Source organism: Gordionus sp. m RMFG-2023, chromosome 2 (genome assembly GCF_954871325.1).
Source record: "Gordionus sp. m RMFG-2023 chromosome 2, tfGorSpeb1-WG-v2, whole genome shotgun sequence".
NCBI classification, from domain to species: Eukaryota; Metazoa; Nematomorpha; class Gordioida; order Chordodea; family Parachordodidae; genus Gordionus; species Gordionus sp. m RMFG-2023.
Genome location: NC_088776.1, coordinates 37990004 through 38050951, shown reverse-complemented (window position 1 = coordinate 38050951; position 60948 = coordinate 37990004). Strand labels below are relative to the sequence as shown.

The window sequence follows — 60948 nt, the reverse complement described above, 5'->3', positions numbered from 1 at the left end:
CTATGCCTGTAAAATAAATTTCAGATCAATTTATAACCCTTATTTAAAATTCAAAAATCTTAAAGCACCTCTATTTTAAATTTTATCCAATATGATTTCCATCACATTTTTAAATTTTGATATTTCTAATACATGCTCACAGTATACATTGCAACATTTTTACCACTTTTACTCTTAAATTTTAATATTTATATAAAATTTATTAATAAAGTATATTTAATACCATACACACAAACTAAATAATTACCCTTCAACCTTCAACCCATGGTTTTTTGATCAGGCCTGGCTATGTCTGCAAAAAAAATTTCAGACCAATCTATAACTCATATTTAAAATTCAAAAATCTTAAAGCACCTCTATTTTAAATTTTATTAATATGATTTCCATCACATTTTTAAATTTTGATATTTCTAATACATGCTCACAGTATACATAACAATTTTGCCTCTTAATTTTAATATTTATATAAAATTTATTAATAAAGTATATTTAATACCATACACACAAACTAAATAATTACCCTTCAACATCTATATAATTAATATTTTAAATTTAATTATGTTCAAATTGGTGCATGGGTGAAACTTTAATATATATATAATTAATAATTTAAATATATTATATTCAAGTTGGTTTGAAACGGGAGGCTCGAGTTCGATTCTCTTAGAGAGAAAAAATTAACATTACCTATATTTTTAAATTTAAAATACATTAGGGAGATACGAAAACGATCGTCTTATGTTTATGGAGATTATATATATTAGATTAAGCTTGGTAATGGAATAAGTAAAGAAATAGCAAATAAAATAGGAAAAAGAGTAAAAGTAAAACCCCAAACGAAAAATAAGAAAAGAAATAAAGTAAGAAGGGTTTTACAATACTTATTAGAGATAAATTCTAATTATCATGTTATTTGATAAAATATAATTTTCGGTTATATTTTCAGATTTTAAAAAAATGTATATTTAAATCCGGGTCCAGTCAGATTTTTTTAAAAAAATCTAGGCCCGAGCGCGGGCCAAAATATTTAAAAATTTTGGTCTGATGTTGGATTTTAGACCAAATTGTATGGCACTAGGTGAGAATATCTGGAAGTTAAATTATAAAGATGCTAGCCCAGGATAATACTATCGAATCGCCGAGTATGATAGGAAGCAATAAATGGACCTATAAGTCATAAGGAAACTTCCAGTGGAATCCGTGAAAGAAAAGAAAATGTGTTTTGAGAAATGACAGAAGACAAAATTAGAAGGCAGTAGTTTAAGAAAAAGCGTAACAAAATCTAAAGAGAATGATTGCAAAGATACAAGTAGCTAAAAAGCATGAATTTGCAAATGGTTTTTAGAGTGAGGGAGGAAAGAAGTATGAAAACACGACTGTACAAATCATATGACGAATAAAAGACGGGATGTAATGGTCATTGTTTGTAACTGTCCAAATGATATGTTAATTGATGGTAAATAAATTAGGATGAATCGGAAAATATAAAGAATTGATAAGCAGGGAAAATGAGTAAAATACGGATGTTCACTGGGATAAGATGGCAAATCCTGGCCATAGGCGTAGCGAAGGAAGGAACTTGACGTTTCTCCATTTGACAATTAATCTCCTTTAGTAAATTTCACATTTGACAATTAACCTCCTCAAGTAAATTTCATTTTAAGTTAATAGATAATATTCCCCTTCACACTTCTCTCTCCTAAAAATGTATATAATATATAACTATAAACAATAATTTGAAAATAATAAGAAGTTAAAAATTTTTTTTATAATTATGTCTATAATTCAAAATTTTCAGAAAAAAGCATATCTATAAAAGTTAAAAACCAAAATTATTTAAAAAAGATGTAACATAGCCAAAGCCTGCAATCAGAGAACTTGGCTTCCAGCAAAATTTATGGGAAAAATTCATCAAATATTGCTTACCCTCTCTTAACAAAATCATGGTTATACCTATTGTCCTGGCTGTATGTTTGGGAGAGTAGTTTAGAAAACATTAAAGAAGATGAAGAGAAGTAGAGAAATGCCAACAGAAATGATAAAAGCACAGAAAAAATTGGAGTGGATTACAGACAGCAATTATATTATGTGAAAGAACTATTCCCGGGGGCTGGGAAAGAAGCATTTGATTTAGTGTGCAGGTTCGTACGAGGTGATTAAACTCTTGGGCAGGGAATAAAAGGGAGAAGAAAATCAGGAATCAGTGAGAATCAACGATATGCATTTTTTTACAGTAGGGAGTTAACTATGGATACAAATTTTGAGACAAATGCAAGAAATATCAAGCGAAGAGTAAGGCACTTTATTAGGCCTGATGAAAGATTGAATTAAAATAGCCGCTACAGCAAAGATCAGTCGCAACTCTCAAATTCTTATTAAAGTAAAATAGACACTAACTAGTTTAAGGGGGTTCGAGTAAGGGTCGTGACATGGAATGTTGGGAGTATGACGGGAAGAGCAGGAGAAGTGGTTGATGTATTGCATAGAAGGCATATAGATGTGTGTTGCATACAGGAGACCAGATGGAAAGTAAATGGCGCAATGGCAAGAATAATGAAAAGTATAAATTCTTTTGGCAAAGTAATAATAATAGGAGTTGGGGTATTGGTTGCAGAGAAATTGGTAGACTAAGTAGTCGAAGTGAGAAGGCTAGATAACCAGATAATGGGTATCAAGATGATTTTTGGTAGAAAGCTATATAATATTATCTCGGCATATGTTCCTCATGTTGGAAGAAGTGAAGAAGAGACAGTTATATTTTGGGACAGTCTATTGGGGGTGACATCGAGACTGGCAAATGAAGAGGGGATTATCCTGGCTGGTGATCTGAATGGACATGTAGAAGCGAGTAGTGAGGGTTATGAAGGAGTACATGGAGGGTAGAGTTACGGCATGAGGAAACTGGAAGGGGAGAGGATTTTAGATTTTAGTGATGCTATGGATATGATTGTCTGTATACAATGCTTAAGAAAGAATCAGATGACTTATAAGTCCGGTAGTGCCAAAAGTGCGGTAGATTAATTGTTATTAAGGAGACGTGATAGATTTATAGTAAAAAATGTGAAAGTGATACCGGGAGAGAAATGTATTAATCAGCATCGACTAGTTATAGTAGATCTTACTTTTATAGGCGCCAGGATCAATAAAAGAAAGTTTGTGCCAAGACTGAAGGCCTGGAAATTGAAGGAGGAGAGTGCAAGACGACAATTCAATATGACATTGGCGATATAGGAGGCGGAGGTGGCACAAACATCTGGGGTAAATGACAAGCCATGAAGAAAGCCTGGGTGATGACAACTGAGGAGGTATGTAGATGGACAAAAAGGCCGCTTAGACATAAGGAGACTTGGTGGTGGAACCCGGAGGTAGCGAAAGCTGTGGATGAGAAACGCAGGTGCTTCAAAGAATGATATAATAGTAAAGATAATAGTGATAACGATATTTACAAGATGGTGAAAAGAAATGCTAAGAAATTAATAGCGAAGGCGCAAGAAGAAAAAAGGCAGGAGTTGGTAAAGAAATGAAATGCGCTGAAGGAATGGGAAATGTGGTGCGAATGGCAAAGCAGATGGCAAAAAAGAGGCAAGATATGGTAGGTGTTAAATGTTTGAAAAATATGGAAGGAAAAATGGTGATTGATAGTAATGGTATAAGGAACACCTGGAAGATCTACATGGAAAGACTTTTGAACGAAGAAAATGAATGGGATAAAAATATTATTTGTGCAAAGGTAGAAGGTCCAGAGTGTAAATTTAGCAAGGATGAAATAAAGAGAGCAGTGAAAAAATGGAAAAAGGGAAGGCATCGGGTTTAACGATGGTTGTATCAGAGATGTTTAAAGGTTCTGATGAGTTAGGGATTGAATGGTTATTGAATTTGGAAAATCAAATTGTCACAGAAGGAACTATTCCCGAGGACTGGAGAAGAAGTAATATTATCCCAGTATACAAGGGAAAAGGTGATCCTTTAGATTACGGGTCTTACAGAGCTATTAAACTCTTGGAACATGCAATGAAGGTATTTCAGAGGGTGTTAGAGAAGCGGATAAGGGAACAAACTAAAATTGATGAAATGCAGTTTGGTTTTACATCGTGGAAAGGCACAACAGATGCCATTTTTGTGGTGAGACAAATACAGGAGAAGTATCTTGCGAAGAAAAGAAACAGTATTATGCGTTTGTTGATTTGAAGAAAGCATTTGGCAGGGTGCCGCGTGAGGTTACTAGATGGCCCTGAGAAAATCAGGTGTGGAGGAATGGTTGGTTATTGCAGTAATGGCAATGTATGTTAGAGCACAAACAGCAGTACGGGCGGATTATGGTGATAGTGAAAGCTTTGAAGTGAAGGTAGGACTTCATCAAGGATCCGTGCTGAGTCTATTATTATTTATCTTAGTAATGGATGTGGTGGCTAGAGAAATACGCCAAGGACTTCCCTGGGAGCTATTATATGCAGATGACCTTGTATTAATGGCAAACAGTGAGGAAGAATTGAGGGACTATGGAAGCAAAGGGCCTGAAAATGAATATAGCAAAGACAAAGGTGATGATTGGTGGGGAAAATCTAAAAATGGAGGAATCCGGTAAATGGCCTTGTGGTGTATGTGGGAAAAGAGTTGCTAGAAATTCAATCCAATGCACCAGATGCCATAAATAGGTACATAATAGATGTAGCGGGAAAAATGGAAGTTTGATGTTATCAAGAATGACTTTTATTTGTAGATCGTGCATGAAAGGGGTACATAATAATGACAACGTAGAAAAAAGTGGTTTGGATACAATAGGTTAACCTATAAAAAGGTGATAAGTTTTGTTATTTGGGTGATATGCTAGATGCAGATAGTGTAGATTCTGCCGTTGTTGCAAGGGTCAGACAAGCATGGAAGAAGTTCTGAGAGATGTCGTCTATTCTAACAAATAAAAAAGTCTCTCTGATGTTAAGGGGAAAGTTTACGTAAGCTGTTGAGGAGTTGTTTAGTTTATGACGGAGAAACATGGGCAATGAAAACGACTCACGAAGCCAAATTAGAAAGAACAGATGTGAGAAGGATTAGATGGATGTGTGAGGTTTCTCTGAGAGAGAAAAACTAGCAAGGAATTGTGAGCAAGATTGGGTATAGAAATGATTGGAGTGGTAATGCGACGAAATAGACTAAGATGGTTTGGGCATGTGGAACGTATGACAAAAGATGACCGGGTAAAGAGATGCACCTTGATGGAAGTAGCAAGATCAAGATCTAGAGGAATGCCCAAGATGACGTGGACAAATGTGATAGTGGCGGATATGAGAAACATGAATCTTACAAATATTGATGCTCAGGACCGTCAGAAAAGGAAAAGAAAAATCAGAGGGAAAACTGACCTACCTGGGTAAACCTGGAAATCGCCATAAAACGGAGAAGAAGACACTAGTGAGAAAGGAAGTGAAAATGCTTGAAAGAAAGAGGTGAGTAAGAGTTAAAATCTTTAATTAAAAAGTAAATTATTTTCAAAAATCATGAGTTTTTTAAAAAATAAAAGTCGAAATAAAAAACATGCATTCTTTAACAAAAATGAATATGTTTATGTTCAAAATTCGTCTAAAGTAAAAGGAATGTCGTTTGCCATGTTTTATAAAAAAGTAACAAATTTTATTAACGAACATCCCACTTAGAACACGTTCGTTTATACTTACTATCAACAAAGTCAATACTACAATAAAAATTTAGAATATTTGATTGTTGACAGTGGCCAATCTAATACTATAAATAATCTAACATACTTAATAAAACAAATATTACATGCGAGTAGTGCATATTTATTATCTGTCAGAATTGAATACGAATAATATTCGATAGGCAAATGGTATCTTCTTTAACCTAAATGTTCACTCTATATGTATTATAAAGATCTATGATCTTGATATAATATTAATATTTATTCATATTTTTAATAAAATTCGGATTGTCTATTAATTTATCTTGTATAACAAACTCTACACTTATCTTTATTATAAATGACGGAGCCATTGTGTTTTAAATAGGTTCCTCAATTATCTTTCAATTTTGGCGAATTATAAGTTACGATTTGATGATAACAATAATAAATGTTCAGGATTCTCTACCGATATAAAATATTTTTCAAAGGATTCGTGCGTGTTTCAGTTTTAATATTAAATTTGGTAAAATCAAAACTAGGAAATTTCAAATATTCTAATAAAAATCTAAATATTTTAAAATTTGGTCAAATTAATTTATTCATAAAATATATTTATATAAAATGATGAAATCGACGATTTATTTATTTTAAAATATAATTAAATACATTTGCTCTGTAATGATATACAAAATCCTTAATTTTTAAAAAAATATTATAGTTTTCCTTTAGACTTCTTTTGATGTTTGGACGCGTTAATATTTTTCCTGTAATTTGCAAATGCTTGTTTCTTCTCTTTCTTATATCGTTCTTTGAATACCTGCTCGGGTTTTCTAAGGCCCAAGGCCCTTTCGGGGCCTCCTTTGTTTTTACTAGAAAGCTTACTTTTCCTATTACCAAAATTTTTAGAGAAATTCGGTTTATTGCATTTAAGGACATTATTAAAAGATCCTCTAAATTTAGGCCGGTTTCTCCAATCATTATTAAGAACCCTTTTGCGATTGCCTAGTGTTTCGATTTCATTTGTTTCATCATTGTCTGCTTCGTAATTTTGATCAGATTGTTTATTGGGGGCATTATCATTGAGTTGACAATAAAGAGCGCTACCCCCATTTGTTTTTTTGAGCCAATTTAGATATATCTCGGGTTTGCTGCGCGATCCCAAGACTCTAACCCCACTCTCGTTAACTATTTTTTGCTTTTTGCGGTTAGATTTGAGGTCGTCTGTCAAAACATTTTATTTTGAAAATATATTTAATCTTTTTATCGATTTATAAAATTATTGGTCTTTTATCAAAGTTTCAACAAATTACAAAACTATTTTTTAAATGGAAAAATAATTGATAATTTTATATGAAAATGCTTTAATTTAATACAGACCAGGATTTAAAAGTAAATGTGTTAATATTTTAAATCAAAACTGCCTAGACTTAAAAACTTTTTTTTAAAAAAGAAACTCAAAATTATTTTTATATAAGTAAAAAAAATTTCTCATTTGATACTCTTTCTTCTTTTTTGATAAATAAAATTTAAAATAAATGCAACAAAGTATTTATGTCAAATAAAATTATTTTTACTAGCATTCACGAATCTTTTCCGCTTAGAATCCCATACCATTTTTTCTTTTATTCCTTTCCTTTCGTTTTTTGTATTCCTGGGGGTAGTACCGTCATCATAACCTGTGATTTCAACCAAAGATTATAAGTGATTAGGGATTAAAATTAAAAAACTATTTTTTGATAGCTTTAACCATTATGCGCCAAAATAATTTTAGGTTACATGCATTTTATTTTATTAAAAGATACACCAAGTAAAAAAATAGAATTACAATATTACAATTACCTGAGCCTGCCTGAACCAAATTTTATAGAACAGGCTTATAGATGAAATCAAAGCTCGGTCTGTAGTTCATTTTAATTTTATTTTTGGACAACCATCCCATACATGCCTTTCATAACTTGTAAAGAACGGGAACGTTCCTGAGAACTAATTTAAATTAAAAATTCTTACTTTCCAACAATTGTAATATCATTAGAAAATGTTTTAAAATACATGAAATCTTATAAAAATATATATTTAAATCATCGATGAATTCTTTTATCAGCTGATTTTATTAAGTCTCCTTAAAGATTATAATAGTCATGACTTTTTACGGGTTTTCCTATTATACATCTAACTTATTAAAGCCAAATATGTCTCATTTTAAGTTATATTCAATTTGGAAGATTTTAAAAAAAGTTTCACAAATTCTTGAAAATTCTCAAAACTCCCGTTTTTGTTAAAATAATTATATCTCTAAAATAACGAAACCTATATCGAGCACATGATCTTCCGCCTTTTGGATAACGTTATTTTGAGGGGCGTAAGGAACAAAACAAGCTGGGTTCGCGAATTTTCCTCGCGTTGCGGTGTAATTCAATATAGGAGCTACGGTATTTCGAGGAAAATGTAAAGAGATCGAACGCTTGACGGATTTTCGGGGCTTTTGGGATTGTGTGGTCAAATTTGGAAATGCTATGTTTTTGTTGTTTTGACAATTTTTTTTAAAGTTCTTAAGCTGGGCTAAAAACCGCAATTTATCGTCTGCTCGTTCAGCATTTTCTAAAAATTGAGCAAAAATATATATCTACAAGGTCACAATTAGAAGGCGATCACGATAAATAACAGCGTTTATATTTCTTTCTTCATAATGATACAAACAAAAGTTGAGATTTATCGATAATTACAGCAGATTACTTATATAATCAAAATCTAAAAAGCGATTTTTAAAAATAATAACAGTTTATACCATCCTGATCGACGAAAATAGGGTGGGCTCTAAGCATCAAGGCTCCGCCCTTGTTCAAATACTCTTCTTTAAGTCTCTTGATTGCTTCATTAGTGGGTCGAGTTTGGGATTTAAGGAATTTTAGAAGAGCTCTGTCACATACGGCGGCCAAGTTAGAGAGGTTGTAATCGTTTTTATCAATGCTATTCGCATTATCCGTCACCTTGTAATCGGAAAAGGAGTTTAAATGATCGGGAATACTTCCGAATAAGTGGAACGATCTAGTTAAGCTAAAAAAAAATTTATAATATAAGGTTTATCTCCAAAAACACATGATTTTATAATAGCGTAATTTAAAAAAATTTTTTTTTGACATAAAGACATTTTATTACACCTTTATAAAAAGCACTGTACTCTAATAAACTCTATAACAATAGGTTATTTTAAATTCAAATATTATAGTATATTTTTTAAAAAATTAATGAATTACAATAGCATACCCTTGATCATGCCTTTCCTGAGTTATTTCGTCCAGCGATCCCATTCCAGCCCTGTAATAGAGCAAATCGTGCCCGATGAAATTCAAGAAATCATATACGTGAGGGAGTTCTTGGTGAGAGATAAGGGAATAAGCGGTTCCTTTGTTACCAGCTCTGGCGACTCGGCCTTTTATAAGATTAATGTTATTATTGTCTAATTTTGACAAAATTTTTCGTGAAAAACATATCTTTAATTTACCTAATCTAGAGCAATAAATTTATTTCGGTGTTTAAATTATACATTTATTTTTTTCTCTGTAATATAAATATAAAAAATTCATTTAAATTGTTGTGATAGAGGAGTTATAAATCAAAAATTAAAGAAGAGTAAATGACCATATTAATTAAATATTGAAGGATATGTATACAATTTATTTTAAAGAATTCCTATAGAGTATATAAACTTAATCCATATCTTTGAACGAAAAAAAATAAGCAAAAATTCCCTCATCAACCTCCCTACGCAAAATTAGTCTGTATACGATGAAAATATAATAAAGTAGATAGAGAGTGATAGAATAAGGATTTCCAAGATTTATATGAGATCAGAGAAATGTTTGTCAGTCTAAATCCATCTCATGATCGTCTCACTTTAAAATTTGCAGTAAGTTCAAATTTTATGGCAAAAGCTATGAGATTTGTACTGAAATTTTTGATGAATCTCCAGTTACAATGATACACCAGTATATATTTAAGAGAAAAATAAAATTTCTTAAGACAATTTACAAATTTAATCATTAACAACTATATTGTATATCGTAATCATAAAATTTTTACTAACCGACTCTATGCAAAAATAGCTTTGGGGAGGATGGAAAAGTAAAGTTTATAACGCAATCGAGTAAGGGTATATCCAAGCCTCTGGCAGCTATATCCGTGACCAACATAATTTCTGAAATGCCTTCCCTGAATTTCGATATGTTCGTTTTTCTGGCTGAAGCATCTAACGAGCTGTATACGTAGGTACATTCGATTCCTAAACGAGCCAATATTAGCTAGAAAAATAATGGTGTAATTGATAAATATCTAAATTATTAAACTAAAAAATAATGGAAATAAACATTTGACACTTATAATTTGCCTAAAAACTGTCGAATCATGTGGAGATAAATGGGTTAAACCCAAATTTGATATAATCATGCAGGGCCGAATCAAGGATTTTTTTTAATAAGACAGGCAAATATTATTTTGCCAAATAAAAAATATATTCTAAATACAAAGTTAATATAACTAATAATAATAAAATATACAATTTTTATTATATTTAAAAACAAAATTTTATATGAATTTTTCTCTTACTTTTTTTCACTGAATCATCTATCAATAATATTAAAATTTCTTACTTCAATTGAAACAATCAAAAATTATTAAGCCTTTACTGTGTCAGTCGATCTTAGATAGGTTTCAGTATGTTAAGTAATGAAAAAAAAATTATTGCCTCAAATAGGTATTTTCCAATATTTTCTATATGTTTTAGAATTAAAGTATTAATATACTTTTTAAAAAAATATGAACACGAATTCAGGAATTTTTAACTCTATATTTAGAAGAAATTTTGATAACATAAATTTAATCGGAAACGATTCTCTCAAAAGTGTCAGAACCCGCCCTTAGAAAAACTCAGGAATCAATGGGTTGTCCATAAATCGGTCCTATCTGTTCTCACAATGCCCAACCAAACGATCCCATTTGGCTACATAGCCTTGCTTTTATTAAATATTATTTATTATTTTTATAAATTAATATAAAAAAGTTTACCAATTTTTTTTCCAGGGGCGGGAAAAAAGTGTCGATAATTTTTTGTTTTTGCTATAATTAAATTTTTTATTTTATCTATTTAAATAAAATATAATTTAAATTTTTCAAAAATATATTTAAAAAATAAGAGGTATCATAAGGATACCCCCTCCCCCGAACATATCAGGAGCCGTAGCAATTTTTAAAAATGATCAAATAAATGGGAACGTTGTATTGACTGCACCTTCATCTTATTAAATATTTTTATCAGAATTAATAATTTTATATCTTTAAAAATAATAAATGTCATATATGATTAACTCCTATTTCAAATGTGTAGTAAATTGATTAAAAATATATTTAATTTTAATATTTTGGCGGTTACAAATATCTCCTAGTGGCAGATGATTTTAAAATGGTGGTTTCAAGAATGTGTACCACTCAAAAAGTTAACTCTTTTAAGTATCAAAAAATAACAAGAGATTTCAAAAAAAAATCTTTCATAAGAAAAGAAAATTAAAATTATAAGCCATATCATTAAAAAAAATTATTGACCATTATTAGACCTTGGCATTACTCATTTTATTAAAATATGCGAATTTTTCTCAGGTAAAAAAGAATCTTTTATTTAGACCGCATAAAAATTTTCATGGTCAAATTTAAATACAATTTGTTAATGATTTTAAGTATCTTTTACTTTTGAGTAGAAAAAGGATAAATTTTAAGTATTCCACATTCAAAAACGTATTTAGAGATTATATATGTATTATATCAACTTTATGTATATAGAATATTTAGCTCAAGAAGAAAATAAAAATTGTATATTTATTGTATTAAATAAAATTGGTTAAAAAATTAATCGACTCAACCCAAATAAAGTTATTTGATATTAAACTAGGTCCCTGCAAAATGATATCGAAATGCCTAAGGGTTAAAAAGGCTTCACAAATAATCAACTTTTAATCTGCACGCTCGCCCACTGTTAAATTATTTTTGAGCCCACCCCATGTTAAAACCAGAAATAAATAAATATTAATAAGGTTCAAAATTTTGGTAAAATTGTATTTTGTATAAGAAAAAAGGCAAGGGTTAAAATAATAAAATGAAATAAAAAAAATGTAATGCATGAATATTGCATTATGCTATTTTTTTCACCTCTCAAAATATATCATTAACCCATAATACCTTCAATGGTACCGTTTTAGGTGAATCAAGGAAGGGGATTGATCGTTTAACTGATGCATAGGGTATAGTTGCAAAATCGCTCAATTTGAGCCGATTTTTATAAAGGGCTAACTCGGTATTTTATTCAGAAAAATATTAAGCATGCCTGAAGATTTGGTCTTAGATGACATAAAGGTTTGGACATCTAATAGTCAATCTCGAGGCTTATGCAATATTTTTCCGGCTAAAATATTGTTTTTAAAAATCGACTCAAACGAGCCGTTTATAACACTAGTCAGATTATTGCTTATTTTTATTTATGGGCAGGGAAAAGTCCCATTGTAATCCTTTAGTTTCTATTAACTACGTCAATCCTTTTTTCAAATCCAAAAAGATATAAAAAAAATTATAAAATGAAAAAAAAATTACTAATAAAATAATTTATAAAAAATGTTTTAAAAATAATTAATTAAAAACCTAAAATCACAAATTGATGTATCATGGAACAAATACCTATAAATTCCTTATTTTGGACTGGCCCTGCTATCACGTGATTTATTTCAATTTCTATATACCATTATTAAAATATCCATATATTATAAGATCAATTCATTTTTCCCCTAAAAAGCATATGCCAAAAATTGGTACCTCTCTGATATAATCGACATGATATTTCGTGGGCAAAAATACTAAAATCTTCCATTTTTTATCGCCTTTTTGGGCATCCAAGCCAAAGTGTTTATTATCGTCATCTATGCTATATTTTTTTGTATTTTTATCATTTATGTCACTATTTTCATTGAATATCGAGTTAGCTGCTGGCCTTCTATCTGGAAATGAATTTTTAAATATATTCCCTACCACTTCCTTTTCTTTTGGCGATTGTTTATTAGAGTTTTCACTTATAAAACTTTCAATCAACCGGAACAAACAATGAATTTTATCCGTGCCATCCCCACTGTGCAACTGATTTGTGCCTTTGCAAGCTAAAAATTGTAGGCTTAATTCAGGACTCATTCTGTATTCAGCATCACATTTGACAAAAACGAAGGGGGAAGGAAGATCAGGGAAAATAGAGGAGGTTTCAACGGAGGAAGTAAAATTTGAGGCCATTTGAGAAGAAAAAGTTGCAGAAAATAATAGTGTTTGCCTGAGGGAAAAAGAAGAGCAAGATGCTTGAGAAGGTAGATGTTCTTGAACAAGGGAAGATATCTGAGGGGCAAAGCCTAATTCTAATAGCCTTTATTTTTTTTTTTTAAATAAAGTAGGTGTATATATTTATATAGTAATCATGATTAGTGTAACAAAATTCCATATGTGTCTAAAAACTTTCTTATATAGTTATTTCATTTACAGCAATTATTGTAAAAACATTTTGACATAATTTAAAAAAAAGTATTATTAATAAATTTTTTAACACTCTATAAATTAGGAAATTAATTTGTGTCTAAAACTTGTTTCAAAAGTTTTAAATGTTAAAGTTTTTTTTTAAAACAATAAATAAATTTTATTAAATTTTAAAAAATATATTTAAAAATAGCATAATATATTAAATCGATATTATAATAGCATGTAAAAAAAAATCATGTAAATAACTTAAAACAAGACAAATATAAGAACTATATTACTTATTTAAAAAATATTTATTTTGATCAGCAATGCTTTTATTATTGAACAGCAAAACAAATACCACCAAAATCTTAAAAGCAATTTAGAGCAAGATCATCATTTGGTAATGTAATATGTGATTTTTCTAAAAATTACTCTTTAATATTTCAAGATGAAATACAGAGCTATCCCTGGGCCACTTCCCAGATCATCCTACATCCCTTTGTAATATATTACAAAGTTAATAATTCATTTAATCATATAAGTTATGTTGTCATATCCGAGTCGCTGGAAAATAATACCTGCTTATTTCATTATTTCCAAAAAAATTAATAAACTTTCTAAAAAATTATTATTTATCAGATCCTAAATACATTTATTATTATTCCGATAGGTCCGCGGCCCAATATAAAAACAGGGAAAATTTCATAAATTTATGTTATCATCAGGTAGACTTTGTTATCTTAGCAGAACGGTATTTCTTTGCTACCGCGCATGGAAAAGTTCTTGCGATGGAATAGGGGAAACTGTGAAACGCTTGGCTGCACTGGCTAGTTTAAAACGACATTATGAATATCAAATAAAATCTCCTTGCGATTTCTTTAAATTCGCTGAGGAAAATATAAAATCTTTTATGATAATGAATGGTGAGTGGCCTATATTCTAGCGATTATTAGTGCTGATAAGGTAAAGGTAATATTTTTACACCCTAATGGACCTTCAAATTCCTTTAATCATCCTTCAAAATCTGATATTCTTATTTTTTCGAAGAATGATATTCCAACTGTCGTCGACTTTTTGACCACTACAGGAAGAACTTATAATTTCGTGAAGAATCTGAAATGGCCATATACAAATTAAATTTAAGGAAATCAATATAACTAAGCTTCTATACGATAAGTAATTTTACTATGAATACATTCAATAAATATCGTCGAATTAAAAACATCTACTGACATATTTTACAAAAATGAGATTTTTTATTTTAAATTACTTGCGCTATCTAGCGGAAATTTTATTTTTGTGCCAAAATGCCATTTTTTCACCCATATATTATGGAATATAAAAAAAGGTAGATTGACTTATATTTTCAAAATTAAGTTTTAAGCTATTTAAAATTATTCGCCATCTAGCGGTATTTTTATTTTGAGCATTTTTTCTACTTAACTTTTTTTTACCACTAACTTTTATATGAACAGTTCTTGGTACTCTTTACAAATCTGAAATATGGAGAAAAAATTTATACTAACATTAAAAAAAATTAATTACAAATTTTTGACGGCGATTTTACAAAAAATTATAAATTAAGAATTAATTTTATTTAAAATATGTGGAAGAGTTTACTTATGGCTATAAAATGAGCCATGATAGATATATATAGTACATCTAATATTAAAGTTATCCCAATTTTAAAAAATTATTTTTTTTCGAAAAAAGGTCAAGCAGAGCCACTTTAAGATCCTATATCTCTGGTTCAAATAGAGTTAAGGGGTTAATATTTTGGATTCGTCAATTACAACACTTCATTAATTTATATACCAAATTTTAACAAAATCAAAGATGGCCGGGTTGTAAAGTGATTGATTTGATATGGAATGACTCTCTTATAAATGGGAGGGAGAACAAAAATAAGCTCCCATGGAGATCCTAGGAAACTAAAATGGTTGCCTTGGAACATGGCAACTTGTGTTGATTGCATAACATTTTAAAAGAGGCTCCATGATCATCATTAATTTGAAATTTTTTTTTACCTAAAATTTAAGATACCTAGGGTGCCAATGGTAGAAATATCTATTAATATAAAATGAAAATCTGTAAAATTGTGGTACTTTCTAAATTTTGACCTTTCAGTTGTAATAATTGGATCGATGTTTAGGTTAGAGGAAAATTGGGAGACACAAGTGAAATCCCAAATAAGGTGTTATCCTCTAAACCAAGGGGATTGAGCTCATATGATCTTTTTCCATCAGACAGGGATAAGTGAACGGGTTCCAGGAGGTTTGGATAGTTGGTCAACACTAATTTGTTCAATATTAAAGAGTTAATAGCTCTATAGTGACTGAACCATCCTTTAGAATATAAACAGGTTAGACCATGTTAGCCTTTACTGACGGATTTTTTGCCATATCCTTTACATTTATGGGGTATACATAGGTCACAACCTAGATATGGTCACTATAAGATCCATATTAGATAGCAAAAAACCAAGATTAGCACTAGGGGTATCTTCAAGCTATTTATGGCTAGAGTTGTATCCCAAGTAGTTGAGGTGGAGTGTCTTCATAAAAGCGATTAGTCTTCACCAATTTCTTAAGGTTAGCCAAAAGAGAGAAAGTTTCTTTGTGTTGAGGACTGTGGAAGAAATAGAAGGCATAGCTTACTTATGACCTCCTCGCATTGAAGACGAGAAGAAAAGAAGGCTAACAAAGAAAATAAATTAAGAAAATGTTAAAGCTTTTGAACATAGTTTTTTTTTTATGTTTTAGATGCAAGTTTGAGGGAAAATGAGAATATAAAAAAAAAATTCTATAAAAATATATCTTTTATTTTTTAGAAATCAATATACCTGAAAAATTTTTAATAACTTTTTTTGATAATTAACAAATTTTTTAAACTTCATAAATTACACCAATCTTTTAATTTTAGTTTTCTAAAGAATGAAAATCACAGGATATGAAATTGGATTAATTTCTTAATAAACATGAAGGAAAATATGAATTTAGGGTTTTCACTGCATTCTTATTTGTTTAGATTTTTTTTTCATGATAAATGACTCCAAAATGGAAAATCTATTTATTATTTATTCTATGAATGTATAAAAATATGAAATAACAGAGTTGTTTATGTATCTAGATATAAAAATGTTATATCGATATCTAGATACATGTTTGTTATCTGCATCTAGATAATATTTTAAAGATATGTTATTTTAGATACATTTTGCTATAATTTTATTTTGTTTTTTTATATTATAAATAATAATATTCAAATTTAATTCATTCAATAAATAATATGTCTGGGTTTATTTCATTAAAAAAAACGAGATAAATTTTATTTTACACAATTGAAGATGACAATATGGTAAATTTTATATTATATATTTTTTTATTTATATTAATTTAAAAAATATATCATAATTTTTAGATAAATATTTCTAGACAATCTCTGAAAAGAAATTAAATAATATAATACTCAATTTTTGTGGCACCCCATTGATAATAAAGAATCTTTTAACAACTCTGTTAAAAAATAAACAAATCAATTATAAATTTAATATTTAAAAAATGCATCTAATTGCAACTTCAATGAATTTTGTTGGGTAATAAAAATTGACAAATATAAAATAACTGTTCAAAATATGTGTAGTTGATAGATTCCAAATACTTTCAATAGTGAAATTTGATATTTAAAAAAAATATAAATAAATTTTAAAAAAATTATTAGAAGTCTTAATGTAAATTGTAAAAATATTACCCAAAGTTTTTAAAAATAATATTTCTTTCTCAGCAAGTTTTTATAATACAGCAAGTAAAATAATAAATAACTATATAAGAATGATTTTTAACATAGATGCAAATATGCTTCAACAAATAATATTATTACTATATTTGAGGAAAATATGTAATGTATTTTTATTTAAATGATAAGTTATAACTACACAAACACACAATTATTTAATGATAATAAATTAAATCAGTTTATTGATAAATTTATGAAATATTAGTTGATATTTTAATGATGATGTACCATAGGTCTAGCTAAAATTTTAAGAGAATGTGCTTTTTCCTTTCCCTATATATTTTATTTGGCCTTAGACCCACCCATTTCAGGCCCTAAACCAGGTTACATTTAAAAAATCTATTTATAATTAAAATATTTTTTTCTGAATTTTTGAATTATAGTGAATATTAATTTAAATTTTTTAACAATTGTTTAGTAGCATATAGTATACTTTTTTTGAGGGAAGAGGGGTGTAAGAGATAATTAAAAACAGACATATTTGGAGGGGAATACCTGACTACATTTATGTCATGCATTATTAGTTATATTTATTTTATTATAGTAATATTTTATTATAGTAATATTTTATTAGAGTAAATTCTATAAAATTTAATAAAATGATAGTTCAAACCTATCAGCTTCATCCAAAACCAAAAATTTAACATTATACAATCTGCCAACTTTCATTTCCACCAATAAATGTAACAATCTTCCTGGAGTGGCAATAATGATGTCTGGTAAGTCTTCAGGTGCACTACCATGTAATAGCGAAAATTGACCTTCCATGCTATCACCGCCAAGTATTAAGGCTGACTTTACTACAGTAAATTTTGCAAACTAAAAATTATATTATATCTAATCAGATAAATTCATATTAATAGCATGAAAAGAACAAATAAAGTATAAATAAAAGATAGTAAGATTATTTTATTTATGTATACACTAAAAAAATGCATTTAAGGGTAATAAAATAATATATATTGCAAGAGAATTATGTATCTATTAACTTCTTTAGCAAATTTAAAAGTCTGAACAGCCAATTCTCTGGTAGGTGAAATTATTATTGCCTTTATTGAAGAGCCTATTGTCCCATTAACTTTGTTCCTTGTAAATTCATTTTGATCAATATTTTTATCTCTTTTATTATTTTTTAAAGACTTATTATCATTTATCTTCTGCAAAATTGGCAACAAAAATGCAGCAGTTTTTCCACTTCCAGTTCTGGATGTGGCTATAATATCTTTGCCACTTAATATTAATGGAATTACCTAAATATAACTTTATAATAATATAAAATTTAGAAAAACTTTTCGTTGAATAGGTGTTGGAATTTTATATCCTTTAAATTGAATTCCTTTGTATAATGGCCAGCTAAACCCTGTTACAAATTACATCTTGGTTAAAAAAAGAAAATATTTTTTACCCATGCTTTCAAATCCTATAGATCTATTTTTATTTTTCTGAGAAGCTATTTTGAAAATTATATAATATAAAAAGTATAATAATAATATACATTTATAATTTTTTTTCTTGATCATTTCAAAATTTTACTTAACCTAACTACAAAAGGGTAAATAAATTAAATGGCTCAAATCTCTGAATACATATAATAATGATTTCAAGTAGTAGTGTCACTAGCTCAAGCCCCTTAAAAATTTTAAGAGTTCCCTGAAAATTTTTTATACCCGAAAAAAAATTATTTTGAAAATGTTAGCAAAAAAGAGGTCTTTTGAAAATATTTGAACCCCCTGAAATTGTAAAGGCTAGTGACGCCCCCAATTTCAAGCTATTAAAAATTATCTCATAGTAACCAAGATTTATCCGAATATGGGGGAGGGTTATGAAATTGATTTCCCCAAATCCCTAAATGACCGACCTTGGCCGTTCCCTCCAATGAAAAATTATATTTTGATTTTTTATTTTCATATAATTATTTCAATTTTCCTTTTAATTATATCCACTCAAATAAAGTTATTAAACAGTTGGAAACATTAATTCTAAAATGGATGCCAATGTTTCGATATTATTAATGCCTATTAGTGCTTTAACCAGTGCAGTATTAGCCAGAGTCTACGTGATAGAAAATTTACTGGAGGCAAACCTCCTTCTAAAATTTGCCGTTAAATTATAATGGCCTAAGTATCAAGCTCTTAGTTACATTAAATTATTGTCAAATGCTATTTATATTAATACCAACATTTATAGGAATTAATATCAGAAATTAATTTCGATTTATAGAAATTAATATAATTCTAATATAATAATCAGAGGATTATTATAAATATGGTCCTGAATTTTTTGGAAGTATTAAATTAATAATATAAAGCCCGATTTCTTAAATAGAGCATTGTTGAATTTTTTAATACCAACAAACTTTTTCTTAATTTGTTAGAAATTAAGATCAAACTTCTTCTATATTTCTTCTCATTTGACTTTGCTAGCTGTTGTATCTCTATATTTTAGGTGGCTGTTGCACCATAGACATCTATGTGACCTAATATTTTCCATAAGTTGGTATTCATTTGCCATCTTTGTTGCAATAATTATGCAAATTACAAAACTTTAATGATGGAAAGATTAAAGTTTTACAAATCGTAAAATTTATAAGAATCACGTAATTTGCGGGAATCAGAAATATTCATTTAAGCCAATATTTTAATTTTCCATTAAAAATGGCTTATATTTTTTTTCTCGCTAGATTCGCGCAAATTGCTTGATTCATATATTGGCATTTAGGATATAGCCTAAATAATAATAATTTCTTTATTTGGCGGTTAATTTTTTTTTATTTTAAATGACTGATTGTATGCAATATATAGAAAATTTGATCAATGTTTAGTAATCAGGTCTATAATACAAGATTTATATAAATTTTTAAAGCTTAATCTTCCCTATTTCATCCAAAAATATAAATGGTACCTCCCTAATAATGTAACCCGATTTAGAAATGATTCAAGATAGTTATTGAAGCTGGAGGAGGTAGAAGGGTTTAATTTAGATTTCCCCGTTTGCTAATTTTGATTTGATAGTGGACAGGAGGTAGTGACAGTGAGAAGACAATGTCATAGCCAGGATTTATTCAGGTGAGAATGGGAGGGGGGGGGCAGTTAAATATTTTTCGGGGGTTGGCTCCCAAACTAATATAAATTATTTTATATTCCTATGCTTATCTATTAAAATATATTTTATTAAGACACAAACATACTAGGCAGCACCTCACCATATATAGCTAGCACAAAAGTAGGAAGAATGAATAAATATTATCTAAAACGATAGTTATAATTCATTGAAGGATAGGGCCGTGTTCTGGTTTGTCATATGTATTGACAAGTGTTGATGTTGAGAACCTTGCAATGATAAAATAATAAGTCGATTGTCTTTGGTAATAGTATTTTAGAATGTGAATAAAGTCTTTTATTGTTAACTATTGATATAAAAATTTAATAATGAATATATGTGTTTTTCTCTCAAATAATATGTGTACATATATCATATAAATAACGTTTAATATGTCCAATTTACATGATATCAAAGTTTAATTTAATATATCATAACATTATCTCCTTAAACCGTCATTATCTAAATGGGCATTTATATTAACGCTTAACACAATAAAAAATAAATAACTTTAAATTACTAATATGTAACTTTGAAACTTATTTTTCTTTAGCCCAGGCTAAACATATTTTGAACTAAGACATACTATTTTAGTTGTTTTACGTTTGTACATTGAATAAATATTACTTATATATATTTTTTTTGTATAAATAAATTCTCTTTTACGATCTAAACGAAAACTTTTCCAATAATAGAGTTGTTAAAAAGTCAGACTTGGGTCAACTTTTATAAATGACCTGATTAACAAATTAATATTCTGTAAGCCTTGAGATTTCGCTCAATAATGCCATAAAAAATTGGACCTCTATTTACCGAATCTCATGGCTATATAATCTTATTTTGGCTAAAATCTTAATTGAATCGCTTTTAAAAATCAACTCGAATTTGGCTTTATAACATGCTATCATCAGCACCTATTAAACAGGTGTTTAGTATAATAAAAGCAGTGCTGAGATTGTATATAAGATAAATACGTTAAAACATTGTGTCTAATTATATATTAGTTAATCTGTTATAGTCAGTATAAAGAAAAAAAAGTTATTAGCTAAATAAGTAAAAATTAGCATCAAGCATACACAAAATATCTGGTTTGTGCTAATATTTAAAGATTATCTAGTACTTATTAACTACTCGATGTTTAGCGAATTACAAAAAATCAACTGGGTTATAAACAAAATGAAAACTATTTGATATATTAGCGTGAAGTGAGTCAAGATTGTGAAAACATAAATTCTGAAAACTTATATAAACCATTAAGTAGTACTTAATTATTAAATTTTATTGCTTTAATCTTTTTGGTAGATGATGGGGAAGAAATCACTGGTAAAATGAGAAAATAAAAAAATGGCATGCTAGAATAGAGAATATGGAAGTTCTAAAATAATTGGTTTGCGAAGATGTTATAGCCTAACTTATTAATTCTTTAATCGATTTTACCAACCACAAAAAGATAACTAAGTTATAATCTAAATAAAAACTCAAATCTCAATTTAAGCTTGAAGTTAAACAAATTTCTCAAAGCGTGTTAATTCAGGGCTGCAACAATTCGGCGCGGCGACAATTAGGCGTGGCTTAAAAATTATTCTAATAATATAAAAACAATATTAGTCTATTTAATTAACCCTATCGTCCTTTCCCCCATTTGCTGGATAATGAGTAAATACCAGTTAGTAATCATAACAGGATTGTGAGAGGTTATATTCAAAGCGCATAAAAATGAAAATTACTTTTCATTCAAAATTTCTACGGTATAGTTAAACCTCAAAGAAATCCCGGACATAAATGTCCTGGACTTTTATCCTTTATGAAGCTTAAAATATTTTCATTCCAAACTATTGTTCTTTGAAAATAATTAAGATAGAAAGCTTTTGATTCTGTTCGAAACTAACACAACAACCGTCAAACTTTAATTAATAGCTAAATATGGTTATATCCCATTGCTGTTGATAAATTAAATGTTCAATTTTAAACTAATCCGCTTCGCTTATATTAAATTATACATTAACAGATTTATTATATCTTTAATATATAAATTCACAAAGTTGTTAATCACATGGAATTGAATGCGGAAATTATATATATAATTGATGCTATGGGTGTTAGGTAGTAAACCTCACCCAATATTATATCAATCATAAATATATATAATCATTATAACCATATCTAATTGCCTAATATAATACTTCATAATGTATAAATTATATATTACAATATATTCCTACATTACTATCCAAGTTCACTTTTATTGAATTATCAATTATAACTGACAAAAATGTGTGAATAATAAAGGTATAAAATATTGATATTTTTATTTATAGAAGGAATATTCGATAGAATGTATTCTAAAAGAGAACAGATCTTTGTTGAAACAATTGGTCATCCTGTCGTTATATTGAATGATCTGATATAAGATAATCATGAGTAAAATACTCATTCCTCAAATGTAGTGATTTTTGAACGTCACAATTTTTAATAGCCATTATATTGCTATCAAAGCGATCTATAGCATCTCACAGTTGAGGGATTGATATATAAATCTTTAATAATTTTCACTCTTACTTTATAAAAGTGTCAAATTTTCTCAGATATTACTCTCCCTAATACCATTAGAGCAATAATGTAAATATATATTAGTTTAAAATATTTACTATCCGATAATATAATTATTTTTAAAAAAAGATAAAAATATTGCCAGATAAAGCATTTGTGTCGCGAGCAGTGTTCCGACCTAGATTTTTGGCAAATATACAAATAAAATCAAGATAACATCTATAAATTAATTATGGCTAACAATATCTTATAGTTTTAATCAGGGATGTGAACCCGAACTCGGACCCTGAACTCTCGTATTTTGGCTGTACCCGAACCCGGACCCTTTTTAAAAGTAGAAGATCCAAGGGTTCTAAATGTCATAAAAAATTTTTAAAATAAAAATATTTTTTTAAAAAAAATATATAAATTTTTTTAAATTTTATTAACTTTTTTTTGTGGAATCATTTATTTTATCTTGCGTTTTTCTTTCAATTTTCTTCCTGGACTTCCATTTTATTTAGAGATTGATATCATAAATTATTTTCTAGTGTTGGTAATAATATTTTATTATGTAAATTAATATGCTATGTTATAGAAATAAGTTGATTATTTTGAAAGTGGTTATTTTGTAGTGCAAGGAATAATATTTTAATTTAAATGATAGTGCACAACACGTTGGTCCTCAATTTGTATGATGCTAGAACGATTATTAAGCTTGAAAGATCTCTGTAATGATTTTATTGAGCATGTATAGCATTTTGGCGGAAGATGATTGGTGACAAATAAAGGACCTCACTGGTGTATTAGTTCCTTTAAAAATAACAATATTAAGATTACAATCAGAATTATGTTTATTTTATTTTTATGACATATGGATTAGATGCCGATTAGATTTAGAAAAATTTACAGTCCTTTTTATATGAAATATTAGAAAACATGAAAATTCGAGCAACAATATTTTCAAAATAGTGTTGTATACGCTTCTATATATTTAGATCCTCGATATCAAGTTTTATTGAGTATTGAGCAAAAACAAATGGCTAAAGACCATCTTAAGGATTTATGGCATACGCAAAACTCTATTATTTACAATATATTAGAGGTAAGACAATATCTACTGGTTGTAGTGTAATAATAATTATGTTAGCAACATCTGATCTTAAAATTTTACTTTTAGATAGAGAAAAAAAAATCAAATTATCAGATAGAAAGGAGGATCAAAAAATGCCTATTGCATCTTTAATAGAAAAGTTCTAAGAAGTTAAGAGAATAAATAAGGATACAAAATATTTTAAAATTCTGGAAGAAAATTCTTCAATATATCCAAAATTATATAACTTATCTAGAATCTTCATGGTTGTACCGGCGACACAAATACAATAATTATAAAGATAACTATCTATTTTAGGTAAGGGATGAACATGAATTTTCATCGTTGCAATATATATTGTCTAATTTACATGGAAATCTCCAGGATAATATTTTAGAAGATATTATGATTATGCGATTGAATAAAACATTTAAAATATAAATTACATTTATGAATTATAATAAGTATATATTGAAGTATAATAATAAATGAATGAAAAAAATCTTATTTTAAGTCATTATTTTTATGTTCCCTGAACTCGGTCTCTTTTTTAAATTTTATTCCTGTACCCGAACCCGGACCTGGACCTTTTTTTGTCGAAGGGTTCATATCCCTGGTTTTACTGGATAATAAATGGGCGTAATATTATATATAATAATATTAATATATAAAATTAACATAACTATTCATAATGCAAGAAGCTATTCTATAACTAAGAATCATTATTTATTATGATTGTTGTGCATAACATATTAATAGGTTATAAAAATATAAAGATGAAATAACCAAATTAAGAAAAATTCATAATATTCCCTTTTAAAACGATAAAAGATCATTCCATCATGGTAAAAACAGAGTCTTTTGTTCAAGAACCAAATAGAGTTGATGTTCTGGAAGAAACCTCGGGCAACATTACGAAAATCGGGCCCGAAATTCCTCGGATCACATTAGAAGCTCTACTTAGCGACGAAATTCCATCTTCTCACCTAAGAAGATTATGGGTTGACCCACCGCAATGCAGGATTTTCAGAAACGCAATGATAGATTTGTTGAACATTTATCAAGCCCGGGGCTTGAAAGACGAGATAATAGATCATTTCAGAACTCTGACTATCAAATGTTGTGTTTATTAAATGAATAATATCAAGAAAATAATTTTTTTTTTTAAAAAATGTTTTTATATAATATTACATAATAAAGGAAATATTTGTCAAATATATTTTACAGATAATTTTTAATTAGGAGTTTTTGTAGCACGAAATAAAAATTATAATTTATAATTTCTCAAAGAAAAATAAATCTTTATCTAAGATTATGATGATGACACATTAACAAACATTTTTTTATTTCATTTATTTTTTTTCATTAACAATATCCTTTTAGTTTGAAGCAGATTTTTTTCTTCTTTTTTTTAAAAAATATAATTAATTCTTTTTTTCCCCATTGTTTTTTATTAAAATATAAATAAGTATACACCCGATTTCAAGGTAATTAAGAAATTTAAATTCAATTTTTAAAAAAAATTTTTTTTTTCTTAATATTTTTTTAAAAGGTGAAAAACTATAAACATGTTTGATCTTGAACTTGAATTTATAAATAAGTCTGATATTAGTAGATGAAAAGATTACTAATTTTTGTAATAATTTATCATAAAACAGTGACCGAAAATGGGCTAAATAAGACCAGGTTGAAACGAATAGTTCACATAGAGCACTCTTAACTTATAGGCTTTCTCTATTTTTGTCTTGCGGTTCTGAATATTTTTGGAATTATAATAATAAAAAAATTTGGAACTGAGCCCTAATAATTTAATTTTAATTATTCTAAAAATATTTTTCATAATATCTCATTTTTATCACTTGTCAATTAACATCTTTTTTTTATCAAAATTTTGTATTTTGTCAAAATAATAATATATTTCTTTTATGTTAGTATTAGAAAATTATCTTTTTTCGGATAAATAAAAGAATTAAAAAATAATATTAAAAAACAAAACAAATCAAATATTATATTATATTAATTTCTCATATAAATCGAGATGAATTATTATTTACATCAAAAATGATTATTTTTGTTATTACTTATATTTTATTTATAATTATACATACTATCATTTCTTTTATAAAAATTTAAGTTTAGTTATTTAGAGTTTTATTTAAATATGAAGAAAATGTTAGCTCTTGGATAATAAACAAATATAAGATTCAAGACTTTGTTGGAATATTTTTTAAAAAAATTCGTGAAATTTTTGAAAATTTAAATAATTCAAAAAATATATTTATTAATTAATAAATTCCTATTTTTTGTGATCTAACAATTAATATACTCGTACACCAATAATTTTAAATATAGTCATATTTCATTTTCCTTAAAAAATGGGTGACATTAATATTCATTACTTTACCATAGCATCAATTATATGCATATTCACATATTACCACCGTGCAGGTTAAATGTTTGTAAAAATCCTTTTATCTTTATTTTAAGAAATATTGAAGGAAATCTATAAATATATCTTTAATTATGTTATATAAATATAAAACAGTAAAACTTCCTCAAAATTAGAAAAGAAGGGCTGTTCCTAACAATGCGGTCAATGTGTAAAAGTTTTGTTAATTTTTAATGTCATCGTATAAAATCAAAGGAACTCTCCAGAGTTTACTTTCTAATATGTATTTTATAAATGGTTGAGATAAATAATGGTAATTTTAAGTTAAAAGGAATATTTTAAAGATGAGAGTAACCAACATTTTTCCAAGGGGAATATTCAAGTGGGCTTCGCCTTCCATACTCCTCTTTGACCCCTTTTGGTTGGGTTAAACTTATATTTTAACATTAATAATTAATTTTCGCATATATGGTTAGTTTATTAAAATTCCTGAACAATGTGAATTAGAAGTAATAATTATTTTAAAAAGCAATTGTTGTAATTACGAATTTTATTTATTTTTTGGGGTAGGATAATAATATGATTCAGTGCTATTAGTTAATGGTACACTTCAACTATCGATACCTTAATAGCAACTTCTAAAAAGTCTATACATATAAATATGAATATATTGGAATTAGGGGAAATGTGTGTTAAATGGGCATAGGCGTAGACTGGCCACCTATCTTTGGCTTTTTATCTATTGAATTAATTTCTCTCAAAATTGGTTCATTTAATAACTTCTTAACTCTCAAGCATAAAAGATCTTTTGGTGTAAAGATGTATTTTTATATCTAATTGTCGGAATTTTATAGGGTGGATATTCTACATATTCTGAAGTCAAGTGAGACTTTTTCCAATTTAAAAAATTGTCCTAGGTAAATGATTTAATTCGAGAGATTCTAAATCCCCACTAATTCCACAGATAGAGTCTTTGTATCAAATTTTATCATTCATAATTCGCACGTCAAATCCTTTTTTTTTCAAAAATATACTTAATATTATAAATAAATATTAATTTACTTTTTACTCATCATACTTATTTAGATGCTCACCGTATTCAAAAACGTAATAATTTCGTAAGCAATGAAAATACCAACAATAACTATGTAATACCCAATAACCAGAGAAAACAAAAAGATGGATATGCCATGTTACCTTTGGACGTAAATCCTGCAGGAACGATGGAAAGATACTTGGGCCAGACTGCCCATTTCAAATGCTCTTCCAAAAAGGGACAAGAAGCAGTTATTTGGTCTAAGAGAAACGGGTCTTTACCTCCACAGGCTCAAATCAATGGAGGGAATCTTGTGATACCCAATTTACAACAAGATGATTTTGGTTTGTATGATTGCAGTATGTCTGATCCAAAAATTATGCCACTCACCATTATGTTAAGGCAACTTAGCGCGGGTAGTCAGACTTCGGAATATGATAGTTCTCAGAGTTTGTTATTTATATTATCACTGTAAATTTATCTAATTTAATTTGAGCGTTTCTTATAATTCCCCGATAAATCATTTGGATAATTTTATCAACCCGTAAAATTAATTAGTCAAAAACTATATATATATAGTTTTTTTTATTTATTAGAGGTCCTTGTGAGCGAAAGGTATTGACAATAAATTAGTCACCCCAAATTTGGGATTCTAATAAACCCTCAATTTTTTCAGAAAAGTTTATTTATTATTTTTCCAATATAGAGATAATTATTAGGTAAATAAATATTTATATACATTTTTTGAACTCATAGAAGTTAATTAATTAAATGAAGACGTGGCCAAAATTTTATTTTATAAAATATAATTAAAATATTTAATATAATAATAAAGATGAAGAAAATCATTATCAGCCCAAATATTTCGTTCAACAACCATACTCTTATCCCGTACAAGAAACCATTGATCAGTTGCAAGATTCTTCCAGAAGGCCTCTTACTCGAGATGAAGCTTACCTTCAAGGAACGATTTATGATCCCAATTTTCAATGGCCAAGTCAGGCTATTGACCCTACGAAATACATAAAGCCTCCAGGGTATCCTAAATCTGGATACACATATTCCCACACTCCAGGACAATATTCTTATCCTGCAAAGTACCAAAAATTTTATCCGGGGAAATACATAAAATCTCCTCCTTATCTGACGACTAGCCCCAGGACAATACCAGTTACTCCCAGACCGATTAGGCCAGCTAAACCGAGGCCGATTCGACCAGGTTTTAACATTAATTATATCTTTTAATAAATAATGACATAATTTCATATTTGATATTTATTTTAAAAAAATGTAATGTTGTAAAAAGTCACTAGTTACATCCTAAAATAGATAACTAGTTAGATCTATAGTTATATCTTTTTCAGAAGTTACATTTAAATTTCAAAAGACTAATTACATTGCACAAAGGAAATTAAATGATAACACAATTTAAATAAAGAAATAATTGTTTTTAATTTATGATAAAAATGCTCTTACTTTTCTCTATAAACTTCCCAAGACTAAACAAACGTTCTCAAGAGCGCTTTATGTAAATGAGAAGTTATATTTATTATACATGTTAGTGTCAATGAGTTTTTTTCAGTAAATGTGTTATTTTTTCAACTTTAAATCATTTTTGAGTGCTTTTTTAAATTACAAAAATCAAACTTTACAGGAAATCTATTCTAGCATTTTTGGAACACCTCTTCTATGAACTTCAGATAATTTAGCCTTTAACTCTTTGGTCATTTAAAATATGTATAAAAATTTATAGAAAAACTAATGTAAATTATATTAATTATTAAGTTCAAAACCAAAAATCAAGGCTTTCTAGAAATGCTAGAATATATTTCTAGCAATATTATCTTTTCTAAATTTTAAAAAAAGAACGATTTTAAGTTAAATTTTATTAAACATATTTTAAAAAGTAACTTATGAAGTATCTAATTACTTTTGTTGTTACATTCCAAAAATATAACTAAAATATTATTTAAAAGATGGATATAATATTGAATTGTATTTTATACATTGCAAAGTTAAAAAGTAACTTATGAAGTATCTAATTACTTTTGTTGTTACATTCCAAAAATATAACTAAAATATTATTTAAAAGATGGATATAATATTGAATTGTATTTTATACATTGCAAAGTTTTTCGTCAGTTTTTCCCAAGGCACTAAAGAAAACAATTACAAATATAATTAAGAAACACCCAAATTCCCGAAGAAGAGGAAACGACAGCAGCAATTATAACTAATTTTATTATCTAGTAAATTGGCAACGCAGTTGTTCATAATGCGGTGGTCCAAGAATTTCACCAATTTTTTTGTGGAACCTATATTTTAGATTATGCCTGGATAAAAAAAACCTAAATATATAAGCCTACCCTGCGCGGAAAATAATTAAATTACAATATCTGGATTTATAAGAAGCAATTCGATAAAAATTGTAAGGGAAGATAATTTCAAAACGAAGTGGTGTTTACCAAGTGTTGATTCATTCATTTTCTTTACGTTTGCGTTTTCTCAGATCTTAATTCAAATAAATATTCAATTTTAATAATTCAACATTGACCAAATGTTGTGAAAGTAAAATATGATTATGGATCACAAATTATATATATAATTTATTAAAAATAAGCTTTTCAACTATTTAATTAATTAAATAAAATTTTATAGATTTGAGAAAGGAATAAATTATCAATATTTTCTGATAATACAATCAAATTTGTTTAACTAGTGTCAACCTTAAATATTGTTAAATAAACACAAATTGGCAATTAATTTTATTATAGTAGAAGAGGCCGAGATGGTATGATAAACGGGGTAAAAAAGTAAATGACTATAACTTTTTAACTATTTTGGTAAATGTATCCTAATTGGTTGAGATATGAGTCCAACTCAAGAAAATTGCCGTTATAACCACTGATTTAAATTTCTATTCGTTTATTTATAATCATATGACTGCCAGATTTAACAGGTAGTTAATAAAAATGATTAAATTTTATTAAAAATTTAATATGTCTAAACCCCAACCCGTATCTCTCAAAACTTTAATTATTCCTAACCCATATCTCTCTAACCTACTCCTTACTTCAGGTATTTTTAAAATATATTACATCCAATTAAAAAAATCTCCACGGTTGAACATTCCTTGAGTTTACTATTATCATATTTTTATTCTATCGGTAATATTTATCGCTAAGTGTCTAATGTATATTTGACCAATATTGGCCAAAAACAGTTTTCAGACCATATTTTTAAATAAAATATTTTTTTATTAGTTCAACGAGAAGTTTTGCAGGCTTGTAACTTTGGAATAAAGTTTCAGGAGGTAAAATTTCGGAATACTCAATTTATACATACTATGATTGAGTATTATTACAAATTTTACTAAATGAGTATAAATTTGTAAGCTTGACATTATTTGGTAATATTTATGTTAATTATAGATATTTTTATTTGTTAAAAATTATTATATAAGATTTGGCTAGACAATACAACCCCTCCCAACTGGGAAACTAATGTCATGGCAGGGGATAGATCCATTTTAAAAAGTCTATTCTAAAAAGAGGTTATAAAATGTCTAACATTATCACATCATAGCAGTGTGATTTTTTTAAACAAAATTCAAAAAAAGTAAAAACACGGATATTTTGGAAATAGTATCCATGGTCATAGACCGGGGAGGGGCTATCGCTTCTGAAATTTACCTGTTCTTGCAAATATCATTTTAGGCTATCAATACCACAAAAATGTATACAATATATCACTATAAACAAGATATGGAAACAAAAATAATATAAGTTATAGTTTTTTAAAATAAAACGACTATCGAATTTTTTTTAAAAGAAATATTAATTTAAAAAAATGATATTTATTTTTATAAAAATATAACATAGCCAGAGATCTATAATAAAAATTATTATTTCCCTTAGAAAAATCTCCTCGACTACATCTATGCCTGAGGTATTGAATGGACACATTCAAATTGTGATATAAATAAATCTCTTAACATACATCCTTTATCATATGGATTAACAGTAAAATATTTTGTCTTTGAAGGGTCAAGGTTGCATCCTTGCTAGTCTTTATTTTTGTTTTTAATTCTGAATTCTATTCAGAAAGGCAGCCTGGACCCTTTTTTATATATATTTTGACATAAAAGATAATAATATATTTAAAATACACTTTAAAAAGGTAAACTTATTCCAATATTTTTTAGTCAAAAAATTACTATTCAAGAATGCCATAAAAAGAAGACGGGCAATCACGCAGACTAACTCTTTTAGTATCTTGATATCATTTTGCAACCATTTAAATTAATATCAAATAACTACATAAGGGTTTAATTCATTCAATATATACCATTGACGTAACCCCGGGAAGGGAAGGGGGGGGGGGAGATTTACCCCTTTGAATTTGCTTGTTTTTGAAAATATAATTAGATTAAAAAACTCTCCGGCAATCTCCCCCCCCCTTCCTCTTACCAAAATATGAGTAAAATATGTCATTATAAGCAATATTTTTTTAAAATAGTATATGAGTTAATATTTTTTATAAAATGATGCTGCCCCGCGTGCTTATATTCAAATATTCATCGGTTAAGCAATGGAGTATCTAAGCAAAATGACCATCTTAGAAAATGTATTAAACCATATGTTTATTTCAAAAAATAAACCGCAAGTCATACAAGCCTCAAAAACTCAAAATAAGCTTGATATCGTGTGAAAAATGGCATATCAATACGGAGCCTTTGAAATTTTTGAGAAAAGTTATTTTTTAAAAAAGAATGTACAATAAAATGTAATCCAGCCAAAGGCCTTCAAAATGGGGGCCTAAAACTATTCAATAAAATTTATAGCGAAAAAAGCGACCCATCCACATTACATAAATTCTGGATACGTCGATAATTATTATTTTATTCTTAGTTAATAATAAATAAATTTTTGAGTGAGGGAATCGATCTTTTTACTACTCTAAGACCAATTTCAACTATTAAATTGTATTTAACCATAGAAATTATGAAGTCTAGAGAAGTTTCCATTTTGCATATTAAATCGATCCTTAGAGAATATAATATAGTGGAAGATTTTGAGAAAAACTGGCATATTTTAATGGATCGAGTAATGCCACGCCATTTTTTTTAATGACAAGGCTCATAATTTAATTTTTTTAGCGAACATGCGTATTGCCTTAGTCAAGTCATGTAATATCTTAAATAATTGTTTGAAATTTATAGTAAAAATATCCTACATATGCTGGTTATGCATTTCATGTTTGAGATCCCACCTTGGTCTACCCTATGCATAAATATCTCATTTAATGGGGAAAAAATCCGGGAAATTTGTGTTGATTACACATCAATTGAACAAATGCATATTATTATATAAATAGCTAGATCAAAATTCCATTCCAAAAATATACATGACCAAGAAAGGTTGGCTTTGCATATAAACAATATTACATTTTAAAAAAGGTTGGATAAATATTTATAAAAATACTAGCTAATAACCCGTCAAGAATGACAGGATTGAAAGGTAATATGCTTTATATTAAAATTTAGGAGAAAAAGAGGTAAAATTGTTGTAATGTAACCCGTGAGCATACCCTTTATTACATATGACTACTAATCAGTCACATAGTGGATTTTCTGACCTATTTTACCGCGTAAATTATTTTGGCGCGAAAATTTTAATTATGTATTATAAGTAACATTCCTTTTATATAAAAATCATTTTTTAAAATAGAAATTCTAATATTTATTTAAAGTGCGAGTATTTAATGTCAGCTGTTCCCTATATTTCAGTACCCAATGTTTCCACCATAGTATTCCGCGATGTGCTCGCAATTTTTTTGCAGAATCCTTTAACAAGTTAATCCTATTAACAGTAAACAATCCTGCAAACCTATCAAATTGGAAAAACTTACTAAGTTTTACCAATTCCACCCTTAAAATTCCCGATAATAAAAATATCCAATTATATAAACACATTAAAACTTCAATATCTCTTTTCAACCCTGACTCTATTCCAACCCCTACACCTCAGACCCACCAATCCAATCCACTCCCTATCGCCCTTAAGGCTAATATAGTTTCAAACAAAATAAACAGCCTTAATATCAATTCAGCCCTTCGGGTCTTGACCTCTGAAGATGCCTTAGCTCCAAACAGAGTCCCACTCTAGAAGCCTTGTTTCTAAAACACCCTTCATGTGTTCAGAATTTGCCTTCTCAAGCCAAAACGATCATATAGCCCCTGAAATCAACTCTGATGAGACGATCAAAGCTGTCAGATCTTTCAAAAGAGACTCTTCTGGAGGCCTAGATGGCATTCGTGCTATTTTCATCCAAGACATTTTAAAACCTAATATATCATGCAAAGCCCTCTTGCAGAACCTTACCAGGTTATTAAATTTAATTCTTAATGGGCCCCTCCCACCACCTATCATTCCTATTCTCTTTGGTGCCCGCCTTATAGCCCTCAAAAAAAAGGATGGAGGTATCCGCTTAATTGCTGTTGGGTCGTTCTTCAGAAGGACTATTTCTAAGATCATTGCCTCACGAATAAAGGAACTTTCTTCATTCCTGTATCCTCTTCAGCTAGGGTTTGGTGTACCTGGAGACTCTGAAATTTCGGCCCATCTTGCTCGCATTACCCTCTCAAATAATATTCCAGACTATGTCGTTTTAAAACTTGATTTCAAAAATGCTTTCAATACAATCAAACGTCAATATTTCGTTCCCTTGTTTTGCCACAAATATTATCAATGTTCTACATACATTCTCAACAGTTACTCTAGCCCTACTTTTTTAAAGTACAATAACAACATAATAAAATCTCAGGAGGGAATCCAACAACGAGACCCCTTAGGCCTAGCCCTTTTTTGTAGGGATACACAAGATAATCCTGGATATTCAATCTATATCTAACCTCACTTTAAATTCCTGGTACCTCGATGACGGTATAGTCTCCGGCAACCTCTCCACAGTCATGTCCAATCCCCCCATCATCGAAAATCTTTCTTATATAACAGGACTATCTCTCAACCTCCCCAAATGTGAGATTTGCTTCTTAAGCCCTACAACATCCATCCCTTCAGAAACCACATTCCTCGCCATCAACAGAGAAGACACATTTTGGATCACCGATAGGGGGTGAAAAAGCAATCGAAACTTTTTTAAACAAATCCCTCGACAATTTATCTAATTTAAACTCACTTTTTAATTTCCTACCCGCTCATCAATCCTTTTTTTTAATCAAAAACTATTTTAATATACCCAAAATCCTCTATGCCCTGAGATCCTCACCGATCTTCAAATGCAGCCATTTGCTAGTTTCCCACGAAACCCAAATTAAGGATCTCCTAGAAAACATATTAAACCTTAAATTCTCCAATTAATCTTGGCTCCAGGCCACCCTTCCATGCAAGTCTGGTGGTATTGGTATCCGATCCCTCTTACAACTTTCCCTCTCAGCCTTTATCTCATCTCGTCTTGCTGCTCAATCTATTATCGACAATGGATCTACTCCTTCAGATACTGACCTCTCACAGACCCTCACCTTTTGGGACAACTGCTCTCCCACCCTTAGCCGTCCCGCTTCCAGTACCCAAAAAGACTGGGATGCTCCTCTGATCGCCCGTTCCGTTGAATATCTTATTTTGAACAGGCCCTTTGAGGAAAATCCCAATAATTTGGTACTAAATGTAAACTCTGGCTACGAATGGTTGGAAGCCATCCCCAGCGCCAATCTTGGCCTCCTCATGACTGGCGAACAGCTACGTATATCTATAGCCCTCCGCCTCGGCTGTAATGTCGTAGTTCCTTCCATCTGCATCGACTGTGGTCAGCCCATTGAATCGAAGGCACATCCCTTGCACTGCAAGTTCTCCCGTGGACGACAACCTCGTCATAAATCTATCAATAACATTTTACTAGCCGCCCTCAAAAAAGTTAATATCCCATCTACCCTCGAACCAGTGGGTCTTTCAAACGAATACGCCATACGCCCGGATGGTATTTCTCTCATACCCTGGTCTAATGGTCTTCCGCTAACATGGGATTACACTTGCGTTGATTTTGCAGCCAAGTCTAACCTCTCATTTTCTGCTATCGAAAAGGCAGAAATCCTTAAAAAGAATAAATACGCTGGCCTCGCCAACACTATGTTCATTCCTATCGTTACCAATACCCTAGGCATGTTTGGAAACGAGGCCCTCAATTTCATTAAAATCATAGGAAAAAAAATGAGACAGATCTCAGAGGACCCCAATGAAGGATTTTAACTTCGCCAGCAGATTTCCCTGGAAATTTGCCGGTCTAATTTTTTAAGTATTCACTCTTCTCTTGGATGATATATACCCCACTTTTTTTAAATATATATATATATATTTTTTATAATCCTTTTTAATGACTTCATAGATTATATATTTATTTTTTTTATATTTAATTTTTAATATATCCATTTTAATATATATTTTTTAATCCTCTGTAATTTAATGATTATGAATAAATAATAAAGTTTAAAATAAAAAAAGAAAAAAAGAAAAAAAAAGAAGACATTTTTATTAAATTACAATAAATATCAAAATTTTATGAAAGTTGCATGGGACTTGGTTTTTTGATCAGGCCTGGCTATGTTTGCAAAAAAAAATTTTCAGGCCAATGTCTAACCCATAATTAAAATTAAAAAATTTTCAAGCATTTCTATTTTATATTTTACACAATATGATATCTATCACAAATCTAAATTTTATTCTAAATATAAAATTAAATTTAAGACATTCAATAAAAATAAATGGCAAACTTTTATGAAAGTGGAAAATTTTATGAAAGTTGCATGGGACTTGGTTTTTTGATCAGGCCTGGCTATGTCTACAAAAAAAAAATTTCAGGCCAATGTATAACCCATAATATTTAAAATTCAAAAATCTTAAAGCATCTCTATTTTAAATTTTATCCAATATGATTTCCATCACAAATTTAAATTTTGATATTTTTAATACATGCTCACGGTATACATTGCAACAATTTTACATCTTTTTCTCCTAAATTTTAATATTTATATAAAATTTATTAATAAAGTATATTTAGTACCATGCACACAAACGAAATAATTTACTTCAACCCCGTCAGCTAGTATGGTAATAAGCGGCAGAATTTTAAAAATATCAGCTATTAATTAATATATATAATTAATATTTTCAATTTAATTATATTCAAGTTGGTGCATGCTTAAAACATGCGCTTTAAAACGGGAGGTTTGTGGTTCGACTCACGTAGAGAACAAAAAAATAACATTACACTATATAGTCTCCTTAAATTTTAAATACATTAGGAAGATACGAAAACGATCATGTTTTGATTATGGAGATTATATATATTAGATTCGTTATTTGAGCCAATAGATATGTTATTTCCAGTTACTAGGAGTTAAGTGGTAACTGAGTTAATTTTTTAGAAATATAATTTAATTATTAATTAGATAACTAGTAAAAATATCTTTTAGTTCAATTTTTTGAAATGAATTATGATTATTTTAGTTTGGTTAAAAAGAAAATGGTTTCAAAAATTTATTTTTTATAATACCATGTCTAATTGAATGTTACCAACAAACGTAATATTGAAAAAACCCGGAATAAGAATGCGGATTAAAAAATAGGTAATTAACTATTGTATTTACATGATTTATCTAAATTTTTGTTAGAAATTATTTATATTTTATGTTATAGCCCTAACATACATGTTATGAGGTCATTATAAATATCTCTTATTTAACATTCCTGGGTTTTATCACTAATTTTTAGCAGATGGCACTGGCACTTTACACTATTAGTTTATTATTTTATTCGGTAACAAGGAATCCCAAAGATCTCTTAGCAAAATTTGTTTAGAAAATGGTACAATAATTTATTTAAAAAGATTTAAGGCCATTTATAATTCCATTATAATTAAAAAATATTATTGAAATATAAAAAATATTTTATTTAGCTTTTCTTGAAATTAAATTGCACTACAAACGCATAATCCAGTAATAGAGACTATTTTAGTTTGTAAATAATATAAATATATTGTTTACAATTGATAGATATTCCTAATTAAAATGGATATCAAATCCAAATTATATAAATTTATGTTCCTACATTATAATATAAAACTTGGTTATTAATCTATATAGGACACATGGATATGGTGGCCAAACCGCCAGGAGCCATGGCAACATTAGGGTCAGAGGTAGAATTTATATGTACATGCCTTGTCATTCCCCAAAACAGTTACTGCTATGTTACATGGACTCGCCCATCGAATATTAAAATGTCCCCTAATGCGGAGATTATTGAAGGCAACTTAACTATTCGTAATATAAGTAATGAAGATTATGGATTGTATAAATGTGTGTCTAAGAATGGAAAGCAAACAATCACTGTAGTTTTAGAGAAACTGCCAAGTAATGATAATATGATTTATTTAACGGTATGAATGAATATATTTTACAAAAATTAGGAAAAGGAGCTCAAGTTATAAGTGGAGAAGGAGTCCCTCAATTGAGTGGAGAAATTTTGTCAACTGAGAATACATCTCCAACCAAGGAAACAACTACTCTCTCCAAAGGTTATAGGAACTTTTAGATAATTAATTGATTTTAATAAATTATCGATATAAATTATAACAAAAAATTAATTTTTAAAATTTATAGCTATAAAAATTAAACTATAAAATTTTACAGAGGTTACAACAAGCTCTGCTGAGGAAAATCAAGCTATATCCACCGCGCTCTCAACAGATGCTTCAACCATAAATCTTGAAATGGCTACTACGATAGTAACAGAAATTGTTACCACAGAAATGAATGTGACAAAAGTTATAATTTCTGCGGAGGCTATAACTGTAGCAGCGGAAACCTCCACCATATTAATAACTACAACAGAGGCTTCTACTACAGGTGGCGTTGCTACAGATGAAACAATGGGGGCTTCAGAGATTACACCTACTACAAAAATGGTCACTACGGGAGAGACGACAACTATACTAAACGTTGTAGTGCCTGTGGAGGATGTGAGTTCGGGTCCTGAGGCTACTTCTATTATAACTGAGATCGTTACCACTGAAGTTAGTGAAACAAATGTTACTACTCCCGCCGTAGTGGTGACTACTATAACTGAGGGAGAAGCGAGTCCTGCAGATGCTGCCACGGCAGGGGAATCCCCCACTACATTCGCGATTCCAGCAGTGGCATCAGAGATCACAACTAGTGAGGGCTTAGTTACTACAGGAGAGACTACAACTATATTAAATGTTGTAGTGCCGGTGGAAGATCTGACAAGCTCGGGATTTGAGGCTACCACTATTATAACCGAGATCGTTGCCACTGTAGCTCTTGGAACAGAGGTAACTACTCCCGCCATAGTGGTGACTACTATAACTGAAGGAGAGGCGAGTCTATCAAAAGCTGCTACTGTGGTAGGAGAATCCTCCACTACATCTGCGACTCCAACAGTGTCTTCAGAGATCACAACTATTGAGGGATTGATTACTACGGGAGAGACGACAACCATATTAAACGTTATAGTGCCTGTGGAGAATGTGACAAGCAGGGGTCTTGAGTCTACTACTATTATAACCGAGATCGTTACCACTGAAGTTAGTGGAACAGAGGTTACTTCTCCCGCCGTAGTGGTGACAACTGTAACTGAGGGAGAGGCGAGTCCTGCAGAGGCTGCTACTGTGGCAGGGGAATCCTCCACTATATCCGCGACTCCAACTGTGGCTTCAGTGATCACAACTACTGAGGGATTGGTTACTGCGAGAGAGACGACAACTATATTAAACATTGTATCGCCTGTGGAGGATGTGGCAAGCCCGGGTCTTGAGGCTACTACTATTATAACCGAGATCGTTACCACTGAAGTTAGTGGAACAGAGATTACTACTGCCTCCATAATGGCTACTGTAACTGAGGGAGAGGCGAGTCCTGCAGAGGTTCCTACTGTGGCAGGGAATACCTCCACTACATCTGCGACAACAGTGGCTTTAGAGGTGACAACTACTGAACAATTGCTTACTACTGGAGAGACGGCACTTGTATCAAGCGTTGTAGTGCCTGTGGAAGATGCTGCAAGTCCAGGTCTCGAGGCCACAACTATTATAACAGAGATTGTTACCTCGGAAGTTAGTGGAATAGAGGTAAACACTCCCACTGTAATAGAAGCTTCTACTATAAGAGTAATTACAACTGTCGAAGCAACTCAGGTTGCAGAGATCACTACTATTGAGGGATTAGTTACTACAGGAGAGACTACACCGGGTATTGAAGCTACTACTATTATAACAGAGATTGTTACCACTGAAGTTAGTGGAACAGAGGGAACTACTATAGAGGTTACTCCTGCCAGAGAAGGTACCACTGTTGAGAGCACCCAAATTACATTAGAATCCACTCAAAGTATATGATTTATTTAAATATTTTAACCAATATTTTTTAAATTGATTAATTTTAAACTATGTTATTAAAATTAACAAATAAAATTAAAAGTATCGCATTACAAAGAGATTAATAATCAAATGAGAAAGGAAAAAATGTTAGGTGATAAAGTGATTTTTTTCATAAAAATGCTCACTTCCATTTCTAATATTAATTTTGAATAAATGAAATAAATAATAATCCTTTTAATCCAAATAATATCTAGGAAAAATTAGATTTATTATCATCAAATCAAAATATCAATTCAACTATTAAAAATAATATCGTAATTTATTTTTATATGAATGTATAATTTAACACATTTTGATATATTATATATTATTAAAAACAAGCTACTCAGGCAATAGCCACTAATTCTAGCAGCCAAGAAATAATGCGCGTAGCCCCAGGAAAGCCTGTTACATTGAAATGCAACTGCCCCGATCCTAGTAAACCTTGCAAAGTTACCTGGACCAGATTAAATGATGGAAAAGAATTGAACACAGAATCAAATGTTTTTCAAGGGATTTTGACTATACCCAAAGTTGGAGAAAATGATTATGGCGCTTATAAATGTACCGCAGATGGAAGTGATTTAGGAGTTACAGTGGTTGTCGACAGACCTACCAGTTAACTTACATTTGTTAACAATATTTTTCACTAAAATTTTTTAAAAATATTAATGTATGATATAAGATTATGAAAATTCTGATTCTAATTATAATATATTCTTTTAATAAAAAATTTACCAATTAAAAAGATGAATAGCTTTTTCAGTATATATGTCACATCTAATATACAAGCTTAGATTGCTTACAAACTTAATAGAGGCGTTGATATACGAACTAGTCTCAGTATACAAACAAGTTGGTTAATTTACAAACTAGCCAGCTAACATAAACAGATAAGCTAACCATTGGCGTGCGCAATGGAGGATGGGGGCAGAAGGACAACCCCGCCTGAAATATTTTCAAAAATATTATTGTTTTATATTTATTTCTATTTTACAATACACATTTCTATCTCTTATTAAATATATATATCTAGTTACATTTATTTATCACATTCATATACAAATTTTTAATTAATTTTGAATTCAAATTTTCTTTGGCGTAAATATTTATCTACCATTTTCAAGTTTCCCGTCAAATAATTTCAATTTTTTTTCACTTTTAAATTATTGATATATGATTTTTTACACATATTGATGATGACGACATTCAGGATCCTAGTCATCTTACAAAAAAGCAAAATATATTGAAGACAATTTTTAAAATATTTTATTTACTCTTAATAATTAAAACCATCCCCTAATAAATATAAATCTCACAAAAGTTTTAAATTTATGATTTCATCAAAAGATTTAATTCAGTGGAAATATGATTTCCATTTCATCACATATTGATAACAATAAGATTAAAATAACACAAGAAAATAGGTGTAAGATCAAATTAACTATTGAGGCCATTCTATATTGTGGATTGCAGGGCCTAGCATTACGTGGCCATTTTGATTTAGGAAGCTTGAATTCAATAATAATGATAATGAAGGTAATTTTTGTGGTCATGTAAAATTTAAAGTATTAGGGGATTCTGCATTAAAGGAGAGCCTTAATAGTAGCAATAAGAATGCTACATATCTCATCTTCAGAATTCAAAATGAAATTATTGACACTTGTAATAATTTTAGAAAAATTAATTAATGAAATCAGTTCTGCTCCATATTTCTCAATTTTGGCAGATAAGACCACAGATATTGCAGTCAATGTCATTGTGCACACAATACATTGATAACCAAAATAATATTATCTAAAAAAATGTCTTTTCATTTATTCATGTTTCAAGCAAGACCGGGTCTGCCTTAGCTGATGCAGGTATTTATTTATTTTTTCTATTCATTTTTGGTCATTTTATTTTTCATAAAATTCACCTGATATTTTCTTATATTTTGTATTTTATAATTTTTTTATCTCATTTCTGTCTATTTTTGTTAAATGTTTTCACTCATTTTTTGTATTTTATATTTAAAAAAAATGGATTTAATTTTTCTTATGGTATCTTAAATATTTTTCTTTACCTATTTTTGCGTGTTCATCACTTTTTTAACATGTAGCTTAATTTATATTTTCATGTTCAAAATTAAACCTTAGAATTTTACTTGAAAGGAGTAGAACACGAAATGTATTGGTAGTAATTATGAGTCAAGAAGATGTATTTTATTGTCTTGAGGGTGCTCAAAGTGTTTTATAATGTGTTAAAAGTAGACCAAAGGGGGAAAAATGTGTAAAATCCTTACAAGTTACAAAAAAAATTTAAAAAAATATAAAGTTATACTAATATGAATAAAAATCAGATTAGATTTCAAAAAAACATATTAAATTATTCCGAAATGGGAGAAAAAAATACAAAATGGGGGGTGGGGGGGGGGGAATAAAGTTAAAAAATGTTCAAAATAATATAACAAGAATATTATCTAAATGTTAGATAACTTCTGCTATATGAATTTATCTCTAAATTTTGTAAATTTTCCCCATTTTTTAGTATTTATTATTTAAAAATAATTTAATGTATTTTTCCCCATTTTTACTTACTTCTTGAATTTTTCAACGCATTTTTAATTATTTTGAACATTTTTTAACTTTATTCGAAAAACTATAAAATAAATGCGAATTATAAAAAATATTAAAAGTAATAACCAGCGACATATGGAAAACCATTGAATTTCTCACTCATTGTACGAGCTCCATCATACCCCTGCTTATTTGTCAAATTTATATTCAGCTCTTTCAAAAAAATATTAATTTTATCATGAGATTAATTATTACTTTGATTTAAAAAAAAATTTTAAGCATAGCCCGACTTTTTTTAAGAAATTTTTTTTAACCCAGTCAGGCCCAAATTTGTAAGCCATTTACACACCGGGTTTATTGGTCGAGCCTTCAGGTCTCTTGAAAATATAAAGGTACCCGAAAAATATTATATTATTCAAAAAAATAATCAAAACTAAAAGTATTTATTGAAAAGGAGAAAAACCAACAAATTCAAAAAAATATCGAGTTGACAAACTGGGCAAGCCGCGGACTAGTTTGTATTTAAGCATTTTATGTACTTAGCTAACAGTTTGTATACTACTTAGATAGCTAGTAAACTAGCTTAACCTCCAACTTATTTATATACCATTAATTGTAAACTAGCTGAGTTTATATATTTGCTGTAATAAATATGTCGTATGAGGATATGGAACCCGAGGAGATTCGGAATATCTTGATTTTAAATCCTTTACCGAGATCGATTTAAAGAATATTAAAATCCGATTTAACCGGAAATGTATTCTAACATGTGTAGAGTATTTACCCTATAAATTTCAGCCATAGAAATTTTGGTATTTTTTAATATAAGAAAATCCATATAAAGAGTAGTTCTAAAGTTCATTGCAAAATTGTTTGAAATTTACCGTTTGGGTACTCTATACATGCCGAAATACAATTCCTGTATCAGATTTTCAAAATCTAAAAATCGCCGTTAGTAAATGATTTAAAATTGAGAGATTCTGAATCCCCACTGATTCCATATCCCCATACGACATATATATTGTCTTCGTTTTTAATTTTGATATCTTTGAGTCTTTGAGTTACTTTTATTTTGGGAGATGATACATTTATTTTCATAGTAAATATTTTTAGTTAAAGAATTATTTATTTTATTTGACTTATAAACATTCTTTAACAAATAATTTAAGATTGAAAGGATTCATACCTAATAAACATAACATTTCTAGAAAGATATGAAAATACACTCGAAAACATACAATAAAAGATGATCACTTTTATATTTATTTTAGAATAATATTATTTTTGTGTAAATGTCCCTTTATTAGTTTGTGAATATTATTAATTATTAATCATATCCTTTTTTTACAGTGGCGTTTGATGATATATACATATTAATATTAAATTTATGTATAAATTGAAATTACCTTCTTAAGTTAAATAAATATTGTGTTTAGTTTTAAATAAGGTAAACCTGGTTATTTAACACCACATTGAGTCGCTCACAATAGAGAAAATATTAACATATTTGTCCATATATAGTGAATTTAAGCATCAAATAATACATAAATGAAGTTAACTTGCGTTAATTTTTATAAGTGCAATCGGATCTAGAATTATTATTATTATTTTTCCTGAATATTTTACAATAATCTATCTCAAGCCCATTTAGAAAATATTATTAGATTTTACCGAACTTATAAAATATAGTATTTAACATAACTATTATAAACCCTGACCTTTATTTTTGGAGCATTAAAATAAGGTATCCGCTAACGCAATCTATGAGCTTTGTATCAATCCTCAGCCTAAACCGCGTAGTTCATTATATCTAGAAGACTTATTCACTTATTCACTGCTTTATATTGTTTTGAACGGCTTCATAGCTATAAGGTATCTGCTGTTAGATTTTACCAAAGATGGGGGGGGGGGGGGGGGGTTTGGTGAAATGCCTATTAAATATAATATTTCTTATAATATAAACCCTACCCCATATCTTTGTAGAATAGTTCTTAGCTAACCTTTAACGCCATCTACTAGCTTGTTAGCCTGAACCGTGCAGTTCGGTAAATATAACAGACACTATTGGCTGCCTTATGATCTTTGATATATTTTTACCGAATATGGGTTTGTATTATAAAATATAATATTTCTTGCAATCTAATATAAATTTTAACCTGCGTCTATCTACCCTAAACTGACACGATCCATATTTGGGGAAAAATTGCATCAAGCCAGGGACGAATCCATTAAAAATATAAAAATATTCTTAAATTAAATTTAAAACCCTCTTGTAAATAATTATTAATTTTCATTTTATAAATATTATTGCAAATTTTTCATACCGATGTGTTTAAAAGGTTAGAGATTCTATACCCTTAACGGGACAAAAAATCAATCTTTTATACTAGGTTAAGATAGGATTTATATACGGTTTGACTAAAACTCTAAATATCTTGGTAAATTGCAAATTCAGCAGGTAAAAATGATTCATATTATTTCTATTATTTTTAATTTATTTTTTTAATTAATATATGGGCATTTGCTTGGAAAAAGATATTTTGATGTAAAAAATTAAATAGATTGTTTATAATATTTTTTGTAATTATTGATAAAAGAATCTCCTTGTCTTTGATTGTAATTATGTGATTGCTTAAACTTTAAAAGATCAGTATTGTGTGATTTTTTGTGAATAAAGATATACTATACCATGACATGCCATTGTACTATACCGATGATTTTTTTATTTGAATATTTATATGGATAAAGATATATTATAACGATGATCTTTTTATTAGGTGGATATTTTCATGAAAAAATGTTGAGACTGCTTTTTATACCAATTCATTACAATTATATTTAAATTACTTCATATATTTAATAGTAAAGTAATATAAATTAATGATTATCTGTCATTTATCTACTAATAAATAGTTATTAAATAAGAAAATATCATTAAAAAATATTTAATCCTCAAGTTGCCATTTAAAGTTATTTAATATATAAATTAAAATCATAAAAACTAGTAAATATTTGTTCAATTTTGAAAAATTTTACTTATAATAATATCAAAAATCTTAAAATCTAGATATAATTAGTTATAATAATGAAATTATTTTACTGGTAAATTAATTTCAATAATATAATCATTTTATTAGTAATATAATTAAAATAATAGCGAAAATATTGTTTATTTACAAACAAATTAAAATATGGGAAACGACATATTACTGGCAAAACTAAAATATTGAAAAAACATTATATTTATTGAAATTTTAACCATATTATTGAATAGTTATGTTACTACACAACTTTTCGGAGTAATAAGTCAAATTTTATTTTTATGAGCGGGGGAGGGAGAAGGGAGAGTAGGAACAGTGTGCATTAAATTGAGGGGGGGGGGGGGGTATTATAAAAAAAAAATTTTTTTTTGGAGGGGGGGGGATATCTATTAAATTTTTAAATAAAATAGGGCAAAATATATGGATGTAAAAATTAATACTTTTATTATAGATCTAAATACAATTATATTTCTAAACATCGACCAAATCTATATATTGCATACAATCTTAGGCATTATTTTCCAAATAAAACTTCTCAGCAAACTCATATTCATCCCAAACAATGTACTATAATAATGCATTCATTGTAAATGAGGGGGGGGGGGTGCTTAATTAAGTTCATGTTCTAAAAAATAACTTTTTTATATTCATAATATTTTGAGAAGAGCTAAAATAATTGAAGTTATTCTTTTTAAAATTTATGAAGGGAGTACTATTGTGGGAATATCAGTTCCGAAGTGGTGAAAATTTTTAATGGGGGGGGGGGGCATAGATTTTTGAGAGGGGTTTTCATCCAGTACTGTCATGTAGACGCTGGGTACCGAGTTGAATTTAAAGCGTTGCGATTATCGACACATATTTATTTGGTGTGTCTTTACAACGCCTGATTAGTAATAAATTTTTATAAAGTTTAATATAGATAATATATTTCAAAATAAGTTACGTAACATTTTTATATTAGAAAATATGGAAAATCATGATTTGGATTTATGTTGACATATTATTCAATTAATATTTATAATATTTTAAGGACTAATTAGAAAGGTTAGTTTTATTTATTATTTGAGAAGTAAACATAGGCGTAGCCAGGGGAGGCAAGGGGAAATTCCCCCCCCCCTTCAAAAATATATCACTTTTGGTAAATAACATTTTAAACTAATAAAAAAATACGTTCCTTAGTCCCCTCCCTACTCCCTGTCTCTCAAAAATGTATGCATATATCTTCTTAAACAATAATGAAAGAAATAATGAGAGTTAATAATTTTTTAAACTTAAACTATTGACTATAATTTATATTTTTTAAAAAGATTTATATATAAATATATTTAAAAAAAGTGATACCAAAAATGTATTTTAAAAAATGAAATATAAGCCATATATAAGCCATAAGACAAAAGTCAATTTTATATAATAACTATTAATAGATCTATAAAAATACTAAGTAAAATAATATATAAATATGATTTTTTATAATTTTATATAGTGAATTATTTTAATTTATTTTTCTTAATAAAAGTAAAATTTAATTACAAAATTATTAATAAAATAATTTATAAATTTAATAAAAACATAACCATATTCTCATTTTTTTTAAATTCCCTTCCAATTTATTTTTAAAATATATTTTGCAATTTTTTGACCGAGCAAGTAAGAACTATTTGAATATCATAATTATTATTATTAGTTGTTATTGATTCTTAAAAAGATGATCAAATATTAGAGATTGTGCTAGAGAATGAGAAAAGCAATCATATCATCCAGGTAGTCCCAATAGGTATTTTATTTTAATATCATTATGTAATTTGCATTTTTTTAAGTTAATGTTGTTGATGAAAGATCTGCAGTAAATCTTATACAGTCAAGAGTTCAAAATATGGATAGTAAAATTTCTATTTTAAAAATATGTAAATAGTTTATTTAGGTACTTTACCATTTGACATAACAATTATGTTCAATTGGATGTAGCCCCCAAAGACTTTAATATACTAGAGAGTATATATAGGCCACCCAATAATTATAAATTTCCAAGAGATCTTTCTAGAAGGAAATTAAAATTTCAATTTAATTGGTTTACCACTTAGCCTTGGTTGGCTTACTCACCTTCACAAAATGGGGCTTATTGTAAATATTGTGTTCTATTTGGACCAAAATATGCTGGTAAAGGTGAAAAAAAATTAAAGCGACTTGTGATTTCCCATATAGACGTTGGAAAGATGCAGGAGAGAATTTGAAAATCATCAAAACAATTTATACCATAAAAATACACAAAATATTATATCATCTCTTAGAGCAATTAATGCTAATGATAGAGATTCTATCATTCATATAATAGGTAAACCATTATTAATATAAGAGACCCACAAAGGTACCAGTTTAATTGGCCAACCTTTTGGATTTCATATTTTATGGCCTTATAATTATTTATTTTTTATAAAGATCAGGGTAAATAGAAAATAGCAAATGAAAATAGACGAAAATTATCTCCTATAATAGATGCAATAATTACATGTGGAAATCAATGTATGTCATTAAGAGGTCATCGAGATTCAGGTTGTATATTTAAGGATGATACAAATGAAAATGATGGGAACTTTAGAGCTATTCTCAGAAACTGAGCAATTGGAGATGATGAGCTCAGGATTAACTTGTTAAATGCACCAAAAAATGCTACGTATTTAAGCGCCACCATTCAAAACGAAATCATTGATGTGTGTAATGATTTAATATTAAGAAAGGTAGTTGCCAACATTAACAAGTCTCCATTCTTTTCAGTCTTGGCAGATGAATCAACTGATATATCTGGCATAGAGCAAATGTCCTTGTGTGCTCGATATTTATATTCTGAAAATGGCAAAATTTATATTTATTTTATACAAATTATTATCATTTATATAGATGAAGTTCAAATAAAAGAAGACTTTTTGCAATTTATTCCAATTCAAGATATGAGAGGTGAATGTCTTGCTGACACAATTGATGTTTATCTTAAAAAATTTTAAATTAATGTTAATTTTATGCGGGGACAAGGATATGATGGTGCCCCTGCTATGAGTGGACATTTAATTGGTGTTCTATCACATTTAATAAAAAAATATCCTACTGCAATTTATGTATATTGTGCATCGCATTCCCTAAATCTAGCCATTTCTGATTGTTGCTCAATTCCCGTTATTCCTAGTACCATGGGTTTATTAAACTTTTATTTTAATTATAATCATATATTTAAAAAGGCACAATAGGCAAGGTATATGATATGTTCAAGTATCCAAAAAGATCTAATGTCCTCAAAAATATTCTGGCAAAGGAAGAATTTGGCAATAATCATCATAATCTTGTGAAAATGTGCCCTACAAGATGGATCCTACCATGAATCAGTTGCAGTTTTTCTTGAATTATTTGACCCGATAATTGTTGCATTGGAGGAAATATGTGGATGGACAGATACATCAGTGGTGGCAGAAGCCAATGGAATCTTGAAAGCGATTCAAGATCCTGAGTTTTTATTGGCCATTAATTGCATTATTAACACTCTCTTCTGCCACACAATATTATTATGCAGAGCCTTGCAAAGAGTGAACCTAGATATGGTTCAGGCATTGATCTTAGCTGAAGATGCATATAATGCTATTTTACATATAAGAAAAAAATGCTGATTGTGAATTTAGAACAATTTTAACAAAGTTCAAAAAAAAGTGCAATCCTATATTATGATAATAAGCATGGCAAGAATAGTATCAAGACAAGTACATAGGAATAATATTTCCTTACAATCAGTTGAGGAGTATATTAAAATTATTATTTATGGACACTTTTTTAACTCAGATTAAAGAACGTTTATTAAACCATAAACTTTTGCTAAGTAACTTTCAAATTTTGTTATCCTCTAATCCATCTGTGAACATTTCGGATGACATTAGAAATAAAATTCAGTATTTATATAATTTTTATTTGCAAGATATGGTAGGGACCGAATTAGAAGTAATAAGTGAATTTAAATATTGGTTTGCCAATTTAAAAAGAATGGATATAAAGCCGATAATGCATTAAATGCACTGAATATTTGTAAACACACACTAATTGAATTTCCGAACATAACAAAATTATTTCAAATTTTAGCATGCCTCCCAATTACGACATGTACAAATGAAAGAACTTTCTCTAATTAGACTAAAAACATACTTACGAAATACTACCTCGCAAAATAGATTAAATGGTTTAGCGCTATTAAATATTCATCGGGAATTAACACCAGATAATACTGAAATAATTAATGAATTATCAAATTCTAAAAGAAAATTAGATATAACATTATAAATTATTACCACGTTTTTGTATGATCTATCTTATATTACACAAAACATAAATTATTACATAACATAAATTAATACCACATTTTTGTGTGATCTATCTATATTAACAATAAACTAATAAAAATATATTTCATATTTCTTCCGGGCTTATTATTTGTTAAAAATTTTTTTTAAATATATATAGGATTAATAACCCGGCCGAAGGCCCGCCAAAAAGGGGGTCTGGGGGCAAAGCCCCCAGAAATTTTGTAATTCCCCCCCCCCCTTAGGAAAATCCTGGCTACGCCTATGAGTAAAAATCTAAATTTTTTAAATTTTCGAATATCTACATTATCAAAGAGAGCATCTCTTTTGATGAATAAACTAATTACTTATTTTAATGAATTTGGAAAGACGGAAAATGTGGGGTCTTTAAAATATGAAGTTTTGGCTTAAAATAGTATTAATGATCAAACATCCCAAAGTTATTTGGAAAATCTATCGGAATTAATAGAAGAATATGATGGTGGAAACAATGCAGTTGTATTTCTTGTGAAAGAAATGATTTGAATTTGTTAAATATATTAAAAAATAATTTGAATAAATCAAAATATTTGAGAAATATATTCATAAAATATATGGCGATTTATATTTTTACCTATTTCATTTTATTTTATATTATAACTCTCAATTTTATTCTATTATTTTCCTTATATAAACTTATGCTTTTTTATATAGAATCATAGCAATGTAATTCTTTTCATTTAATAAAATCTTTTCCTAATAGCTTATCCACCAGTTTCTATCATGATGGCAGCAAAGTTATATATTTTAATTAAGGTAATAATAAATTAATGAAAATAATATTTCAAATATAATTAAAGGCTGTAAGCAATGCTAGAAATTACAATATGATATACTATAAAAATATTTACAAAAATAAAATAGGAACTAGATGACAAGCTATATAAAACAAAACATATATCTTAGATTCTTGGAATAAGTGGAGGCTAACGTTAATAAAATTGCCATGGGTTACAACTTTCAAAAACCGAAGACAAACCGCCCCCTCCCCCAAGAAGATAAAAAAAGATTTCAAATTCTTATCCAATGTTAACCAAAGATATTCTAGGATATACCAATTTTTATATAAAAGCCACTAATTTTTAAACTCTGTCCTCTCCTCTATTAAGATTTTATAACATGATGAGGTAGTGAAAAGCTAACGGGCTTATGATTGATTTAGCAAACGTATGATGATATATAACATGCATGTCGTTTGAACCTAATTGTTCCACCTTAAGTTCATGCTAATTTGAAACATTCCAACATGATTATCAAGGAGGGGAAAATTAAAGAAAATTTAAAATAATTAATTCAAAAAATAAGTATTTAAAAATTAAAGCTTTAAATTGATTATTGAAATATGACATTTAAAAATCAAAATAAAATACGATATATTAAATATATTAAATAATATGAACTTAGTGATAATAACAATATCTAATCTCCAATTGTGATGACTAAATAAATATCGCAACAATGCAAACAATAAACTATGATGTCTATAGCAGTCAACATGATGGTATAGATGCGGACAACCAAGACGACAATGAAGCTAATACTAACAGAATTTGATGCTGCTTATTAATGTATAAACAAGATCGATAAAAAAAATACCCGGCAACTAGCTCGCGATAACAAATCGACGATGAAATTGAATAGCGTTATCAAATTCGACTTACGAAAAATAAATATAATATATTTCTCAGAGAGAGGAATATTATAGATGTAAAAAATAATATTTTAATCTTAATTAAAATAAATTTATATAATAATTAGAATAAATTTAAATACATTAGAATATTCGGTTTTGTATATAAAATATGTCATAAATTTAATTTTATAAAATAATTGAAACTGTTTTTTAAATAAAATTATTTTTTAAAATTAATTTAAATAAATTATAACATAAAAATTAAATAACAATTATATATGAGAATATCGAATGATTTTTTATAAAATATATCGTGATTTATATTTTTACTTATTTCTTTTTATTTTATATTAACATTCAAATTTAACCTATTATTTTTCATATACAAACTTATAATTTATATAAAGAATCATCACTTTAATAAAACGACTAATAATTAGTTATTTATAAAATTACCATGGATTAAAATATGTCGTTTTATTATTTTCAAAATTATCACACCAATTAATTTAAATTGGAATAGAATAGAATGTTCTATAAATACAATTCATTTCACTTCCTTCAAACATTTTTAAGTTAGATTTCCTCAATAAACCTCTTTGTAGGTTTACGGTTTCTTGATAAACAAGGTACAGTATTGAAATCAATGAATTAACTAAAGTTAATAATACCTGCTTCATTAGCTGGCGCAACTATTTCTGTAACTTCCGAAGAACTTTCATGAGTCGGAATAATTGAACGATTTCTTAGCTGATCTGCGTTTCCCCAATGTTCTTTCGGGAGTTTCAACAATATAAGAATATAACCCTATCCTTTCTTTAATCACTCCCTTTCTCCAACCTTTGGTTTTCTCATTGTTTAACTACACAGGTTTTTAAATCTCGAATTCTCTCACTTTCAAATGTAAATCATGTTTTTGATTTCATTTGCCTTTTCAATTTCATGTATTTTGTCTTATCCAGTATAAACTTTTTTCAATTGTCTTCCAATATAATCTTGTCAGGAGATCCCCCTGTAGAACTATGCTCCCCCAATCGATAGGTTGTTAAAACCTGTATCATAGCTTCTTCTGGATCAGAAATTGATTCTCTCGTCGCGTAATATCGACCTTTCAAAGTTCGTATTTTACGCTCAGCTAATTGTAGTTTTCGAAATGATAGGGTGTCGAACGTATATGACGTATGTTATTTAAATCACAATACCGACGGAATTCCCAAGATATGAATTGTGGTCCTTTGTCTGACACAATTTACTTGGGTATTCAAAACCTAGCAAACCATTTTTTTAATCGTTTAATCATAGCCTCAGTGGAGGTATTCTACATTAGATCAACTTCTAACCATTTGTAATAGAAATAGACACCAATTATCCAATATCTCGAATCCACTGTTCCAGCAAAATCAATATGGATTTGCTCCCAAGATTCCTTACCAACAGTCCAAGAATACAGAGGTATTTCTTGAATTCCTGGTCTATTTTTTTGGCATCCAGAACATATTTTGATAGAATTTTCTTTATCAATATCTCACCTGGGCCACCAGCAACTCAATCTAAAAATAGATTTCATTATATTTTTCCCAGGATGTCCCCGGTGAATCATTCCTAACACTGCATTTCCTAATTTATTAGGAATAACCAATTTCCCATTCCGATCTATAATATCACGATCGACAGAAAGCTCTCCCGTCGATTATAGAAATTAACAATTTCTTTATCTTTATGACGATCAAAATTTTTCCAATTTTGCTGAATGTGTATTGCTATTTTTTTAATATTAAATCTTGCTTCAACTCTTTCGTAGAATATTTTCTGACAATTTGCATGTCATCCAAATTAATACTTTGAATCACCAAAGCATGTTTAGAATCTTGATTCTCTTCCATGTCTAATATTGGAAGCCTTGATAATGCGACTGCGATTACATTTTTTCTATTGTAAAATCATAAGAAGCCATCTTCCAGGCCCAACGTATAAAAGTGCTCGAGCTTCGATATCAGTCGGAGAATAGTGTTTCTCTGATTCTAGTAAAGTACGTGACGCTAACGAAATAGGTTTTGTCCTTCCGTCTACGCAACAACCTCATTCCTGAATTAGATGCATCGCATCCGAAATTATAGAACTGCGCGTATTAAGGAATTATCGTTTCCTCGGAAGACAATAATATTTTAACCTCACCGAAGGAATCTTGTTCATTTCGTCCACCGCCAAGGTACTTCACTCTCGTTTCTATGTAATAGCGCCACTTTACTATGTAGATTACGAATAAAACGTTCATGATAATTCACGAGTCCTAGAAAAGATCTAGTATATTCTTAGGATTTGGTGTCTAGATTAGGATGTACCGAATAAATCAATAATCACCCTTAAAAATGATACCGATTTTTGTAAAGATCTAACTTTCGTCAATTTCGCCCTAAGACCAGTCGTCTGTATTCTGTCTAACACGATTCGCAAATTTTATATGCTTCTCATTGTTTGACCAGAAATAATTACGTCATCTAAGTAGACACCAGTCATTGGGCAATCTTTTAGCAACTGATAATCGTCGGTTACGGAAATACTCCTTATGAGTCACTATGGTTACGAATTCCTGAGATTCCAATTCTACTTCCATCTGAAAATACGCATCTTTATCACGGTAAATTTATCACCACCTTGGATTTTCTTTAATAAATCGTCTAAGGTAGGAATAATATGATGGTCATACAATCAACACGGATTGAGAGTAACTTTGAAATTAGCGTATATTTAAATATCGCCATTAATCTTGCGCACATTTACAGTTGGCGTACCACTTCCTAGTTATAGTCGAATCAATCTTTTCGATAATTCCTGCAACCACTGATCAATCTAATTCAATTTCAATTACTTTGAGAAGTAGAAATGGTACCCTAGGGCTGGAAACGATCTTAGTACAGCGGTATCCTTTAAATTTATTCGCACCGCAAAATCACTTATATGTTCCATCTTTCAAAAATTTCTTGATGTTTATTAATCAAATCTCGAATTCTAGAATCTAATGTTATAATATTTTTCTTTTTTAATAGTGTTGACCGAATTGCGCACTTGATAAATGATAACCTGACGAGGCATTTCTAAATTGAATGCTATAATCCATGGTAGGAAAGAGATACCCCAGTTGGTTCATTATTACCACAGGTAGGGTCCTTGTATCCAAATCTAACATTGACTTGAGTCTCTCCCTTAACATCTAACGGATGATCACGATATGCAGTTAAAGGACTGGTTGTTCTAATTTTTGGTCGTCCAATACCTCTCCATATATCATTTTCGATCAATGACGGTAGTGCACCAGTGTCAAAATCAAATTCAAAGAATCTAGGAAAATAATTCGCCGAAAAATAATCCCTGAAAGACTACTCCCCGGAAAAAAAATCCCCTGGAAAAAATTCACCTGAAAAAAATTCCCTGAAAAATGATTCCCCAGAAAATAATTATCTAGGAAAAATTTCCGGGAAATATTTCCCTAGGAAAATAATTGCCCGGAAAAAAATTCTCACATAAAATAATTCCCCGGAAAATATTACCCCGGAAAATATTACCCCGGAAAATATTACCCCGGAAAATAATTCCCATATTTTTTGATCCTTATAAAATATAAAATTATTTTTAGAAAATTAACGAAATAGGAAAAAAAATCCCCAAATAAAATATGTAAAATTTTTGAGAAAAATCAACAAAATTAAAAAAAATTCCTATAAAATTTTTCCAAATAAAAATTTCCCATATAAAATTGTTAAACAAAATTATGAATAATAACTAGTGATTAATATTAAACCTAAACAAATTTTAAATTATTATTAATTAATCCTAACCAATATGATATATAATGTTATGGCCTTATTCCGATCCCAGGTTTGGTGAAAATTAAACAAAACAATATTTGTAAAATAAACGAATTAGATATCTAGTCTATGTGATATTAAGCTAAATATTATTATAAGCTAAATATTATTATAGGCTAAATATTATTATAAGCTAAATATTATTATAAGCTAAATAATGATAATGGCCAGCCCAGATTTTTTATTTTGGCCCGGATTTATAAATTCATACCATTTTTTGACCTGGATCTGCACTACTTTAATTAAATTAAAATGTTTTTTAAATTTAAATTCCCTAGAAGATTTGAGGTTTTAAATAATAAAACGAAAGTTAAATAAATCTAGTTAACCTATTTTCATCAACTTTTAGATATTATTGAAAAATCAAATTTTTATTTAAAAAAAAACATTTATTATAAAAAATATTAATTTTTACACAAATTATTAATCATTTCCATGAAGTTTTTAGAAATATATTAAAATTTTAAATCATCTTTTGCTGATAATTTTTAGAATATAAAATATATTGTGTTCTATGTCACAAACTTAATATTTGCCATTAGTTGACGAAAATAAAGCATGACTTTTACTAACTCTTAAATAGCGCCCTTTTATGTTTTTAATGCGAATGATGGGCACATTAAATGATATAATTATATATATAAATTCCGTGGCGAAATAGAAAATTTGCAATTTAAGTCTCCTCTATTTGATAAAAATTATTTTACTGAAGTATTTAAAAAAATTAATAAAAAAACTTGCTAAATTATTTTTTTTACTGCCCAATTTAAATTAAATACTGACAAAAGTAATAAAAATGCTGGCCATTTTAATCAAAAAACATATATTTCAGAGGGGTGATTATCAGCACTGAGTATTATATATTTCAAATCTTATATTATTTTGCTTATGAATTTTTTTCAAAATTTTCAGAAAAGAAATAATTATAATTTTATTTTATTAAAATGATATATGAAATAATAGAAGTCATATTATTCAAATGAAACAATACTAGAAGGTATATATTCTTAAATTGAAGAGAGGAAATTAGGTAAGTCCCTTTCTCTTCTAAAAAATCGATACATAAATTTTTCAAAATATTTTTGTGGCCTAACTACGATTTTTTTTAGAAATGTAGGTCACAATACTCCATTGACCGATTTTTCCCATGTCGATGGCTATTTCCATCTTCATCTTTTCGATTAGTTCCCATATCTTAGGCTTTTTGTTACCTATAATATGCTGAAATTGATTATTCCACCCTTCACATACATTATTTGTTCTATTTTCCCCAGCAATTGTAACATTGAATACATTCCATGTTTCTGGTGGAAACAATGGATCTAATTGTCTTTGCGAGTTTCTCCCATTTCTTAATTCCCTATTCACATAATTTTTATCAAAATATAACAATACTTCTCTGTTTTCATCTGATACAATTGTCTTTAAATACTCCATCCCTCGTTTGACATCATGTACAGGTAAAAATGCTAATCCGTCGATCATTGCTGCAAATAAACATAACCATAGATCATTACGATATGTTGATTCTAATCCTAATTCTTGAATCTTCCTATGGGTAGATTGAGTTAGATGATAGAAACATCCTTGGATGGTGATATCTCTACCTAAAAGTGGAAAAAATAAATAGATTAAACTTATTATATAAGTTTTATTTAATATTTATGTTTTTATTAATTTTGAATAATCACAAAATTTCTTGACGCTCATGTTTACTATTTAAATAAAACATCTTTAAACAATGGCTATGTATTATTTAATTGCCCACATTGGCTTTATTTTTGACTTTTATTGGGATAATTTTATATCCCACAAAATTAATTTAGATTGCTCACTATTTTACAAATAAAATTTATATTTAGTTACTTAAACACAAAGATGCTAACTCGGGAAATATTCTAGCCAGGTTTGGTTTGAAAAGTCATGTCTTTTTTCAAAAACATAGTGCCACCCCCCCCCCCTCCTTCAATCCAAATATCTGAAAACGCTTATATTTTTTTTAAAAAAAGGCTGTTCTTATTTTAAACAAAAAGCATTATTCTACATTAGCGCACGATTATTAAATTTAATGTAATATATTCAATGCTCATGCTGCTGCCATTTATGATTATTTTATTAACTCTACTTAACGAAAAAAAGTAAGAAAATATAAAAAACAGGACAAATATCTTAATTAATGACTAATTTGAAATATTCGTCCTCTAGTCGATTTAAGTATATAATTCCTATTTACGCCTCAAATTGAAAGTCTTAAAGTAAAAAAATATAAAAAACAGAACAAATATCTTAATTTATAATGATTAATTATTTGAAATACTCGTCCTCTAGTTGACTAATTTGACGACGCGAGTATGAACTATTCGTCCTATATTAAACTCAAGTATATATTCGTATTCACGACTCATGTTGGAATTTTAAAGTAAAAAATATTAAAAAGAACAAATATCTTAATTAATGATATATTTATATAATTCATATTCACGATTCTTGAAAGTCTAAAGTAAAAAATAATTGTTTTGCTAATAAAAACCAACTTGAAATATTCGTCCTCTAGTCAACTCATATTCATGACTCAAGTAATTTTGTGTTAATTTTTTTGACCCAAAACTTGGCTCAGTTCTCGAGTAAGTCGATTTACAACAATATACTCGAAAATAATTGATAAAAACATCAGTAAAATGAAAGTATGAAATTTAAAAAATTTCAAGATCCACATGTCCAAAATATATTTTAAAATCAAGGTCCATACATAGACAATATATTATATAACTAAATCATTAAAAGAAACCTAGAGTATTTTCAATGGCATTGATTGCGGCCTTTTCAAAATCCATATAAATTGTGGTAGGATCTATCACTAAATTACGTTCTTGGGTTTTTCAAGTAAAATCTTAAAAACTTCTTCATACGTTGGATACGTTTTTCTTTGTAGCAAAAAATATGCAGCTGTAACAAATAACGTTTAAAGGGTATTCTAATTACGTATAGTTGCAAAAATAAATGAGGTACCAATTTGAAATTCCCATCTATATACCAAGACTTGATTTCGGCTAACATCTTGAACATATAATCGGTAGCAAATATAATTATTCGTTCATCTGCATCTCCACCATTATCATGCAAAAGAAATCTCTCGTTCGTGGATCCGTAGTAACCCAATCCTCTAATATTAAAAAATATTTTCAAAAAATAATAAGTTATTTATAGACTTAAATATGATTTAACCTGATATACTTAATTCTTCAAAAGTAGTCGGAATAGGAGGAAGTTTTTTTATTTTGTGATTTCTAAGTGTACGCTTGATACTCATTCGGTAGTCTTTTTCAGGATTCGGAAGACAAGTTAGACATTTCTTCTGCGTATATTTGGCAAGTATTTGATTTGTTTCAGAGGCTTTTTTTTCATAGTGTTTATAGCATGTTCAATTTTATATTCATGTGGGCTTATAGGATGAATATGAGGCATATTTTCCAATGAATAATTATTTTCATTGTAATATTTCAAAATAACTGGGCATTTTTCAGCATTATATAATGTAGGGGAGACCGGGGTAAAGCGGTTGACGGGGTAACAATGTTAACGCGAATAACTTTTTAAACATTGAGTATAAAGACCTTAAATTTGGTGTGAAGATTTATTTTTATATCTAATTTCTTACCTATGTTCATCTTTTAAAAAACTTACCTGGTTTTATATATTTTGTCAAAAAACTGTTTTTTACCCAAAAAATATAAAAATCATTCTCTAGTATATTTTGCTTTTAGTAAAATTTACATATCCTCAGGATTCAAAATTTGGCACACATGTTCCTTAATGTATTAGCTATAAAATAAAATTTATCTGACATCTTTAGCTATATTAGAAGTCACGCAATAACGATATTTATAATATATGTCACCTAGGGGTAAAGCTGTTATGGGTAAAACGGTTAAAATATAAAATTATTCACATTAATTTTTCATTAATTCATTTATTATAATTTTTATTGTATCAATCAAATAATGAGAAATTATAAAAGAAAAACCATATACAGAGATGTAAATATAATAAATGAAGCCATAAAATATAAAATAACAAATAATACTTCATTAAATTTGTCTGCTAAAAAATTTAACATACCTTATACAACGTTGAGAAGGAGATGTAAAATTGGTATCAAAAGTTCAGATCATCATAAACAAATATTTACAAATGAAGAAGAATCTAGATTGTGTGACTACATATTAGAAGCAAGTAGGTCATTTATGGGATTAACGCCTAAACAAGTAATTAAATTATATTGTTTGTATTATATTGTATTTCATAATTTTAATAACTCAATTTAAATATCAATATTAATTTGGTAACTTTAATAAAAATGCTCAATTGAAATTATATTGTATTTCATAATTTTAATAATGCTCAATCTAAATATCAATATTAATTTGGTAACTTTAATAAAAATGCTCAATTGAAATTATTTTGTATTTCATAATTTTAATAATGCTCAATCTAAATATTATTAATTTGGTGACTTTAATAAAAATGCTCAATTGAAATTATATTGTATTTCATAATTTTAATAATGCTCAATCTAAAAATCATGTGGGGCAACAATTTCAGATTTATGATATTCCAGGAGTGTTAAAAAATGAAATACCAAGGGCAGTGACATCAAATAATATATTAAATGGATTCTTAGCATGTGGCATATTTCCTTTAAACCCAAATATATTTACAGAACAAGATTATATCTGCTGTAATAATTCAAATGCTAACTCAAATATTGAATTTGAAAATAATGATGAAAATATTAGAGTGACTCAAAATCTTACAGTGACTCAAAATCTTACAGTGACTCAAAATAATGATAGTGATTTATCTATATTATTGAACGAAAATGTTCCAGATAATATTGATGAACCTTATCATGATATCTTACCATCATGCTCAAAAAATTATAATAAAGTATTCAATCCTTCATCTATAATACCTATTCCAAAATTATTCAATATTTCATCGGATAAAATATCTAAAAAAAAGAATTCAGAAATATTAACATCTACACCTTATAAAAAAAAATTATTAATTCAGAAAAAAAAAGATATCAAAAAATAATTGTTTATGTGTTATTTGTAATAAAAACTATAAAAATAGTCGCGAGGGCGATGAATGGCTAAAATGTACAATGTGCCTTGAATGGGCACATTCTAAATGTGCTAATTATGATAATTATTTTACATGTCCTTATTGTATCGATTAGTTTTTAAATAAAAATCATAAATAAATCTTAAATTTGTAATATTTGTTAAATAAAACAATAAATATGTGTCAAATATTATTTTAACCACTTTACCCTAGTGCTTATCCATTTTACCCTGTTCCCAGGGTAAAATGGCGAAAATGAGTAGTTTTACATAACTAATCATAGCTCCTAAAATATTATAGGTAGAGGGCTACACTTTTTTTTATCTTGTAGAAGAGAGATGGGGCTACACATTGATCTATAATTTGTTGTGTTTGACTCTTGTTTAAAATATTTATGGTAAATATGCAAAATGCCTATCGTTTTACCCCGGTCTCCCCTACATTTGTATCTTTTAAAATTTATAGTAGTTTTATGATAATTGTAGGAATAGCCTTCATGAAAAATTTTACCGTGCTTATTTAACGGAAGAACAAACATAAAAAAATAAATTTATTAAAATTATCAAAAATATTTAAAATGGTTAAAGTAAATTTTATAAAAAGTATTAAAATAACAAAATGAAAATCGTTTGATTCGAAATTACAAACGATATACCACCCAAATATATAAATTTATTTGAATATAACTTTACTTTCAACGTTATAAATAATAATAATATGAAGGAAAAAACAAGGATTTTGTAATAACATTTCCGCAGTTGGAAATTTTTAAAATAAAATAAGTT

The 60948-nt window shown here is 28.4% G+C and overlaps 3 protein-coding genes across 3 annotated transcripts; 2 read left to right on the top strand and 1 right to left on the bottom strand.

Moving 5' to 3' along the window:
* Window positions 1–3816: 3816 nt before the first annotated feature.
* LOC135924311 (uncharacterized) lies at window positions 3817–4188 on the top strand. The gene has a single exon (XM_065459365.1). It carries the CDS (start codon window positions 3817–3819, stop codon window positions 4186–4188), a length of 372 nt encoding a protein of 123 aa, XP_065315437.1.
* Window positions 4189–6242: 2054 nt separating this feature from the next.
* On the bottom strand, window positions 6243–18515 carry LOC135925521 (ATP-dependent RNA helicase DDX54-like). The gene is made up of 12 exons (XM_065460894.1): window positions 18462–18515; window positions 18372–18416; window positions 18256–18326; window positions 17956–18216; window positions 17580–17785; window positions 12488–13079; window positions 9720–9933; window positions 8900–9065; window positions 8421–8689; window positions 7943–8233; window positions 7210–7311; window positions 6243–6856 (listed from the first exon to the last, which is right to left on the bottom strand). Exons 1-12 carry the CDS (start codon window positions 18484–18486, stop codon window positions 6348–6350), a joined length of 2751 nt encoding a protein of 916 aa, XP_065316966.1. The 5' UTR covers window positions 18487–18515; the 3' UTR covers window positions 6243–6347.
* Window positions 18516–24529: 6014 nt separating this feature from the next.
* Window positions 24530–39374, top strand: LOC135924310 (uncharacterized). Its single transcript, XM_065459364.1, has 7 exons — window positions 24530–24806; window positions 27163–27561; window positions 27948–28331; window positions 37272–37541; window positions 37598–37705; window positions 37821–39277; window positions 39336–39374. Exons 1-7 carry the CDS (start codon window positions 24530–24532, stop codon window positions 39372–39374), a joined length of 2934 nt encoding a protein of 977 aa, XP_065315436.1.
* The last annotated feature ends 21574 nt before the right edge of the window (window positions 39375–60948 follow it).

Coding starts and splice junctions, on each gene's coding strand:
- LOC135924310 (XM_065459364.1), top strand. CDS start 24,530: ATGGTAAAAACAGAGTCTTTTGTTCAAGAACCAAATAGAGTTGATGTT. Junction 27,562..27,947: donor GGAATATGATAGTTCTCAGA/GTTTGTTATTTA, acceptor ATAATAATAAAG/ATGAAGAAAATCATTATCAG. Junction 37,542..37,597: donor AGTTTTAGAGAAACTGCCAA/GTAATGATAATA, acceptor TACAAAAATTAG/GAAAAGGAGCTCAAGTTATA.
- LOC135924311 (XM_065459365.1), top strand. CDS start 3,817: ATGGTTGTATCAGAGATGTTTAAAGGTTCTGATGAGTTAGGGATTGAA.
- LOC135925521 (XM_065460894.1), bottom strand. CDS start 18,486: ATGATCAAGAAAAAAAATTATAAAT. Junction 17,786..17,955: donor CTTTTAAATTTGCTAAAGAA/GTTAATAGATAC, acceptor TATAATTTTTAG/TTTGCAAAATTTACTGTAGT. Junction 8,690..8,899: donor CAGGAAAGGCATGATCAAGG/GTATGCTATTGT, acceptor ATTTTTTTTTAG/CTTAACTAGATCGTTCCACT.